The sequence below is a fragment of the Olea europaea genome, chromosome 4 (genome assembly GCF_002742605.1).
Source record: "Olea europaea var. sylvestris chromosome 4, O_europaea_v1, whole genome shotgun sequence".
NCBI lineage: Eukaryota > Viridiplantae > Streptophyta > Magnoliopsida > Lamiales > Oleaceae > Olea > Olea europaea.
In genome coordinates, this window is record NC_036240.1 from 1807192 (window position 1) to 1879280 (window position 72089).

Below are 72089 nucleotides of genomic sequence, written 5' to 3' on the forward strand. Positions count from 1 at the left end.
GGGGGTCGACGTCCTGGGAAGAAGGTGGCTCTTCCATTGGTTGTGATGAAGGTTTCGGGACTAAAGGTTTCTCTTTAAGCATAGTCCCTTCATCAGCTGATTTGGACGAAGCAGCTTCAGCAGAGGATGATGGAGCAGGAGCTGCCAATACCAAACCCTTCAAAGGAGAGGCTGAACTTTTCTGAGAAATTCAAGTAATCCATTAGCACATAGAAAGGTATGCTTGTGAATAAACAGAATTCAATTACCTTTCTCATGATGATGATGACGATGAGAGGAGTGTCATCATCATCATCATCCTCCTCCAAAGTGGGAGATGCTGAAACTGGCCGTTTGCGGCTTAAGGCACTCTTAGCTACAGTAGCCTTGGCAGGTAGAGAAGTAGATGGACGAATAGATTGTTTAGCACGAGCAGAGGAGGAAGGAGTTCTAGTGGACACAGGGGTGACCAAAATAGGAGAAGTGGAAGAAGTGTTTGGCTGATCCAATGAATGGAATGCACGATTGGCATCAGTTGCAAACAATCTACGCTTCACTAATGACCAGAGTTGTTCAAAAAGGGGATGGATGGCACGGCTAGAATTGAAGGGGGCTAATGAAAATTTACTCGTCAAAAGAATGTTGTGAGCATCTATAGCTTGTGCCTCTGCCTTATTAATGGTGTGAAAGCGGTCTGTCAAATTTTTTGAATAGCAAGGAGGAACAGGCCAAGTTTGGCCAAAACCAAGTTGGAGAGCAAAAAATTGGAAGCATATATTTCAACCCCAGCTTTGGCATTGGTTCCAGTTAAAATATCATGGAACAACTCCCTCCCAGTCAAAAACTGAACCCAAACGAGCAGAGGGGAACTCGTACTGTCCAGGATGGATGGAGGTTGCACATAATCTGGAGTCAAATGAGCAGGAAAAGGAAAGAATGAAGGAATTGAATTTAAGGTATAAAATAATGAAAAAATGTCCCTACTGGACATATTTACAGGGCTCAATGACTCAATGGCTAGCCCATAGCAGCTAGCAGAACAAAGAGAAATGAATAGAGCACCAAGTGATGAGAAATATGCTCTCAACCACAGTTGAGTGAACCAACGAGGCCCACTGCTAGTGGGAGATGCACCGTTCTTCAATTGAAATTGAAGAGAAGCCATGCCTCTTTAAAAGATAGCTAAAAAGAAGGAACACAAATTTAAAGGCCTACCACGCGCCAATTCATGCGCTATGGGTAAGTAACTTATGGAAGGCTTCATACTTGGCACGCAGAGAATATATTTACATAGCCAAATCTGAAGAAAGGTCACACGCTCAACATGGGAAGGTTCAGCGCTTGAGTGATTATAATAGCCTTGCAGGTTTGAGTAGGACCTAGTGAGTTTCTTATCAAATTTCGGGGCGACGCCGAAAATCAAAATACCAAGGAAATCAAAAACTTAAAGCAATAAGAGAGAGCACTGGGTCAAAAATTGGGGGTTGAAGAGCGATTTCTAATAAATCAGAAATTCTAGCACGATCAAAAATTGCCTTGGTAGGACCATGGTCTACAAGGTGAGCATGCCATCTACGAAAAATAACATCAGATTTAGGCCAAGTGCGAATACTTTTTTCGCGAATCGGCCTCAGCGACAAAGAGTTCAGAAACGGAGGGCCTTGAGTGCAAGAGAACAGCTGGCCCACCACCACTTGTTCGACGGTTTCGGCGTTATTGAATGATGGACCCAGATAGAACTCATTGAGTTCGGCATTGGCTGGTGCAAGGAAATTCGGATTTACATATGGCCGAGTAAGGATTTTCTGGAAATCTTCGAAACTAAAAGAGTCATCAGATTGGGTTTGTGGAGCCGCCATTGGGAACGAAATACAGTTTTGTTAAAGTTTGCTTGAGAAACGTAGCAAAGAAGCAAGAAAATGAACAATAATATTGCGAGAAAGAAGCACGAAATAATGAGGCGTGATTTAGTGGTGCGATGAAATGACGTGTCTTTGGGGTTTATAAGAGTTTGTAACGTCGCGCCTTTTCAGGCTATGGAAGGAAATAATGATTGAAATTTTTGGAAATTTCAAATGTTGCTGGAAAACACAAAATAAATATGGCAAAGATTAATAATTAGTATTAATTCTGCCATATTGGGGGGTAATTGTTGACACACTAAAAGTGCAGCCCAAATCGAATAGTCCAAGGAATGAAGCCCAATTGAGGAATTCCCAAATCAAATAGCCTAAACAATGAAGCCCAATTGGGCAATTCAGGATAAAGGCTCAGACAGGGTTATTAATGAATGCAGTGGAAGCCCACAAACACAGGAATATCATCGCCCAAACTTGCAAGAAGCTCAAGATCTGAGCGAATGGAGTGCTTTACAGTCGCCCAGAGCGATGACCCTGTTCTCGTCCATACCTTCGAATCGCCCAGGATCTTAGCAAACATAAAATGTTATGGTTATCCAAAAATGCAATTATTGAGTAACCTTATCACATTCCACAATTCAAGGAACCCAGTTGAAGGCGATTGAACGACAAAGAGTAGTGGCGGCAGTTAGAGACGGCAGTTCCACGACAAGTTAGCCACCATAAAGAAAGTGGGTCGTTATAAAGCAATCAAGCAGTTTCCAAGCGATTTTTCACGAATAAATCATCAAGGGAATATAAAAGGAAGAGAAGACATAGAGAGAAAGACCCCGAATCAAACACTCTCAAACAGAGAATATGTAATTTCGATTTCTTAGTTTAAATTTAAACATTTCTTTTAGTACTCGTGTGCTTGCACCCCTTAGAGGCATTCTGTTTAAATTCCAATTGTAAATCATCGCCAATAAAACACCCATTTTTGGGACTTTGTCTCAAAAGATCTGTTCCTTACACAATCGTCTGATCCCCTTTTTTAATTGTTAGCGACTGCCTGCGCGAAACATATTTATTTTTTATTTTTAAATGGGTGAGCAATTAATAACCCTTTATTTTTGGGCAAAAAGGTAGTAACCATGAGCAGATGTTGATGATTAGTAATTTAATTTACTCATTCAAATTTAACGTTGTTGGGCGTGGAAAGAAACTTCTTTTCAGGAGGGAGCAGGAAAGCCGAGTGTCTCACATACCCCTTGTGGATTACTCACAGTTAATGACCATTCCAGCAAACGTTTGTCTTTTCTAATTTCTCGATTTCGACAACATGATAAAGTGTTCATATCAGTCTTGCATCTCTACCTCTTTAGATGGAAGACAAAATGGAGGTGTATATGAGAAAAGCAAGACTCCACAAGTCAAGAAAGTTATTCCAGATTTTCTCACTTAGGATACGTTTGATTGTCAATATTTTTTATAAAAAATATCATTTTTCACTCAATTCATATTTTTGTACTGTTTGATTTATATTTTTTTATGAAAAATATTTTCCTACTTTTGGTCACATAACTATATTTTTCTTTAAAATAAGGAAAATACTTTCTTTGAAGGGAATATGTTTTTATTTTTCAGGTAGTTCTCCTTGTTTTCTCATACCAATAAAAAATGGACAACCACAACATTTTATAGGTTGAAAATTAAATTAATCAAAAACATTTAATTGATAATTTTCATGTAAATAAGTTCTAGACAATATGATTGTCTAGAATTTATTTTCTCTTCATGTAAGTTACATACTTGCAATCAAACACGTCCTTATATTTTAAAAAAAGGTTTGAGAAATGGTAATTAAAAAGTCAAAATATTTATAATAAAAGATTTAATTTATAATATAAATGGATAAGATTGAATAGTGGTTAAATAGATATTTATGAATTTATTAAAATATATGTGATTGAAATGTAGTTTAACCAATTTATAAATTTTGTTCGGAGGCTTATTGACAATTCAATGAACAATTGTGTTACAATTGAAGTTCTCAATATGCGCCGGGCCATCTTAGACCAAGTAGCCCCGCAATCGGCATGTGATAAGCACGGCTTGACCCGTAAAGGACCATATTGTGGGCTATCCAGCTTACGGGCCATGGCCCATACATAAACAAAAAGACAGAATGTGTAAGTGGAAATTACATAATAATATCAAGGGTTTAAACATCACAATTCAAAAATGAAGGCCAAAGTTTCATTATTTAGAAATCATGTACTGATTTAATAATTTAAATATTAAATATTTCAATCAAATTTAATTTCAACCCTAATTCCTCTTCTCTCTCTATCATCTATATTCTCTCCCTTCTCTCTACCATAAAATACCATCGTCGCCACCAACAGCGACGAAGACCAATTGGATGCGAGTGCTAAACATAGTCCAGGATTCAACAATCTCAATCCTTATCTCTTATTTTCTATTTATTCTGAGACTAAATCTGTATACAAATGTTTTCATAGGGGAGTGAACGATACCCCCCAAGTCAAACATGGTTGTTTTGAGACTGCTAACGTATGTACTGCTTTGATTTGATGGATTTTTACGAGATTTGTTGCTTTGTTAAGAATTGATGTATAAACTAGCGTTTGCAAACATTCTTGCTGGCAATATCTTACTCTTTTTGCTCCATTTGTGTGTTTGTAAACTTACACTTCCTACAGTTAAAGATGTGCCATGCAGAACCGATAGCTGGTTTATTATTAGTCATTGTTACCCGTAATGTATCCTTTTAGAATTTAGTTCCCTGTATTGCAAAACAAATTATTTTACTGTTGAGTTTAAATATTTTAGGGTGGTTACAAATTATTAAATCACTGTTAAATATGCTGCCTGTTTTTGTTGTTGTTGGCGGTGGTTGTGGCGGGGTGGTGTAACAATGATTGTGACAAACTATTTGGTTGCTCTGCGACCAAGTATTGGTGGTGAATTGGGATTAGGGGTGGAGTTTTTGGTGCATGTGACCAATAATTTGGTCTGTGACTTTTACAATTCGATAATCTGTGACTAAAAAAATAATCTGTGACCAATAAATTTTGAAAATATGTGATCCATAGATAAACTGTAACATATAATTTGAATGATCTATGATTTCAAAATAATCTGTGCCCTAACAAAACTTTTATTTATGACTATGAAATAATACGTGACCAATTAATTTGATGATATATGACTAGTGAATAAATTTGTGACCATTAATCGTATAATTATGACTTTATTATATTTATTTAATAAATATTTTTAATTAACTAAATATATACGTGAATTTTGAATTTTCAAACTATCTACTTGATTTTTGAATTAGTGTAAATAAAACACTTGAATTATTAATTTTTCCCAATGTGTAAAAGCTAGTGGGCCCGGCCCAGATAGATGTAGCCTTATCCTGTGTAATACCAGCAGGAAAGGCCGTGATGGGCCAAGAAGTGATCACATTGGTATAGCCCCAGTTTGATAAAGATTTCAGTCTATGTCAAAGTCAACAATTAACTTTAACCATAAAATGGAATTCACAACTTTTTAACTGCACATTTCAATGATTTCATTATCTTTTATTAAAATTTAATAAAATCTGATTTTAATTCCCACCAAATAGGAACACAATGACTAAATTCTTATATTCAGTAGGGGAGATACATAGAGAGTGAATACTGAATACATTGTAAATAGAATTAGAAGACAACCAGAGGCGGACCCACTAAGGGACAAGTGGGGTTGGTCGTCCCAACTGAATTTTTGAAAACTTTCAATTTGACCTTGTTAAATTTAAATTTTCAGATTTTTTAAATATTTTTTCACAATTTGTTTTAGCCGATTTTCCGTCTCACCCCCACTGAAGAATAATTCTGGGTCCACCTCTGAAGACAACCTTACTCTCCACTTGTACATAAACTTTTCTTTTGTCACTAGTCTCCCAACTTCAATTTCCAACCACTTTTCTCCGCTCATTCTTTTTGTAACATCAAGTCGAGAGTAACAACAATCAACTTGTCCACAAGACAACACCTCGAAGAAAAAAAAAATCTTTCGACTTAATTCAAGAAATGAATGGTGAACAGCAGTCCTATCTATATATTAGTTACACGAAAATTTACACTCCCGAGAAGGGCTAACTTCAATTACACAACAACACTAATATCCCTATTCAACAATTTATCTTTGCTCGTCATCTTCGTGCACCAAAATGATTGATCGATCACGCATATATTATCCAAAACAACTGTACAGTCACAATTCGAGTTCTTGAGATCATTAACTATTTAGCAACAATTTATTATAGTGGAGAAGCAGAAGGTCTTAGATAAGCAACAACAGTGTTTTTATGGATGGCATTGCCTGCACTTCGCCTATGTTGTCTCTGCCTGTTGCTCATTTTACTGCAAGTGTTCTCTACATTTTTCGAATCTTGAAGTTGCTCTAGTTCTTTAACTATTTGTTCCACGGTTGGCCTAAACTTAGGTTCGATATGCAACACAATGCGAGGGTAGCCACCCGATGAGCTACAACCAGAGTATTGGCCTTCAAGGTGATTGTCTAGAACTCGAAAAAGTTTACGCTTGTTTGCTAGGTAGGGTTTGGCCACTCCACCAACTTGTGTTCTCCAGATGGCTTGTTTTTGTCAATTACTCTCCTACTAGAAATCATTTCTGATGTAGGGCATATTGAGAAAAAAAAGTACTAGTAGAAATAGAACATTATAATTTCGGATTGGGTCCCTAAGACCATTCCGGAAAGAGAATGACAAGAGGAACAATACTCACCACTACGCCGTGACGTACAATGAATTTCGACCATTCAAATTCGTTTAGGACTTGAAAACTGATTTTTAAAAAAATTTGGCACTATTTTTGTCAATTCGTTTATTTTGGGTTTTTAGCAATTTTACTTTGTTTAAACTTTGTTTCCATTACTTTTAGTTGTTTTAAACTACGTTTTCATGTAAACCCTTATAAATAAGGGGTTAGTTCTTTTTTTTTTTTCATTATCATTCATTAATAAAATTCGTGAAGCTTATTTTTTCCTTAATTTGGTGGATTCTAAATTTCGTGATCTCAAAATTTTCGCTTGAATTCCTTTTTTTCGCTGCGTCAAGTAGTATCAGAGATGGATTTTCTGTCTTTATATCTTTGATTCATAAACATGGATGACGTACCAATTAGTAGGGCTAATTTAGATGCAAAAAATCGACGGCTTGACAAACGATTGAAAATTTCACTACTCAGATTGAATAAATTCATCAATTGCTTCTATGGGGTGGTGGAAACCATGGGCAAAATGAATAGCAAGCAATCAATAATGAACGGATGACTGATCTTCTAGTTCGGATAGAAAATAGTAGGACGCGTGCAGTAGAAGATAGTGAATCAGAGTTGGAGGAGGAGTTCGAAGTACCGCCGCATCATCCTAATCATCAAAATTGAAATACCTTTGATGATTATCGGATTAAAGCAAACATTCCTCCATTCTTTGGAAACATGAAGATCGGTTCTTGGATTGGTTGGTGAGATTCTTTGAATTATGAATGTCTCGAAGGACAAGATGGTGGCATTCCGTTTGAAATCTGCAGCAACAATATGTTGGGATCAATTACAGAATAACAAGGAAAAAGTCGGATTCAAACTTGGAGAAAGATGAAGTAGTTTTTTATGGATCGATTTTTACCTGTAGATTATGAACATATTTTATATCGTATGTACCTAGGATGCACACGGGGCAATGGTATAGTATTAGACTACACCAATGAATTCATGCGATTGGCGGAGCTGAATAATCTGTCAGAATATACAAATCAAAGGGTAGTCAGGTATACCAGTGGTTTGAATGTGGCCATTCAAAATAGAATTGTGATGCAGAATATTTGTAGATTAGCGGAAGCCATTAACATAACGATGAAAGCGAAGATGATGGAATCTGATAACAGGATGGTTTCATATATGAGACCCTTACCTGTCGAAACATCAGCATCCGCCTCTTCAGACAAAGGTAAAGCCCTGCAACTAGCCCCAGTCAAACCTAACAGGAGTAAAGTTACAACGGTGGCCGGTTTGGGAATAGAGGTCAGACTCGAGGTGCACCTCAAAATGCAAATTCGTATGCTAAGCCATGAGAGAAATTTGCTATAAATGCCAAAAGCCTGGACATCGTTCCAATACCTGTCCTAAGAGTAAGCAGGTCAATTTGGTGGAGCCAAAGGCAGTGAATAGGGAAGAAGATACTGAAGTGGAAGATGAGTATACGGGAATAGAGTTTGTTGTGGAGGAAGGAGTGGAAAGGCTCACTTTGGTATTGCAACAAATCCTTTTGTATCCTAAGGAGGAGGGACAGCGTCATTGCATTTTTCATTCACTTTGTTCTATCAAGAATAAAGTGTGTGAAGTGATTGTGGACAATGGAAGTTGTGAGAACTTTGTGTAAAAAAAGTTCGTGAATTTGTTAAAACTACCAGTTGAGAACCATCCTAAACCGCATTCGCTTGGTCGGGTAAAGAGAGATACTTCTATTCAAGTTGCTGAAACTTGCAAAGTACCCGTTTCCATCGGTAAGCATTATAAGGATAAAGTTATATGTGATGTCATAAACATGGATGCTTGCCATATCCTGTTAGGTCATTCATGATAGTTTGATGTGGATTCAGCATGATAATGTAGCACTTTTTACATGGGGCAATCGTAAGATCGATATGGTTCCTCTCACACAGGCATAGAAGTCTACCCATCAACAAACTAAGAGTTTTCTTACCCTTACCAGTAATGAGAATGAGATTACGGAGTCTGTAAAAGAATCTGATTGCTTCTATCCAGTTGTAGTTAAGGGGCTTTTGCAACAAATAATGAAGATGAGGGTGTTCCATCTGAGGTACACGGAATATTGACAGAATTTGAAGAGTTGGCTTCCGATGAATTGCCGAACGAGTTACCTCCTATGAGGAATATCTAGCACTAGATTGATTTGGTACCTGGGACTAGCTTTCCAAATTTTCCCCATTATCAAATGAGTCTAAAGGAGAATAAGATTTTAAGGGAGCAAATTGAGGAGCTGTTGAGAAAATGGTTCATAAGAGAGAGTATGAGTTCGTGTAGAGTACCTGTCCTTCTAGTGCTAAAGAAGGATAGAAAGTGCGTATGTGTGTTGACAGTCATACCATCAATAAGATAATAGTGAAGTACAGGTTTCCCATTTCACGGTTGTAGGATATGTTAGATATGCTTAGGAGTTCTAAGGTCTTCTCAAAAATAGATCTACAAACAGAGTTGCAGATACACTGAGTGGGAGAGCTTCCTTATTGATCACATTATCATAGAAAATTGTGGGGTTTGAGTGCTTGAAAGAACTGTATGCGGATGATGCTAACTTTAGTGAGATTTGGAGCAAGTGTGTAAATCAGGAATCAATGGTTGATTTTTATATTAGTGATGGATATTTGTTCAAAGGCAACTAGCTTTGTATTCATATTTCATCTCTATGTGAAAAGTTGATTCGAGATCTGCATGGTGGAGGTTTAAGTGGGCACTTGGAGTGTGACAAGACAATAGCCAGTTTGGAGGCTAGGTATTATTGGCCAGAGTTGAAGTGATGGAATGATAGTCAACAAGTGTTATATTTGTTAGGTGTCAAAGGATCAAATACAAAATACTGGGTTGTACATGCTACTTTCTGTCCCTCAGGGTATTTGGCAAGATCTGGCTATGAATTTATTTTGAAATTACCTCGTACTCAACAAGGCGTAGATTCAATTTTTGTGGTCGTTGATAGATTCTCCAAAATGGTTCACTTCATAACTTGTCGGAAAACTTCATATCATCAAATATTGCCAAACTGTTTTTCAGGGAGATTGTTAGATTGCATGGAGTTTCCAAGTCTATCACATCAAACCAAGATACAAAATTTTTGGGGCACTTTTGAATTACCTTGTGGAAGTTGTTTGGAACCAATTTGAATCGAAGCAACACTCCTCGAAAACATGGTTTGAAGTGTTTGTGGAGATAAGCCTAAATAAAAGGATCTTGCACTAAGTCAAGTGAAGTTCGCGTACAACAATGCAACTCATACTGCTACAGAGATGCCTTTCCATGTGGTGGATTTGGTGAAATTGCCTAAAAGTGATAATAAAAGGGTTGCTACTGAACGTTTGGCAGAAGAGATGTTAGCAGTTTGTGAGGAGGTAAAACAAAATTTAGAGAAAAGTAATGCAAAGTATAAGGCAGCAACAGATTCACATCGACGGGATAAACAATTTCAGGAAGGGGACTCGGTGATGGTGTTTTTGAGAAAGGAGAGATTTTCTGTTGGTACTTACAATAAGCTAAAACCAAGAAAGTATGGGTCTTTCAAAGTGCTTAAACGGATTAACAACAATGCCTACATTATTGATTTGCCAAATTCTATAGGTATTTCTCGAACTTTCAATGTGGCATATTTGTATGAGTTCCATAAAGATGATAAGCCTTTGTATCCAGATTGTAACTTGGGGTCGAATTCTTGGGAGTTAGAAGAGACTGATGTAGGGGAACATCATAATTCTGAATTGGGCCAATAAGACCATTTTGGAAAGAGAACGACGAGAGGAACAATACTCACCGTTATGCTGTGATGTACGATGAATTTCAGCAGTTCGAATTCGTTTAGGACTAAAAAACTAATTTTTAAAGTTTTAGCATTATTTTTGTCAATTCGTTTATTTTGGATTTTTTGCAATTTTAGTTTGTTTAAACTTTGTTTTCATTACTTTTAGTTATTTTAAACTATGTTTCCATGGAAACTCTTATAAATAAAGCGTTATTCCTTTTTTTTTCATTATCATATATTAATAAAATTCATGAAATTTATTTTCTCCTTAATTTGGTAGATTCCAAATTTCGTGATCTCAAGATTTTCGCTTGAATTCTTTTTTCTCGCTGCGTCAATTTCAAGTTGAACTACTCTATAACTGTACATGTCACTGTTGGCAATTAAATAACCTAATGCCAAATAACATTAATGAAAATTTGATGAGAACTTGTAGTCACACGACTTGATGAAGCTAAAAATAATGGTACGACCAAGAAACTTGGACAAGCGTACTAATGAGGTTGTATAGAAGTGAATGAACTGATAAAGAAAAGATAACTACAAAGAGCATTTTTGGTTAAGCTTAAAAATAAGTAAAAATTTATTCCTAAGTGCCTTGCATTCTCAAACAAGTTTGGATAAAGTACTTTATCTTGCGTTCTATTTAAAAAAAAAAAAAAAAAGTTGCTTGTTCCCAAAGTAAATCTTCCTATTGAAAAAATTAACTCATTTACTTTTTTTTGAACTTAGCCCAGCTTTCTGAAGTTGCAATTTAGTAGGAAGAGGTCTCCATCAATTTGCCACTTGGATGCGGTCCTTGAACAAGGAGATATTCCACCCCAAGAGGGAAGTCCTGATTTTACTATCTTTCTACTTCTTGAAGGATGTATCACTAAAAAATGCAACTATGGCTTGGAGATAGAGATAGTTGATAATAAGCCACACAATTGGGACAAAGTGACATGTTTCAAACCCATACCAGTTGCTAGATATTCTGGAGTTGCATATCCATAAGTTCCCATGACCCTTGTGGACACATGGCTTTTATCACCTGTTGGCCCATCCTTGGCTAAAGTCCGAGAGTTTTGCATTTTAGTTCTGCCATATCAATAAAATTAGGCTGAGGTAAAATGAAGTTTCTTGGAATACGTCTCTTTATCAATGTACTTTTGGCCCAATAAGAGAGGATTATTTACCAAATCAAGCAATATGTTGGAAGTTAGTCCCTGTAAATAACTTTCGTTTCGGCATTGTGAAGAAAAACAAGCCCCTTTGCAGCTCCAAGAGCAACCTTAAGGCGAAGATTCCAAGAAAGAGGCTGGAAATAAGAACCTTTTGTTACATTGAAGGCGTCACTTCAATTTAATAATTACTAGAATATTATTTGGAAATTTATATACATATTTGCAAAAATGAAGACTCACTCCTAAACAGATGGTTCTCTAAGCTGCCTCGTGGCATGAATTCATACACCAAAAGTCGATGTTCATCCTTCAAGCAATAGCCAATCAATTTCACAAGATGAGGATGAGAAAACTGCCCCAAATAATTCACCTCTGCCTATAAGAACACACAAAATAAATTAAAGTGCCTATGTAATTGAGCATTTTTATGCACCATATGAAAGTTCGGTTTAATGGTTTAAACTTCCGGGAAACTCACCAACCACTCCCGTTAGCCCTGAAAACTTTCCTGGTGAAGCTTTTTAACTCAATAACCATGCCGGTCCCAGCCTTAGCAGCAGCAAAAGAGTTTTCGTCAATCCAACCCTTGAAGACTGGGCCATATCCGCCTTCTCCAAGTACACTGTCGGGCCGAAAGTTTCGAGTGGCCATCTTTCGATCAGCAAAATTAAAGCTCTTCAAGTTTGAAGCTTGCAAGATCTCGCCCTCAGTCCGAGGAGTAGGTGGCACCGATACTGACAAGACCTTGCTACTCGAGTTGCTCAAATCGCTCCCATTCGTTCTTTCAACTTTCGAATTTTCCCCTAATAAAATCAATCAATAAAATATTTATAAATTACTAAGAATCACTGTGCTTTTTTCTTTTCTTTTTTTTCCCCTGTAGAACAAGACATTCCTAATCATTCTTGTTTTGTTTTGTGAAACTGCCAATTCACTGAGGAAATTTGAAGCTAATTTTTAACAAAATAAATGGGAAAACTCAAAAATATTGAAGAATTTATTCTTATGCGTTTACATAAGCAGTAAATTTTGATACAGAACCGACACAAACAGTGCTGATTGATAACCAAATACAAAGTCCTTAACTCTGTAGATAAAACTCACCACATAAAAATTTATCAAAAAAATTCAAAAATACCTTTTATTGCACAAATTAACAAGAGTTCTTGAAGATTTGAATGGAAATATATGCCTGTAAATATTTACCTGTACCAGCTGGGTTGCTTTCAACTTTCACTTTAGCACTCAAACAAATCCCCATGGGAAAAAAGGACCCACCTTTCTTGAAGATCATGAAAAAATTCAAAAAGTCAGATCTAAGGCATGAAAATAAAAATAAAAAATATTTTAAGAAAAGCCCAGAAACATATATGGATTGAAGAAAATAAATGCCCACCTCTATTTTGTTGGAAAAATGAGTAAATGGTTCACATTTAGCACAATTTTCGATGGGATCCGTTGGTCCAAAGTGGAAGATCAAAATTAATTTGTGTTTTCCTCCAGGAGAGTATCAAAATCATATATTTACTTGTAAAAAATGAAGTTTGAGTGAATGAGAAATTAGAGTTCAAAGTTCACTATTGGAAGATGATTTATGTGGGAAGAAATTGAGTTTCTCCCACATAGAAAAAATATGAAAGCAGGAACTACTTTAAATATGGTTGCACATTGGAAGGGTGTAATCATGTGTAGCATAAAGACTCTCTCCACATATGCACGCAGGGGGTGCAAATCACGGACCAAAATAGCTTTCGGATCTTGAACTTGTGTGCAAGCGTGACCTGCATACACGAATGTTGGACCGAACGGAGCAAAAGTTGGCCCGTTTGCAGTGTCCACGTTTTGCATTTTTTTTTTTGGTTTTCTCCAATTGACCTTTGAGTTTTTGAAACTCCAAAACTCCTAGAAATTGAAGCAACTCCAGGTTTTATTGTTATGGAGTTTAATGGAAAGATTTAACATATATTAAATCTCATAATTTTCCAACAATTGCAGCACACAAAAATAGGCAAAAAACATTCTGCATATTCTGATTTCGCAAAGTTGGTCTATCTCAATTTCTGTCAGCGTCGTCATTGTGGTGATATTGTTTGAATACTAATCAATTCGCATGAGTAGTATCTGTGGTGCTCAAATCCTACAAATTTTATCGTTGTATCATGAGAAACAGACATTCGGATTAAATCTCATGTACTTACGGTGAGAGGGTGAATCTGTTTTAAGAAAACTGTACTCGCACAAGCCTCGGGTTGAAAGTCCATCCGTTATTTATATATTTCTGCAATTTATTTGTGTGATTCATATAACTTGCAGTTTTATTATTTTGTCGTTCCATTTTTGTTTATTAAAAATTAATCTGCGTTATTTGGCCAACTAGATTAATTGATTAAATTAATTTGTTTATTCTATTAAAAATTAAATTTGCTAGATTTTGTCTTGTTCACTGCATATACGGTGTTCTGCAATTCCGATATGTGTAAGCGCAAAACCAGTATCTAAAAATAATATATGCATATACGGTCTGCTGTGCAAATATGGTATGCTGCAAATACGGTAAACTGTAAATACGGTATGTTGCATATACGATATGTATAAATCCAACATGTAAAGTTCATATACGGTATGAATGAATCCGATTTCATCCACTACACTAAAATCCAACATATTTCTTGAAAATAAGCTCTGAAAAAAAAAATAAGATGGGATTCTAGCGTGTGTGTGAAAGACGGAGAAGAGAGCTCAGAGCTGACTAATGCATACTTAGTAGGGGCACGTAATGAAGTCTGAAGGTTGGAAGACGAAGGTATTAATGGGACATGCGACCATAAACTATAAAGTTAGAAACATTGTCTTTGAGGAAGAAGTTAAGGAATGATCGATTTCGATTCCTACTATTGCTTTTGATAATGTACAGGTTTCTATACCTGTTGTTGATCAAGAAGTATATCCAGAAATTCAACAAGACAATGTTGAAGTACCTCCCATCCAAAATGAGGTAATTATTCCAGAAATACAAACTCAACAACCTCAAGAGCCAATACTACTTGTTGCATAAATTGAAAGGAACCACCATGTTGAAATCAAAGAGAAAATGAAAAGTGCGGAAACATACATTGATCCATGAATCTGACTGCTTTAATTAGGGTTTGGTCTTTCAATTGATACGTGATTTTCCTTCCTTTGTTTTTTTGAAAAGTCTCTGTTGATGGAGATGCAGAGATACCATAAAAAAATCACATTTAAATTGGAGACCATAACCATTTATTAAAATAACTGCAATTGGCAGTTATTAACTTTAAGTTATTTCAAATCGGCCTCTCATCAATTCAAAATAACACCTTCTGGTCTCTATACTTTAATCCCATAAAATTTAATACTCATTAGTCCAAAATTAAATCCAATGGATCACTTTATCAACTACATTTCTTTAAAATAGCACCACACATTCTAATAAATGTACATGTGTGGCCCCCAAAGTTGAAATTTTTCCAACAATTTCCCACTAGGCCAAACATGTTACATTATAAATGTGCACAGACTTATGAGCTCAAAATTGTGCTATAGTTATTAAGGATATTTCCAAACAATCTCGTCCATTAGTTACATCGATGTAGGATCAAAGCGATTGTCGTCACATTTAGCGTGACTAAATCCATCAATGGTCACGTACACCCATACAACTAAATGACATATATCAATTATGGGAGTATAGCATGGAAATTACATGTTATGTGATCCGAACATGTCTATTTCCAACTGGTCCAACCTTATTTCTTAAGTGAGATCAGTACTGAACATAATAACAGAGTGGAATGAACTGAATACTTTATTTTTGTACAGAAAATATTCAAATACACAAATGTGTTTAAAGAACTAAACATATATAAAGCAATAAGAATACAAACTCCCACTAAAACATAATATCCTCAAGAAGTACAACACCCATATGAGCGGTGTGCTCATGAAAGACCTTGGGTGGTAATCCCTTAGTAAGCGGATCCGCAATCATGGAGTTTGTTCCAATGTGCTCTATAGAAATCTGTCCACTCTGTACTCTTTCCTTCACAACCAGGAATTTAATATCAATATGTTTTGATTTAGATGAGCTCCTGTTGTTGTTAGAATATAGAACTGCTGAGTTGTTGTCACAATACAACTTTAGTGGTCTTTCTATGCCATTCAGAATGCGCAGCCCAGTGACAAAATTTCGTAGCCATATTCCATGATTAGATGCCTCATAGCATGCTACAAACTTTGCTGCCATGGTAGAAGAAGCTATGAGTGTTTGTTTGGTACTCTTCCAGAAAATAGCTCCTCCAGCTAGCAGATAAATATAACCTGGTGTGGATCTTCTACTATCTTGGCATCCAGCAAAATTAGAATCGGAGTACCCTATGATCTCTAACTGATCCGATCTGCTATATGTGAGCATATAATCCTTTTTCTCTTTAGATACCTCATAACCCTTTTGGCTGCCTTCCAATGATCCATCCCAGGGTTGCTTAAATATCTGCATAGCATTCCAACAATAAATGCTATGTCTGGGCGTGTACATACTTGAGAATACATTAGACTCCAAATAGCTGATGCATAGGGAATCTTCTGCATTTCCTTAGCTTCAAGGTCATTTTGCGGGCACTGTTTGAGACTAAATTTGTCTCCCTTAGCGATAGGGGTGTCACCTAGTTTACAGTCTTGCATATCAAACCTCTTAAGTACTTTATCGATATAACTCTTTTGTGACAATCCAATAATTCCTCGAGAACGATCCCGATGTATCTGGATCCCTAATACAAAAGAGGCGTCATCAAGATCTTTCATCTCAAAATTCTTTGATAAAAATCTTTTGGTTTCATGCAACATGCCTATATCGTTAGTGGCAAGCAGTATGTCATCAATATACAAAACCAGGAAAATATGCTTACTCCCACTAAACTTGTGATACACACAATCATCAACGACATTTACCTCAAAACCAAATGAGATAATGACCTGATGAAATTTGTGATACCATTGACGGGAAGCTTGCTTGAGTCCATAGATGGATTTCTTTAATTTGCAAACCATGTTCTTCGAGTCTCCTGACACAAAGTTTTCTGGTTGCACCATATAGATTGTCTCATCAATGTCGCCATTGAAAAAACCGTCTTGACATCCATCTGATGTAACTCAAGGTCAAAGTGCGCAATAAGTGCCATAATTGTCCTTAAAGAGTCTTTCGTTGAAACTGGAGAGAAAGTCTCTTTGAAGTCAATACCTTCCTTTTGGGTAAAGCCTTTAGCCACAAGACGAGCTTTATATCTTTCCACATTACCATTTGAATCCCTCTTGATTTTAAAAATCCATTTACAACGAATGGGCTTCACACATTTAGGTAATGGGACAAGATCCCAAACTTTATTGTCTTGCATAGACTTATACTCCTCATTCATGGCATCAATCCACTTTTGAGAGTTAGAACCCTGCATGGCTTGATGGAAATTGATTGGATCATCTCCCACCATTCCATTATTTTCCTCATATTCTTGGAAAAATACTATGAAATCATCTGAATTAGTACTTTTCCTCTCTCTCGTGGATCTCCTTAATGGTATTGGCTCTTGAGATTGTTGAGTCTGTATTTTTGGAATAATTACCTCATTTTGGATGGGAGGTACTTCAACATTGTCTTGTTGAGGTTCTGGATATGCTTCTTGATCAACAACAGGTATAGAAACCTGTACATTGTCAAAAGCAATAGTAGGAATCGAAACCGATCCTTCCTCAACTTCTTCCTCAAAGACAATGTCTCTAACCTTATTTCTTCCCCCAAACTCAACATCCTCAAAAAATGTTGTGGTTCCCGTTTCAAAAATTGACTTAAGTGTGGGATCATAAAATTTATAGCCCTTGGATCACTCAGAAGAACCAATAAAATAGCTGCTAACTGTTTTGGAGTCCAATTTCTTTTCATGTGGCCAATAAGGCCTAGCCTCAGCTGGACATCCCCAAATGTGAAAATGCTTTAGACTAGGCTTTCTGCCTGTCCAAAGTTCATAAGGTGTTTTAACAGCAGCCTTAGTTGGTACTCTGTTCAAAATATAAGCTGCAGCCTTTAATGTTTCTCCCCAGAGTGATTTTGGTAAGGTGAAATGACTAATCATACTCCTTACTATGTCCTTAAGACGTCTATTTCATCTTTCAGCTACACCATTCATGCTAAGCGATCTTGGCATGGTGTATTGTGGGACGATTCCACATTCCTGTAGGTATTTAGCAAATGGTCCCGGACATTGTTCACCTGAACTGTCATATCTGCCGTAGTACTCACCACCACGATCAGACCTAACACTTTTTATCCTTTTGTTGAGTTGATTCTCAACCTCAGCTTTAAAAGCTTTGAACACGTCCAGTGACTCAGACTTTTCATGATGAGATATAGGTACCCATAACGTGAGTAATCATCTATGAATGATATAAAATATTGTTCGTCATTCCAAGAAGCTGTAGGGAATGGTCCACAAATATCTGTGTGTATCAATTCTAAGACGTCTGAAATTCTTTTAGCACCTAATCTCCTTGTTTTGGTCTGTTTTCCCTTGATACACTCGATACAGACATCAAAATCCGTGAAGTCAAGGGAATCCAAAATATCATCTGACACAAGTCATTCAACTCTAGCTTTTGAGATGTGACCTAAGCGCTAGTGCCATAATGTTGCAAAATTTTCTTTATTTAATTTGCGTTTAGTGCCACGTGAATCCACATGCAAGGTCTCATTATATGATGCAATAATATCAAGCAAATACAGGTTATCATATGCAGATAATGAACCAGTACCAATAATATTGGAATTTAAAGAAAGACTAAACTGATTGTTTCCAAATGAACAACAATATCCAGATTTGTCCAAAGAAGAAACAGAAATTAAATTCCGTCTAAAAGACGGTACAACGAAAGTGTCTTCCAAATCCAAATAATTACCAGTTCCTAATAATAACCTAAAAGTGCCTATTACATCAACTTCTACCGATTTTCCATCACCAACATAGATGTATCTTTCACCATCACTTGGCTTTCGGTAGCTCAGGTAGCCCTGCATAGAAACACTAATGTGAGTAGTAGCACCAGAATCTATCCACCGAGTGTTTCTAGGTACTGAAGCTAAATTATTCTCAGAACAGACCAAAGTAAGAATTGTACCTTTCTTTGTACGCCATGCGTGATATTTGGCACAGTCCTTCTTTATATGTCCAGACTGATGGCAAAAGAAATAAGTATCTTTGTCTTTCTTTCGTTTCTTTTGTGTTGGACCCTTAGGAGCAGCTTCATATTCCTTCTTCTTTTTCTTGCCCTTATTTTTAGAAGTGCTTGCCAAGTGAGCACTTTCAGTTCTTTCTTGCTTCAACCTTTCTTCCTCTTGCATACAATATGAAATGAGGTCATTTAGAGACCATTTCTCCTTCTGGCAGTTATAACTGACCTTAAATTGACTGAACTGTGTAGGAAGAGAGATCAATACCAAATGAACGAGCAAGTCATCAGATAGCTCGAGCTTTAGACCTTTAAGTTTTGAAGCAATATGAGACATCTCCATGATGTACTCCCTTATGTTTCCCTTGCCCTTGTACTTCATTGAAATCAAGCTTTGCAAAAGCGTGCTTGTTTCAGCCTTATCGTTTTTCACAAAACGCTTCTCAATTTCGGCAAGGAACTCCTTGGCATTAGTTATCCCTTCGGATACTGCACCTCTAAAGGCTTCCGGAATGCCACGCTTAATGATTATTAGACTCATGCGATTTGAGCGATCCCACCTCTCAAAGTTCCCCTTTTCATCAGGAGAACTTTCTTCTGTAAGAGGAGTGGGTTCCTCAACCTGAAGTGTAAGGTCAAGATCCATGCAACCAAGAACAATCAATATGTTCTCTTTCCAATCCTTGAAGTTTGTTCCATTAAGTATGGGAATTGAATTGACATTAGCAGATATTGTAGTAGCAGATGAACTAGCTGTAGAGAGAACAGAAAGAAACAATTAATTATGCTCATATCCATATTTAATGAACAATAAATTCAAATAATGGTAAGCTCCATCTCAAGATACCTAGTGCAACATTAATATCAAGTCTTTGGACAGTAATACTAATTGCAAGTGGTACTCTCGGTGTAGTGATCGAACATTAACAATAACTCCTGTCAAATAATAAACTTATCTCTGCATTGATTTATTATTTACATGGAAACCTTATAATTGTCACACATTCACCACCACAAGTATGTATGTAATTCAGCCAAGTATTAACCTTCCTTTGGGCCGGCTAATACCCTCATGAAGAAACATACACACAACATCTAAACATCCAAATAAACTAATATACACAAAAGAGGTCACTTTGGCGACATATTGTTCCAATTAGTTTATTCAAAATGCTAGATAACCCTAATTTATTATGAATAAATTACCAAAATATTTGAATTTTATTGTTCCACATAATGAAATCTTAATTATTCCTCATAAGGGAGTCTTTAGTACCAAAATTTTAGAGAGAGAATCACTAATTTTGCATTATTAGATGCCTTTAGAAAGTTTAGGGACCTAAGGGTTAATAATTCAAAACTTTAGGGATCAAAATTTGAAATTTTTTAAAACTTTAAGGGCTAATTTTAATTAATTATGAACTTTGGGGGCTTTAATTGCAAAATTCAAACGTTTAATGGCCCAGATTAAATAATTTTCCAAAATCTAGGGGCTGAATTATTAAACTCATAACCTTAAGGTCCAACTTGGATGGATAACAAAGTTTAGGGACTGAAATTTAAAATTTAAAAACCCTAATTAGAAATTGCAAGCAAGGACCTGAGATTACAAAAATTGCACCTCAGGCCCCCGCCCCCAAAAAAACCACTCGACTGTAGGCATCTCTCTCTCTCTCTCACCATTCACGGCGCCGGCGGCCAGTGCCGGCCAGAAGCCACAGCGCTGGCCACGCCAGCGCAATTGGCAACAGCGCCGGGTGCTATTGCAACCAGCAGTAGCGCCCAGGCTGCTGCGAAATGCAGCAGCCAGCGCCGACGACGACACCTCCGTCGGCCAGATCTAGTTGCAAAATTATTTTTTTTTTAAACCAAAACCGAAAAATGAAATTTCAAAACTTTAGATTCCAAAACCCTTTTACTAGATCTAGATCTATAACCATAAATAATATGCCAAACAATTCTCAAATTCAACAATAATTAATCCAAATAGTTAAATTTGAAAATCTCAAAAAAGAAAAATTAAGATTTCAACAAATGATGGCTCTGATACCACTTGTTGCATAAATTGAAAGGAACCATATTCATAAAATCCTTTCATAAAATCATAAAATCCATGTTGAAATCAAAGAGACAATGAAAAGTGCGGAATCATACCTTGATCCATGAATCTGACTGCTTTAATTGGGTTTTGATCTTCCAATTGATACGTGATTTTCCTTCCTTTGTTTTCTTGAAAAGTCTCTGTTGATGGGGATGCAGAGATACCATAAAAAAATTACGTTCAAATTGGGGATCATAACCATTTATTAAAATAACTGCAATTGGCAGTTATTAACTTTAAGTTATTTCAAATCGGCCCCTCATCAATTCAAAATAACACCTTCTAGTCTCTACACTTTAATCCCATAAAATTTAATACCCATTAGTCCAAAATTAAATCCAATGGATCACTTTATCGACTAAATTTACTTTAAAATAGCACCACACATTCTAATAAATGTACATGTGTGGCCCCCAAAGTTGTAATTTTTTTCAACATAAACCTCTTACTATCTCTATACGAATAAATTGACTGCTGCTTTTTAACTCTGGCTAGTGTACATGAACACGATGATGTTCCCAGCTCGAGCTGCTCAAGATTTATTTTAGCAGCTCGGCTAAATAACGCCCCACTATTTGTTTAATAAAATAAAATATTCCTTTTTTGGTGAATTAGATAAGGTAATTTCACCAGGAATTTACAACCTTCTGTATAGGGATGGCAATGGAGCGGATTCGGAGCGTAGCGCTTCCACCCCGTCCAAACCTCGCCCCACCCCGCTTGCTCAGTTTAATTTTTTTATTTTTATATATTTTTATTTTTTTTATATTTTCAAAATTTCGAGTTATGTCATTATTAAAGAATAAAATACAAATTCAAAATGAGTTTTTAATTAGTGAATTGTCTCAAAATAAAATTATTTTTAATTTTTTTCCCTTCACGGGGCATCCTCGCCCCAGCCCACCCATGCCCTTGATGGGGCGCCCCACCCTGCCAACCCATTCGAAATGGGACGAATTTTTTGCCATCACTACTTTTGTAAGCGTGACATTATCTAACTTACTGTTTGTTGCATTCATGGCCCTAGTTAATTGAAAATGTTTGCTTGAAGTTTGAACGTTGGATGGACACATAATTGATATCAAACAAAATGGTAAAATTGTTCAAAGAATTATTTTATTGTGACAGGAGCCACTTAGGCACCATCACTCCAGAGGGTGTACACCTCTTGGCTGGGGTCCATGAAGCATGGCTCTTGTTAAAAAAAAAACTCTTATTATTATTATTATTATTATTATTATTATTATTATTATTATTATTATTATTATTATTATTTCTAAAACCATCCACATGGTTGATTACTTCAACTTCCATTTGAAATTCAAATAAAGTAAAATTTCTCATAATTCATGAAATATATATGCTTGTTTCAACTCATTTTTACTTCATGTAGGTAAATGCTTAGCCGAAGTGATAAAAACGAAGTCTTATTAGATTAATGGCCTAGTTCAAGTCTCATTGTAACACTGTTTCCTTTTTATTATATTAATTTTTTTCATCGCCTTCTGATCAGGTTAATGACCCGCGATCGAATCTCATTATAGCCTTGTCTTATTTTTCTTATATCAATTTTTTCATTGCCTTTTTTCTTTTTCTTTTTTCCTCTGTGCGATGTTCTTTGTATCCCCACGTGCACATTGTGACAAGGAGGTGACGAGTAAGGGCATTAATCTAGACATCACAATTAATGGGCCACGAGCAATGTAGGTGCACCCTGAAAGGAAGATGGTTGGCTGGAATAAAAAAAAGAAAGGACAAAAAAAACAAAAAGGGAAACAAAACCAATGGGAAATCATTAGCCTCGAGTATCTTGTGACTTATGAGTACATAAGGTCAAAAAGGAAATGAAAACTTTTTTAGAAGCACAAAAATAAATAAGCAGTATACTTTATTTGTCTTCAATCATCACGTATATTTATTTATTGATAGGATACAATTCAATTCCACGCGATACGATTCAATCCATTGTTGGATAGACCGATGTTATGCACAAGCTCAATCTTTGCGAATTCATTCAAAGAACTCATTTTCAACCACACATTATTTATTAAAATATTATTACACGCAAATAAAAAAAAATTCATTCTCTTTTAACCATACATTCCTCATCAACTTATTATTCCATAATACATTACAAGAAATTAATGGGGCTCAAATAGGGCCGAAAATGAATCTTAAAATCTCGAGTCTCTTCAATGGTTTCTTGATGAATTTCCACTTTTACTTTCTCTTCTTTGCCCAAAACTATAGTTTGAATAATTACTTGAATTTTTGTAAGTCCCTTTCAATTTTTCATATAATAATAATTGATGAGTATTGGAGTATAATATGTATACGAGAGGTGTATGAGAGGTCTTTTAATGCATTTTGCCGTTAGAAATTTGTAGGAGTCGAAAATTGGTTGAAAATCACATTCAAATTGATTTTCAAAAGAGTTCCAATCGAATGAGGAAAGTTACGTTCGCACGTGCATATTTTTGTATCAGCACAACAAACAATATTTTGACTATAACTTTCTCTCTCGATATCCAATTGAGGTGATTCAAAGTGCATTGGAAAACTAATTCAAAGAGTTACAATTTTTCTAGATAGAAAATTTTCAATTCAAATGTTTACCGTGCTAAAAATGGGTCTCAATATTTGACTAAAATTTTGGAAGATATCTTGTGTGATGGGAATTCGATTTATGGTAATATTCTGATCATATTCCATTCCTCTTTGACCTCTAGTTGTATCCAATTGACTCCTAGCAAACTTCAAAGTATCTCCTATAGTCCAAATCAACTATTAAATATTTATAATTTGGTCGTCCTTAAATTTTGTACTTTGCCGTTTTTCGTTTTTTCTTTCAATTTTACTTTCAACCATTGAGTTTTACCTAATAAATGAAATATACAATAAATTAGGTTGTAATTGCATAAAAGAACTATTAAATGTTTATATTTTTAGGTCCAAATAAGAATATAAAGTACACTTATCAAACACTCCCAAATTAAAACATTTATTTGTCCTCAAACAAAATCATAACATAACTTAACAAAAACACAAACACGCAAAATGTTTATGGTTAGATAATCTGACTTTTTACCCTAGGATTTGAAATTATGATATTAATTTATGAACAACTTCAAGATTACAATACCAAAATCAATATCTACTTTTCCAATGCAAGAAGAATTAAGTAAACAATCACAAGTTGCTTAAATTCCTGACCACCAATTAAGCGTCTGGATTGTGTTTCTTGTAGGGGAGCAGTATAATTTATATTGTTTGATTTAGCGGTGCTTTTGATGAAAATAAATTCTTTTAGATTCCAATTTCTTCTTAATGGAAAAAATTATTAAGTATACTTTTGGTTTTTCCATAAGCAAATATTTGATTGAAAAAACTGCCATAGTTTGTAGCAGATAACATTTTGCATCTCGAGAGAAGAGCTTGTCAGGACCTAATGGAAGTAAATTTTGTTGTTCCTGGAGTTTGAAGTTACTCCTTCGAAAACAATCCGACAGAATCACCTGAATGCAAGAATTGATCAACAGGATCTAAACAGTAATTCGGGGCTGTCGATTTCACGATATTTCCTTAAAACGAATTTGCTGCCTTTAATGGTGTTAAATGCATTCAGCAATCGTTTCCCAGGATAGAACGAATTTTCATCTCCTATGGAAGCAACACTGCAATCTGCAGGAGTTCCAACGAACTCAACGAAGTGTATTTTACTTCGAGACAATATCAGAACGAGAGAGAGAGGGAAATGAGATTCAAAGTACAGAAGTTTGCAATTAAAATGGTATAGATTTTCTGGTAGAAAGGCTGGCTATTTATAGACTTGTTCGTGACCATTCGAACAGTCATCACCTTTCAGACAAATCTCAAAAATCTGAACAGACATGTTGTTCTTAAAAGTCGTGTCTGTTAAGTCGGTTAACAGTCGACTGTTTGGTCGGTAAACAGTCGAAACAGTCAACTGTTAAAAGAAAATAAAACACCCGGAATAAGCCAAAATTTAAATTTCATATTGTACCCAAGAATTTGATTATTTACAATTTGGCCCAAAATTTTAAATAAATTTTGTCCAAAAAGTTAATATAGTGTAAAGGTCCACCCGTACTCGGACTCGGACTCTGACATGGGCACGTGCTCGTGCCGATGCCGTGCCGGTCGGTCGGACGAACGGCGGCGGCGACGCGCGCGTGTGGGTTTATGACCGAACCCAATAGGATATAGGTCTTCCCCCTTCCAAAAACTATTGGTACCCCTTGGGGCCCAAACCCAATTCCAAACTTCCACCTGATAAACCACACCAAAGTTTCCTAACTTTCCTATGTGGGATAAGTGTTTGGAAAATCAAATTCTTCCATAATCCTTAGTTTATGTAGGTTACTTTAACACTTAATATTTCATTCAATTTTAAATGATTTTCGATAAATAAATATATCACGTTAATCATCTCGTGGAGTCGAACGTGAATATGCTAGGTCTCGTATTAATTAAAAGGTGGGTCCTACTGAAATTTGGGCTCAAAGTTGACAATTAACCATTTTTTCCAACAATCCCCCACATGAATGAAATATGTTGGCCTTTATTCCAAACGATAACATCTGATATTTTTTTCAAAGAAAAAATTGAAGAAGACTGCATCGGGATAAATAATCAATGACTTTGAACTTTCCCTAATAAAATCTATCGGAATTCCTTAGCCAATCAGTAGCAAGTTGCTTTGAACAGTTAGTCGTTTATGGAAACCTAGACAATAGAAGTCACACAGTTTTCTTTGAACACAGTTGGTTCTCACGTTTGTGTCCATTTTGGCCTTGGACACCTCCTGGTTCATGAGTGGTTTTTAGAGAATTCATCTTCACCTTATTCTCTTAGAAGCAGCCCCTTCTCACTCACATAGGTGATTTCCATAAAGAGTATTCTGCTATACTCCACTTGAACGAATCAAGATATAAAAATCATTAAAAGCGTATCTTAACTTATTTCGCGGCAGCTGGGCACTGGCTCATCATAGGAATGGGTAGAAGTAAAATCTTCCCAGTGCATACTAAATTTTTCACAGTTCGATTGTCCCATTGAACCTAGATCTTGGGATCTCCAGTCAATTAGGTTGGGTTGCCACTATGAAAACTTTTGATTATTTTATTAGTTTTAATCTCATCCCCTTCGATGAACTTTCGACTTGCTCTCTTGTTAAAATTTTAGTTAGCGGATCTGCAATATTCTCTATTGATTTCACATACTCTATAGAGATAATGCCTGTAGAGAGCAATTGTCTAACAGTATTGTGTCTACGACGTATATGTCGAGATTTACCGTTGTACATTGCATTTTGTGCCCTTCCAATTACTGATTGACTATCGCAATGGATACATATAGCAGGCACAGGTTTTATCCAACATGGAATATCTTCTAAAAAGTTTCGTAGCCATTCGGCTTCTTCTCCGGCTTTGTCTAATGCAATGAATTCAGATTCCATTGTTGATCTAGCTATACATGTCTGTTTTGAAGATTTCCACGATATTGCAGCACCTCCAAGTGTAAAGACATATCCACTTGTTGATTTGGAGTCTTTAGTATCAGATATCCAATTTGCATCACAGTATCCTTCAAGTACTGCTGGATATCTCGAATAGTGCAATCCAAAATTTTGGGTATGTTTTAAATACCCTAAAACTCTAACAATAGTCTTCCAATGATCAGTGCTTGGATTACTTGTATATCGACTTAGCCTACTAATTGAATAAGCAATATCAGGTTGAGTGCAATTCATGACATACATTAAACTGCCAATGATACGAGAGTATTCCAATTGAGACTTACTATCACCAGTATTGGAAAAAAGATGCATACTAACATCCATAGGTGTTTTCATAGGAATAATATTATATTTCTTGAATTTATCAAGAATCTTCTCAATGTAGTGTGATTGAGACAATATGAGACCATCAGATGTTCTAGAAATTTTAATTCCTAATATAACATAGGCCACACCTAAATCTTTCATTTCAAATTTACTTGTTAGCATCATTTTTGTAGTTTGAATTATGGTATCATTGTTGCCCATAATCAACATGTCATCTACATATAAACATACCATGACATATCCATTTGGAGTGTTCTTGACATAAACACATTTGTCACACTCATTAATTTTGAAACCATTTGACATCATAACCATGTCAATTTTTTCATGCCATTTCTTAGGAGCTTGCTTTAATCCATATAATGATTTAACAAGTCGACGTACTTTCTTTTCTTGTCCTAAGACCACAAATCCTTCAGGTTGCTCCATATAAATTTCTTCATCCAATTCCCCATTCAAAAATGTCGTTTTAACATCCATTTGATATATATCCAAACCATTCAATGCTACTATTGCAATAAGCATACGTATGGATGTGATTCTTGTCACAGGAGAATAGGTATCAAAATAATCAAGACTTTCTTTTTGCTTATAGCCTTTAGCGACAAGTCTTACTTTATATTTGTCAATTGATCCATCTACTTTCATTTTCCTTTTGAAAATCCATTTACATCCCAAAGGCTTATTACCGGGAGGGAGGTCTACTAATTCCCAAGTATGATTTTGAAGTATGGATTCAATTTCACTATAAACAACTTCTTTCCAATATGAAGCTTCGGTTGATGACATAGCCTCCATAAAACTTTGAGGTTCATTTTCTAACAAATATGTTAGAAAACCAGGCCAAAAGGAGGTTGACGTCCTAGCCCTCTTGCTTCGTCTAGGTTGTTCATTTATAGATTCTTGACCTATAGTCTCTTCGTTTTCACGAGATCTCTTTTGTGAATTTGATTCACCTTGCATGTTATAAGGAAAAGTATTTTCGAAAAATGTAGCATCCCTTGATTCAATAATTGTATTAACATGCATATCAGGTATTTCAGACTTATATACCATAAATCTGTACGCATTACTATGGTAGGCATAACCAATGAATACACAATCAATGGTTTTAGGTCCTATCTTAACCCTTTTAGATTTAGGAACTACTACATTAGCCAAACATCCCCATACCTTCAAGTATTTATAATTAGGTTTGTGACCTTTCCATACTTAATAAGGCATCTTTTGCGTTTTTCGATGTGATAGTTTGTTAAGAATATAGTTGACAGAAAGCAAGGCTTCCCCCCACAAGTTCTGCGGTAATCCAGAACTTATTAACATAGCATTCATCATCTCCTTCAATGTTCGATTCTTGCGTTCAACAATACCATTAGATTGAGGAGAATAAGGCGCGGTAGTTTGATGAATAATTTCGTGTTCCGAACAGAATTTTTCAAATGGTGAATCATATTCACCACCTCTATCACTTCTTATGGCCTTAATCTTTTTGCTAAGTTGATTTTCAACTTCTAACTTGTAGTGTTTAAACACTTCAATTGCTTCGTCTTTGCTTTTGAGCAAATACACATAGAAATATCGAGTACAATCATCGATAAAAGTGATAAAGTACTTATTACCTCCTCTAGTTTGAACAAATTTTAAATCACATATGTCGGTGTGAATTAAATCTAGGGGTTCGGTACTTCTTTCAACAGAACGAAAGGGTAGACGTGACATTTTGGCTTCTATACATATATCGCATTTGTGATTAGGATTTAAATCACACTTTGGTAATAAATCTGATTTGATTAGTCTACGCAAAGTGTTATAACTTGTATGTCCTAATCGTTCATGCCAAATGTTAAATGACTCAAGCAAGTAAGAAGAAGATTTATTCTTATTCATAATTGGAGGTACAACAGTCATTACATTTAATTTAAAGAGCCCTTCATTCAGGTAGCCTTTTCCTACAAATATTTCATTCTTTGAGAGTACAAATTTGTCCGAGACAAATACTAGCTTAAACCCGTTCTTACTTAGTAGAGAACCAGATACCAAGTTTTTCCTAATATCAGGCACATGAAGAACATCATTCAGAGTGAGATCTTTTCCACTTGTCATTTTCAGCACTATCTTCCCATGTCCTTTTACCTTGGAAGATGACGAGTTTCCCATGTAGAGATGTTCATCATGATCCATTGCTTTGTAGGTAGAGAACATCCCACGGTTTGAGCATATGTGACGAGTAGCTCCAGTATCTACCCACCACTCCTTAGTGTTTCTAATTAAGTTGCATTCAGAGACGATCGCAGAAAGATTCATGTCTTGTACCTTATCAGTGAGGTTCTTATGTTCTGTTACATTGGCCTAGTTAGTTTTTCCCTTCACATTTTTTGGCTTTCGACGATCCTTTGATCTATGTCCTGCCTTGCCACAATTGTAACAGTTGCCTTTAAACTTTTTAGCAGTTTTTGAAGAACCAATTTGTCCTTCCCCATTGTGCTTCCTCTTTTTGCTTGTCTTGAAGCCTCCTTTTACAATGTTGGCTTTTGATTCCATCGAATTAGATGCACCATTCCTTTTTTCCGTTTTGCGATTGTCTTCTTCTATTCTCAATTGGACAATGATATCTTCAAGTTTCATTTCCTTCCGCTTGTGCTTTAGGTAATTCTTGAAATCCTTCCATGAAGGTGGTAATTTCTCAATTAGTGCAGCGACTTGGAATGATTCACTTAGCTTCATTCCTTCGGCATGGATGTCACTAAGTATGATATGAAGTTCTTGAACTTGGGATATGACAGTCTTGTTGTCAACCATTTTATAATCCAAAAAACGATCGACAATGAATTTCTTCGTGCCTGCATCTTCGATTTTGTACTTTGTGTCCAAAGATTCTCACAGTTCTTTTGCGGACTTAGCATTGCACTACACATAATATAATGTGTTATCCAGTCCATTAAGTACATAATTTCTGCCTAAGAAATCAGAATGCTTCCATGCATCAACCGCAGCCAATTTTTCAGCATCACTGTCTTGCTTGGTATATGAAGGCGCATTTTCTTTGAGAAATTTAGCCAGATTTAATGTCGTCAAATAAAAAAGTATTTTTTATTGCCAACACTTGAAATCTGACCCATTAAACTTTTTTGATTTTTCCCCGGTCGTATTCGGGAGTGTGGTACCAGAAGTTGCCATTTCTGAATCACAATTAGAAGATCAACGGTAAGAAGGAGTAGAAACAGAAACAAAGTAATAATAGAAAAAAAATTCGTTTTAAAATTGTTGTTCCTGGAGTTTAAAGTTACTCCTTCGAAAATAATCCGACAGAATCACCTGAATGCAAGAATTGATCAACAGGATCTAAACAGTAATTCGAGCCCACCGATTTCACGATGTTTCCTTAAAACGAATTTGCTACCTTCAATGGTGCTAAAGGCATCCAGCAATCGTTTCCCACGATAGAACGAATTTTCGTCTCCTACGGAAGCAGTACTGCAATCTGCAGGAGTTCCAACGAACTCAACGAATTGTGTTTTACTTCGAGACAATATCAGAACGAGAGAGAGAGAGAGGGAAATGAGATTCAAAACACAGAAAGTTTGCAATGAAAATGGTGTAAATTTTCTGGTAGAAAGACTGGCTATTTATAGACTTGTTCGTGGCCATTCGAACAGTCATCACCTTTCAGACAAGCCTCAAAAATCTGAACAGACATGCTGTTCTTAAAAGTCGTGTCTGTTAAGTCGGCTAACAGTCGACTGTTAAAAGAAAATAAAACACCCAGAATAAGCCAAAATTTAAATTTCATATTGTACCCAAGAATTTGATTATTTACAATTTGGCCCAAAATTTTAAATAAATTTTGTCCAAAAAGTTAATATAGTGTAAAGGTCCACCCGAACTCGGACTCGAACACGTGCTCGTGCCGTGCTGGTCGGTCGGACGGACGGCAACGACGGCGCGCGCGTGTAGGTTTATGACCGAACCCAATAGGATATAGGTCTTCCCCCTTCCAAAGACTATTGGTACCCTTTGGGGCCCAAACTCAATTCCAAACTTCCACCTTATAAACCGCACCAAAGTTTCCTAACTTTCCTATGTGGGATAAGTGTTTGGAAAATCAAATTCTTCCATAATCCTTAGTTTATGTGAGTTACTTTAACACTTAACATTTCATTCAATTTTAAATGGTTTTCGATAAATAAATATATCACGTTAATCATCTCGCGGAGTAGAATGTGAATATGCTAGGTCCCGTATTAATTAAAATGTGGGTCCCACTGAAATTTGGGCTCAAAGTTGACCCATTAATCATTTTTTCCAACAAATTTGAGATGTAATTTTGTAATTGTTCTATTTTCAGACCCTTTCCTTGTGAATTTTGCTGGTTGCTACAACTAATCTTCCATTTTCTTAATAATCTTCGAGATGCAGTTGTACAAGCACGCACTGGACCAGTATGAAAGTGACTTGATATTTGTTGTCAGTTCCCTAATTCTGTCATTTTCCAAGTCGAGCGAAATTGCTAGCTCCATTCGGTAGTCTCTGGTGAAACTGTTGCAATCTTCAGGTTATGATGCAGCTATATGTGCTACCAAGTGGCATGGCTTTGGCAAAATTCCTGGAGGTAAGTTTACATTTTCATAAACAAAACTTCTTATTCCAAGCATTAAAAGATTCTGAGAGGGATCGATTTGATTATTTGATCATACATTTTCATAGATAATAGATAAGATTTAGCTTCTATTTCTTTTTTATAGCATCGAACAATCATGATTGTTCATATGGGATGACTTTTAGTTTATATATCTAGTAATATGTGCCGCGATCAAGTTTGTCGAGTCAAGAGCACCTTCATTCCTATATAAGTATAAAATAGCGGATGTAAAAATCCATAATGGATCTGTCCTTCAAGTCGACTACTTTTTTATTTGATAAAGTTTTGTGATTACTGCAGGCGAACATGAGTTTGTAGATGTGATCACCCATGAAAATAGTGGACACTCAGAACAGTACATCATCAACATTGACTTTCGAAGCCACTTTCAAATAGCAAGAGCTATCAAATCCTACAACGTACTATTGAATTCTATTCCCTCAATTTATTTAGGCACCAACACTGGGGGTGAACACGGTTCAGTTTGAGACAAATTTTCAAACCAAACCATTAAAAGTGGTTTGGAATTTTTCCAAACCAAATCAAACCGCTTTAATTTCGAAACCAAACCAATCAAAACCATTTTTTTTGGCTTTGATTCGATTTGAAACCACAGTTTAACGATGAAAAAATTAATACATATCAAATAAGTTAAATTATAATTATTAGTCTAAATTTCATGTTAAAACATTAGTTGTATTATTAAAAAAATATACAAATCAAAATTATATAATTATAATCATTATAATGCAACTAGATGATATAAATATTTTAAACTCTTAATCAATACTAATGGCATCCATTTACAATTGTAATACACTATTCATTCTCTTCATAAATATAAATATTACATGAATTCATTGATTGTAGTTAAATGATATAAATAACTAATAAAAGTAAATGAATAAAAGAATAAAATACAATAATACCAAACTATTGCGACTTTTTGTGAATCATTCAATACTTTTACTCCATCCAAATATTAGCGAATTATTTTAAGGGAGCCCAATAATTATTAGAACAAAACAACATAAGCACCAATAAAAACATAGAAAAAGATTACAAAAAAAAAAGAATTTGATAATTTGACTTGAATTTAGACAAAATTTGAGAAAATTATTAGTAGAAGGAAATGAAATGTGCAAGTTTGAATTAAAATTTAGATTTATTTGTCTGCTCAATTGTAATGGAGAATGGATGAATATGGTTTAGCAGTAATTATTCAACACTTTACCCAATTTAATGGTTTTATATTCATAATTGTGCTGACTAATGGGTATTTGGATATAATTTAATTAATTAATTAATTAGATGTAAAATTGTCCAATTGAGTTCAATTAAACTATTTCTAATATAGATGTATCTTTTTAACTAAAATGACTTAAATTTTAATTAAGTTAACTTAAATTTAGATTAATTTATTTTTAGATATTTTTTGGGAAAACGGTTTGCATAGGGCCGGCCTTGAGGCCAAGCCACCTAAGCAACCGCCTAGGGCCTAAAAAATGTGGCTTGGGCCCAAGGCTTTAAAATTCACAGTGCTAAATATCAGCAGTCGATCGTTGGAGTCCAGCACGATAGAAGAAGGAAGCCACCAATATTACTCTCTATAAGTATGTTGCTGCCTACTGTAATATATGTGGGTGTGGGATGAGAGAAGAAATGAAGAGTGTGTGAGTGTGAAGAGAAGTGTGGTGTGAGACTGTGAGCCTTTGAGTTGAAAGTATGAAACTGTGAAAAGAGAGTAGGAAGAAGAGTGAGTTGAAGAGAGATACTGGAGAGAGAGAGTCGTGTGTGAGAGAGTGTGAAGAGAAAAAATTGGTTGCTGTGAGTTGAGTGGAAAGTGAGAGAAAATGAGTGAACCATTGCTAAATAATATTATAACTGAGTGGAAAGTGAGAGAAAATAAAATTGAGCATTCCATTGCTAAATAATATTATATTTATAATTGGTTAGTAATTTTGGTGTGTCCAATTAGTAAGTTTATTTCAATCAATAAAAATCATTTTCTTTTGGTATTTAAATTCAACATTTTAATATTAGAGCTCAACATTATATCAATTTGCATTATGAAAACACGCTTTTAGAGAGCTGTCTTTAAAATTTGTAAGTTTATTTCATCGATAAAAATCATGTTCTTTTGATATTTAAATTCAACAATTTGATATAAGAGTTCAACATTATATCCATCTGTACCATGAAAACACACTTTTGGAGAGTTGTCTTTCATCATCAACACAAACATAAAATAATGTAGACTTTCTTTGGCAACGATCATTTTCTTTCTCTACATTCCATATCATTTTCGGATTGTAAGTGATATTTTATTTTGCAATTCTATCTTTTAGATTGTACAAAGTTTTTATATAAATATAGATATAATTTTTTATTTAAATATTGTTACACGCAGAAAAAAAAGTATAGGGCCTCAAAAAAAATTTGTTACCTAGGGCCTCCAAATTCTCGAGGCCGTCACTGGGTTTGCAAATATTGAAACCTAAAGAGTTAATTACCCCAAATATCACTGAACTTTACCTAAAGTTTCCAGCAGGTCATTGAATTTAAAAAACAACGCCATTCATCACTGAACTTTTGATACTGCTACCCCATCCATCATCGAACAGAAGTCTGTCAAAAAATTTAACTGAAATCATGACGTGGTTGATGGAGCCCATGATGTGGCCATTTTTTAAGTGATTTTTGCCAAATTGTATAAGTGCTAGTGACGTGTTAAAATGCAAACACGTTTTTTTACCTAAAAAAAACAAATTTTAGAAACAAAATCCCAAATCAAACCCCCGACCCCGTTCTCCCCCAGTTGCCAACAGTTACCCATTTCCCCATTTCCATTTCCTTCCAATTGAAACCCAAAACCCTCTTCTCCCGTTGATGATAAATGCCCGGCCAGAAAATTGAGAGACAACTCTGCAAGTCAACGATGTAGAGCTTCTAATCCCGAGCTAAGATCATGCAAATTGCGACCGCAAGAACAACAAATTTTCCAAGCTCAAGAACCCTAGAAATTCGAACCTACAGAGAACCCTAAAATTGCGTGGGGAAGATTAATGATGGTAATAAATCCGTCGAGGAATTTCTTTTGGTTTTACTTGGTGCACCTGAAGCTTCTCATGGTGGTAGTAAAAATTCAAAGGGTTCTGATGGTGCAACTGATGCGCTTCTATCCAGGGAGGATAAGAGCAGCAGTTCTGTATAATTTCATAGCTTCAAAATTTGAGATTATATCTCCAGGAAGTCGATGAACGAGGTGAGGACCTACATATGACACAAGATCTTCTGAACGAGGATAAGAAATTTTAAATCGTTGGATTCTACATATTGTTGCTGGTCGCTGTAACATTTTTTCTATTCCAAGTAGTGTAGCTCACGACTCAAGTGTTGGTCTGGGGAAGGCCTAATTTGTTTGTAGTGTGGATGGTGAACATAAATGTGGTGTTGTTGTAATTTAGTTCTAGTGTGGACGATAGATTTGTTTAGTGTGGATGCCTTTGTTTCGGTCATTTTGTGGTCAGACGGTCTGCTCCTATTTTGTAGCACTCATTTTGTGGATATGTAATGTCTTTCCATTTGCTGTTCATGTAATGTGTATCAGTTTGCCAGTGAAATGGCTTTGGACATGGCTACAAGTATGTTGGTATAATATGTTTCAAATTTGAGTTTGTTTCAATTCCAAATTTCCAACATGTTCTTGTGATTATTCAATACCAAAATCATTAAAATTGCAGTGTATAATAAAAACTAAAATGATACACTAGAACAGAAAATATATTTCCATTTCTTGCCAACACTGGAATTACATAAGAGGTTTTCAAAAAAAGTGTCTAGGCCAAAAAAAAAAAAAAAAAAAAAAAAAAGGGCAATTTTCTTGCTCTAATACCAATTTTGGTGCGGAAGCGTTATGAAATTCTTATAAGAAGAATTGAAATAAGAAATGTGTAGTAATAACTTGCTTTATTAATGATTGATTGTTATAAAAAGTGTATAATGCTCCTATATTTATAGGCAAAATTTTCCCCTTCTTCTAATAGTATTAGGAAATTGAAATTAATATAAATTATAAACCTAATCAAATAAAATATAAAAGTCCTAAAAAAAAAAAAAAAAAACTAAATAGATTTTCACATTTGGTGTATCCGACATCTCGGTCCAATCATTCAAAATAAGGAATTATCCCAATACAACAAAACATATTCTGCTATTAGTAGCATCCCATCCTCGATCATTTTCAAGTCAAAATAACTAAACAAATTATCACGTTTGGTATATCCGACATCTCGTTCCAATGATTCAAAATAAGGAATTATCCCAAAATAACAAAACATATTCTGCCATTAGTAGCATCCCAACCTCGATCATTTTCAGTAGTCATCAACAACTTGCTGATCCTCAGTTGCACTTGCGTCAGTATGTAGTACGTTCGTTACTTTGTGGAACCGTTTGTTGTGTCCCTTTACTCCGCACACTGAACATGTCATTAGCACCATACCCTTTTTCTTTACTGACATTATTGATTGTGATTTTGTTTGCGATTGAGAGGTTTCATTCTCTTCAGGTCCCTTCCTTCTTTTTCTTTGTTTCCATCCTTTTGTAGCAACGTACTAAGGTGGAGGCTTAACAGGTGGTTGCTTAGTTTCAGGCCACAAGTCTTTGTCGTTCATTGGATATATAACATGTTCATATATGCTCAGGTAGGTGTCAATTGTAAACCATTTCGACACGTAATCCTTTATCTCATGTCATTTGTCTAAGATGCAAGCGCGTGTGAACATGGGATTCCTAATATTTTCCATCGTCGACTAGCACATGTTTTGTTCTCCATGTCAACTACATATTCACCATTTGGACACTCCATTTGATATTGATGTACCCCATTCCACTGCAAGATGCATTCACGGGCCGCATCAACTTTTTTTTCCAGAATCTTTTGGATTTTTGGACATATTGAGTTGTTGTAGTTTCTCATTTTGTCCCTCTTCATTTGAATTCTATGCATCAACTTCATTTGAATGGCAATCAATAGCGTTGGAATCGATTTATCCCTTTCCTTAAGAATAAATTTGTTGAAGCACTCACACAGGTTATTGAGGAGCATTTCGTACTTTGCTTGGTCAGAAAAGTGAGACCTACTCCAATCAGACGGTGGTTTGACCTTCAACCATCTGTATGCTATCGGACTAGCAGTTTCAATCTTTAACATCCAATATTTAAACGAAGCCAAATGACTTGATTTTGCAGCACCCCACAAGCAATCCTTTAAGTACTTTCCCGTGAACCCGCTTCGAAAGTAGTTCTGATACATATGCCTAACACAAAACCTATGTTCTGCTTCGGGAAATAGATTGGCAACAACATTAATTAGTCCTTTTTGTCTATGACTCATGAAGGTTATGGACGCCCAATTCTCTATAGAAAGGTCATCAACTAACAACGTAAGAAACCAACGCCATGAACTAGTGCGTTCTTTCTCAACTATTGCATATGCAATAGGATATATGCAATCATTGGCATCAACCCCAATTGCTACTAGCAACTGACCGTCATATTTTCCTTTCAAAAAAATCCGTCTATGCTCACAAAACGTCGACAACCTTGTAGAAATCCTCTCTTACATGCCTCAATGCAAATGTAGATACCTATAGGAACATTATCTACCTGAGAAATGATCACAGTTGAACTCGAATTTGTTTTTCTCAATTCAACCCCATAACGCCATATCAAAGCAAATTGTTCTTCATCGCTACGTTCTACTAAAACCTTAACATATTTTCTCGAATTCCAAGCAACTACCTTAGTAATGTGCAAACCAAAATCCTTTCTCACAGTAGTTCTAAAATGTTTTGTCTTCCATTCAGGATTAACTTTGAAGTCCTCCAAATAATATTCCGCAAGCCAGTTATAGTTTGCATACTTACTCGCCCGAACCTTAAAACAAGTGTGTTTTGGATCATAGGTTTTTATCTGAACAGTGTCTCGATCCTGTAACTTTGACGCCCCCCAATCGTTTCGTTTGAAGATAGGTTCAACCCGATTGAACACTGCATAATTCCTCACAACAGATTTCAGCTCATCGAACGAAGCAAAAAGTAACCCAACCTCAAGATGCGGATTCTTTTTTTTCATTTCCATCATAATATTCAGGGTAACTCAATTGACCTCTATTATACTTCGAATCTAAACTATTGCCAAATTTTAACTCTTCTGAAGATGCATATGAAGAACTATGTAATTCAAGGTCTTTTTCATACTCCACCATAGTATGCATATCCATTTCAATACCTTTTGTCACACTACGATCGAACATACTGCCATCATCATCATACACATCATAGTCTGAGTCATCTACATTTGTATTAAAAATTACATAAGTTAAGACTCCAGTAATGTAAAATAAATGATACTATCCAATTGAAAAAAAAATCATTTAAAATACTACTACAACCAATTGAATCAATGTAGATGGAGATTTTTTTTCCTAACCTGTCAATTGTTTCTCAACATCTGCCATTTCGGTACAAACGGAAGGGAGGCAATTGTAGGTTAGTCAAAGGTTCACTACCTACTTGCAATGGAGGTCAGTCGTCGTTCAAAGGTTCCCAACGTTCACTGAAGGTCATTTTTAGGGTTCTCTGTAGGTTCGGATTTTTAGGGTTCTTGAGCTTGGAGGTTTGTGGTTCTTGTGGCCGCGATTTGCAGGATCTTAGCTCGAGATTAGAAGCTCTACATTGTCAACTTGCAGAATCATCTCTCAATTTTCTGGTCGAGCATTTGTCGTCGACGGGAAAGGGGGTTTTGGGTTTCAATTGGAGGGAAATGGGTAACTGTTGGCAATTAGGGGAGAATGGAGTCGGGGTTTGATTTGGGTTTTTGTTTTTAAAATTTGTTTTGCTTTTTTTTTAGGTAAAAAACGTGTTTGTATTTTAACACGTCATTAGCACTTATACGATTTGACAAAAATCACTTACAAAAACGGCCACATCATGAGCTCCGTCAGCCACATCATGATTTCACGTAAGTTTTTTCACAGACTTCTGTTCGGTGATGGATGGGGTAGCAGTATCAAAAGTTCATTGATGAATGACGTTGTTTTTTAAGTTCAATGACCGCTGGAAACTTTAGGTAAAGTTCAGTGATGTTTGGGGTAATTAACTCAAAACCTAAACCAAACTAATTTGAAGTGGATTGGTTCGATTCAAAAACCAAACCAACGGTTTTAGAAAAACGGTTTCGATTCGAATTTGCGGTTTCGTTGTTGAGCCCTAGGCACCACGACCAAGCTCGAGCAGTTTCTTCAAATTATGGTTGAAGCAGCCAGGTATTCTCTCGAGCAAAATTCGACGCCTATTCCTCCATGGAGATCCTTGGCTTATTTGGAAACCAAGTGGGAATCTCCATGTGAAAGAATTGTTAATCTTCTTGATGGCAACCTCTTTTACTGCCACTACTTTGATTTACATTCGACACTATAACGAAGAGACTTTTTGTCTATGAATCACAAAGAAAACGACTCAATTTTGAGAGAAAAAGAAGGTAAAACAAAGATATTGTGGTTTCATAATAAACCATGGCAATGGAGTATCATGTTCTGGTGTTGCCCAACATGGTCTTCTTGCAACTTTCTTTCTTTCTTTGTTTTTATTTTTGGTTGTCGTCTATGGTTTGGAGACGTTATTTGCATTGTAATAATAATTTTTTCCTAATTTGTGTTACTTTCCAACATGATAAAATATAAAAAGGGAAAATTTCATAAGTGAGAGATTAAGTATGGTATATTTTAAAATTAAGAAAATAAGTTTCAAAATTCAAAAATTAGATTTTTATTTAAATTTATTTATGATTTAATTAATTATTTTATTAATTTAATATATTTAGGTAACAGATTTATACAATTTGGTTACGAATTAACAATGTAATTACTAATTTATAATTTTTTTATCACGAATAAAAAATTTTATGTCACAAATTATTTTACGATCACAATTCAAAAATTTTGCAGGTCACAGTTTTTTATTGGTTACAAATCAAAAAATTAATTAGTCACGGATTAATTTCTAGTCACAACTAATCAATTTGTTAGTCACAACTTATTTTTCGATCACAAATCAAAAATTTTATAGGTCATATATTATTTTTCGGTCACGAATAAAAATTTTTATAGGTCACAAATTATTTATTAGTCACAAAATCAAAACTTTTATTGGTCACAACTCATATATTTATTTCAAATTATTAGATTAATTGGTCACGATTAATTTTTAGTCACAACTTATCAATTAATTAGTCACAACTTTTTTCGGTTACAAATCAAAAATTTCATAGGTCACATATTATTTTTGGGTCATGAATAAATTTTTTTATAGATCACAGATTATTAATTGGTCACAGAATCAACTGTTATTGGTCACGACTCATTTATTCATTGTAAATTATCAAATTAATTGATCACGGTTAATATCATCGGTCACAAATCAAGATACAGTTTATTTGTATGTCACAAATTTTCAAATTAATTAATCACAAATTATTTTCAGTCGCAAATTATCGAATATTTAGGTTACGATAAATTAGTTGGTCACGAATAACTAAATGGTTGGTCACAGACCGTCGCCACCACCACTGTCAAAAAACACCACCACATTGTCAACCACGACCACAACACAAACGCAAAAATCAACCAAAATAATGTCATCACACAACTCGACTTGGACTTTGCAACAACCTTAACACAATGCCACTACTACCACCAACTCACCAGATTGCGATCAGATTGATGCAACACCAAAACACCTGACACCACAGATGTGACCACCACCGTCACCATTATCAAACCACCTCAAAAAACTACCACAAAATCCACCTCAAAACAACTTGTGACCACCGCTAGCACCACCATCCACCACTACCCGAACCTTTACCCCTGCCACAACCACAATCAACACAACGCAACAACAAAACACAAACTTATCCCCAACCCAACACAAACGCATCGTCATAAAGAAATAAAATGAATTGTAGAAAGTAAGAAATCGAAATCACAAATCTGAAATCGAAATAAAGAATCCGAAAGTTTAACTTTTGAATTATTAATTAGGATAATATTTCAAATCACCACTAGCCACCACCCCATATTCGACATCCACCATCGCACCTCACCGTCAGATGAACCATCAATCACCACCAGCAGTAGATCTAACGCTGTCAGCCACCACCACCAGCAAAGGCACCGTTGCAAATTCGGGCGACAGCACCCACCGTTGCCGTCTAGGAGCAGTAAGGTATCGCTGCTAGCAGTGCCTCACCATCTATATTAACAACCGAATGAGGAGGAAGACATAGTGAACAACTGTTGAAGACTTAGTGAACAACTGCTGCCTTTACCGCCGCCGGTAAGGGTGGTTCCCGAACGGATGAATGTGGAGAAGAAGAGAAGAATGGAAACTGAGGAGAGGCTGCTGGAGGTGACACTCACTCCACCGTGATGGCTTCATTGTCATAGTGTCACTGGAGTGAGTGATCGGCCGTCGGAGAAAAAATAAAAATGGGAAAAAGAGAGAGAGAAACGAGAGGGTGAATGAATGATTTGGGATTAATTGATTTATTAAATCTTAGAGAAAAAATGTAGAGAGAGAAAAAAATAAGTGAGAAAATTACGATTTTCTAATTTTTGAATAGTAAATCTGATTTTGGAATGGGGAATTTTTAATGTTTGGTATTATGTAATTTCCACATATAAAAACAAGCCAGCCCACAAAATTTTGAATCTTATTACTGTCAAAATATCTAAACAAATGTTACAAGAATCATGAGAATATACTACGATTTGAAAATTGAAAATCCGGATGGCACAACAAAAATCGACGACCCAGCTACATTTATACCAAGTCTTCCGGTTGATTTAGAGAGAAAAATAAAAGTGAAGAAGAACCTTGACTAATCTTTCATCTAACTTCTTCCATTTAGCTTAAGTTCATTAATGCAATATATGACGCCCAAAAATCTAAAAAGAAACAAGAAAATTTGAATGAACAAAGAATCCGTAAATTGATTAGAGATGCACTCTCTAGTCTTCTTTCCTACGGTTGGCATTTTGAAGGATATAACGAGTGCTTTAGCCCCATTTTGGGGGGAAATGATGTATTTTGAATAGTAGATTGATGGAAAAAGGTTTGTTTAAAAATTAAGCCCCCGTTTATCATCTTTTAAAAATTTAAATTGTTTGCTATAGTATCATTCTTCACCACACATTCACACAATAAAATATTTTATATATAAACCAATAAAGTTTCATTACTTTTTAACCACAAATTCTCAAAAAAAATACAATTATTAACTCATTATTTCTAAATAAATTCGATCAAACTGGGCCCTAAGGTAAAGTTCTTTGGTTTAAATGTAATATTATTTTATTGAATAATGTGCGGTTGAAAATAAGTTTTGAAAAAAAATGAATTTTTAGAATAAGGGGGCTCAAACAAGGGTATTTAGGATTCCTTCTAATTTTATTTGGGCCTATTTTTGAAAACCATTTTAATCAAAATTTTTGGGCAAAAGAATTTTGGAAGAGTTATTTTTAGCGCTTGTTTGACCCCCATTTTTTCCACAAAAAACACATTTATAAACAGTATTTTGACATCATTTCAATCACACATTTTTCAATAAAATAATATATCACGCAAATTCAAAGTTTTTCCTTATTTTTTAATCACATATTTCTCATCAATACACTATTTCAAAATTCATTTCCCCCAAAATGGGGCTCAAACAAGGGCTTAATGAATGTGTGGTTAAAAAGTATATAAAAAAAAAATGTTTGGGTGTGCAAAGTTTGAGAAAAAAAATTTTGTTTTAAAAGTAGACAAACATGTGCTTAGTTTATTTTGTAGCTCATTTAGTTTTTATTCTATATTTAATTGCATTTTGACCGTATTTTGTGTTATTTTGATGTGAAATGGTTATTAAAGTAATTATTGAAAGTTAAATAATGAAAACTAATTCTTTTAAATGATATAAAATTTTAATACCAAAGAAATATATCAATATATGATTTTTTTTATTAAATTATATTAATTTTGGTTTGACTTGATTCAGCCCCGATTAGACCCTCTAACCCTCACTCCTCTCTCTTTTCCAAGTCAATGTCCGATTTTCAAAAAATTTGTTTTAACATAATGTTTGGCTTACATTTTTGTTTGTTTATAACTCCTAGTCTACTCTTTATCAATACATTTTCAGGGATCTATAAGTATTACTACTTATCCCCACTCAATTTTATTTATTTGTAATTTAAAATATTTATAAATACTTTTCAAATATGCTTGTCAAAAAGGTAATTAATGGGAGAATATATTAGGGCATATTTGATTGTGAGCATGTAATTTTCATAGATATAAAATAAATTCTAAGTAATTAATTTACCTATAAATTATTTGTAAGGAAATTATAAATTAAGGCCTCGTTTGGTACCCATTTTTGTAAAAATGAAAATGAAAAATATAGCTGTTATGAGACCTACACAAGAGATATAAAGTCAAATATGGTGGCTTGATGTGATGGATAACGATCATATTTTTCTTTTTTATGGCAAAAGAATGGGAATCAAATATGGGCAAAATGTGTTTGATTGATTTTATTTTCAATCTAAAAAATATTATACTTGTCCATTTTTTTATTGATAGATAAATAGAAGAGAGAGGGGTAGATGAAAGAGAAAGATAGAGTGAATAACCTGGAAAATAAAAACCTATTATTCTTAAAGAAAATATTTTCCTTATTTTTAAGGAAAATATGGTCATGTGACCAAAATTTAAAAAAAAATTCCATAAAAAAATATCAATCAAATAGCACAAAAGTATGAATTTTGGTGAAAAATGATATTTTTCATGAAAATATTGATAATCAAACGTACTCTCAGTGAAAACTAATGCCGGCCATTTAGACCGTTCACAAAATTGATCGATCTAACTGGTTTAGGTAGTTTTTATCATAAAAATGCTTATTAACGAGTTATTTTTAAGAGAAATCAATATGGTTGAGTTGGATTTCGATTACAATACAAAATCCAGCTCATCCCAGGTTGTCCTAATATAAGGAAACCTCAATGTCTCATCAAGGGAAAGCCATTATAGGCAATTGGTTATGATGTCTATAAAAATTGTGTTCGCGTTTGAATTCACTAATACAAACCAAATTGATCCAAACATGTATGATTTGGGGTGACTCGATATTATGCCCATAATAAGGGATCAACACATAAGTCCTAATTTTAAATATTACATTTCATAAATAGCAAACTCACTAAAATATTTCAAAAATCACGTGGTAAATAAATTTATTAAAATATTAAATTATAATATAATATACATCAATTATTTTCATCTCATGCCACCTCACCCCACTACACCACCTCCCCTTCACCTCTCCACCGGAGATAGTCATATGCTCCGACAGCTCCGGTGACAGCTTCGAAAAACTGCTCCAATGACCACTCCGATGATCATCCGACGACTACTTCGATGACTCGTCCGGCGATCGCTTCGATGATAGAAAATTCTTCAAAATTTGAAAACAATTTCTCTATATACTCCATTGTAGAAAAGTCTCTATAACAATCAACATAGAATTGGTCACAACTTTTACAATAAACTCATACTTGCCCACAAAGAGTCACCACAAAAATCTTCACACATCGTAGATTAGTACCACAATCTACCACTAATCATTGCAACCTTCACCTCCAACTGTACTACATTCACTGGCCTATGTTATATGTAACTAATTATGATCGAATTTGTCTTCATTGTGACTGTCTGTGACCGTATTAGTCTAACCTGTGATTGTATGTAAACAAGGCACATATAATCACATTTAACATAGTTCTGGTTACAGGCAGTCACGATAAAGAGAGACTTGGTCACACCTGATTTTTATCGGCACTGCCACCACTTTTGACAATGTCAACCAAATATGCATCCACAGTGCACACACCCACCACCACCGCATCCAACCACACATTATCACCACCACTACCACCAACCAGATCTGAATCTACCAACTGACCACATACCAGATCTGCACAACTGGTCAACACCACTACACAGAAAACATTGCCATCACCACGCCGCCAACACCAAGCACCTCCGCATGGTTTTCTCCTGAATTTTTGCAAGCTTTACCATAATAGCAACGACGGCGAAGTAAGGGCTCTAATCGAACAAAGAACTCAACTCTCATCACAATCTGCAGCTGCGATTTGTAGAGTCTCTAGCGACGCTCACAAAGAAGGAATGGCGATCTAGGCCGCTGTAGGCGTGAGATCTACGAATTGCCAATGGACAGCGAAGAGCTTCGCTTCGATGATCGGGGGTCGACGAGGTCTTCACGCTGTTGTACACACCACCTTCTACTCCGGCCGCTCAAGAGGAGAGCCACCTTCCATGCGGTCCCGTTGTAAGTGTCGATCGATCAACGAAATTAGAGAGAGGTAGGTGGGGGGAGGGAGAGAGAGAGAGAGAGAAAGAGGGTTTGCTGGGGAATTTTGATTCTTGTTTTAAATTTTAAATTCTATTTACCACCTAAAATTTGAAATTTAAACTTAACCATCTTATTTACGAAAACTAATCTTTAATGGTAGGGTTGTAGGTAATTTTCCCCATAATAATTGGTACAGCTATGGTTCAGACCAAAAATTGAACCACGTCCCCCATTGGAAACTCAAAATATATATAGCCCTTGTTTGATCCTTATTATTTTTAAAATATGTTTTTCATTTTTTCTTTTCAACTGCACATTTTTTAATAAAAAATATGATATTAATAAAAATCTATTTTTCTAATTTTTAACCACATATTTTTCATCAATCTATTATTACAAAATATATTTTTAGCCAAAAAGGGACTCAAACAGGCGTATGATGTAATTTTTAAACGTGGGGATGTATCTGTGTTTGTTATAAACTTCGAGGATGAATGTGATATAGCTCAATTGTGTGAGTTACAGGTACGCCTATATAAACACCACAACTGTTTACCCTATAACTTCCCCTGGACGCGCACAAATACTCGATAGTCAAAAACCTAAATCTTTAGCTCCTCTGTCTATATCAGATCTGCTCAGCTCAAATCCTTCAATGGGTTCCAAAAGGCCAGATTTTGGTGATGGTGCTAGCCCTGGGTCCGTTTCTCTCTCTATATTTTTGTGTCCGTGTAAATATGTGTATTGTATGTATGTATGATTAGATATTTTTATATTTTTAACTTAAGATTATGTTTGATTATTTTTTATTATTTTTTATTATTTTTGGGAGCAGGAAGATTTTCATCGGAGGTCTCGCAAAAGACACTACTTTAGGTTCGATTTTTCCTTCGAACCACTCTTTTGCATTAATTAATTCTTTTGGTGGTGTTTAATAAATTTGTGAATTTTTTATTTTATCTTTGAAATATGGGAATTCTGTAGATACGTTTGTGAAGTATTTTGGCAAGTATGGAGAAATTACGGACTCCGTTATCATGAAAGATAGGCACACAGGTCGGCCACGGGGTTTTGGTTTCATAACCTATGCCGATCCCTGTGTTGTTGACACTGTTATCGCTGAAACCCACATCATCAATGGAAAACAAGTGAGAATTTATTTTATAATATTTTTTTAAATACCAGCTTTAAAGTTTCTTTTAATATAATAATCCAGTAATCATATATTCAGAAAGTAATTACTGTTTTCAATTTTATTGTTTTTCAGTGGGGTTAAATAATATCTGTTGTAAGGAAATGAATTTTCCACTAAGCATTTTCATAGAACAGCTGCTTTCTATTTTCTTTGCTACTTACATTAATCCTTTTATATTTTTTTTGCCAGGTTGAGATTAAAAGAACCATTCCAAAAGGAGCTGCTGAATCCAAGGATTTCAAGACAAAAAAGATTTTTGTTGGTGGGATTCCCACTTCTATGACTGAAGGTAGAAATACATAATTTAAGGCACTGTATTTACTGATCTTGTGTATTCTATGCAATTATTACTTGTTGTTTCCACTGGTTCTTGTGCATAGATGAGTTCAAGAATTTCTTCTCCAAGTATGGGAAGGTTGTCGAGCATGAGATCATTCGAGATCATGTGACAAAGAAGTCCCGAGGCTTTGGATTTGTAGTGTTTGATAATGAACAAGTAGTTGATAATATGCTGGCTGATGGAAATATGATAGATATGATGGGTACTCAGGTAAGTTTCTTCAAGTGGTTCCCTGTGATATTGGATGAACGTAAACACAGTTTTCCTAATAGTTCCTGGAAGCTATGTGGTATTTCAACTTTAAAGTTGTCGAATGGTGGAATTTTAGAATTTTTAAAATAGATTTCTCACCAATTCGTGGTTCATTTGACACTATAAGTTCAGGTTATAGGTTTTCCTTCTGTAGTTTGAAATTTTAGCATAAGCTGTAAAACTTATTTGCAGGCAGAAGTTCTAGGTTAACTTGCTTCTTTGATGTAGGTTGAGATCAAGAAGGCTGAACCAAAGAAACCTTCAAACCCAACACCTGCTCCTGCATATGGTAGTGATTCTAGGGGACGTGCATTTGGAGATAGTTTTGGAGGATTTGGCAATTCCTATAGCAGTTTTGGAAGTGGCAGTTTTGATCCTCCTCCTTATAGGTCAATGGGATCAAGTCTTGGTGGTAGGTTTGGCGACTATGGAGGATATGGTGGCGCAAGTGAATTTGGTGGTCGATATGGTGATTTTACCAGTAGTGAGTATGGGTATCGAGGGGATGGCCCTCTTGGCTATTCCAGTCGGTTTGGTTCTTATGGTGGTGGCTATGGTGGAGGTTATGGTGGTGGGTTAGGTGCTTATGGCCGTGGCGGTGGCTACGGGAGTTACAGTGGTGCTGGTGCCGGGCCTGGTGCTGGTTATGATTCCGGCCCTGGTGCTGGTTATGGTGGAGGATTGTATGGAAGTAGGGCAGGTTATAGTGGCAGTAGTCGTTATCATCCCTATGGCAGGTAGATGTTACGTCTAAGCTTATCCTGTAGGAGCTTGCTCGTGTCCCTTGGATAAGGCTTCTTTATGGCTCAGATTTGACTAAGATAATCAAGAGTACTAGCAAGAGAAACTCAGTCTAGAAGATGAAGGCCTAGTTTGCGACCTGTTATATAATGCCAAGTTTTATTCTTCTTATTTAATGTGGGTTAGAGAACGAGCTTATGCTGTCATTTTGAGTTAGACATCTTATCCTGTAAGACTTGTTTAAGCTTAGACTGGTTTTGCATTTTCTTAAGGTTCTTCCCTATAGGTATTCTGTTTCACAGGTTTTTGATGTTAATCTAGAAATTAAAGCATGCATTATAAGGCAATCCATATGATTGATCATTATCGTAACAGGCTATGGCCAACTAGCTAGTTTTCTCATCTGGATGCTTTAAAATGCAACTTAATTCTTTCAGTATGAAGATATAACTAGTCTTGGAAGTGTGGTGTTTAGATTCCTGCACCCAGATCGATTTTGGTGATATAATGAATTTCTATTTCAACTGTGGCTAGCTAGCTTGAGAAATACTCAATTCTCCAGGAAAGCTTACTTTCTTGAATGAGTTGGAACGATCTTGTAGGGAGCATCTTGTACTCTGCAGATTTTGTTTTCTAATTTAGCGATGTGGGTATCTCTTGTATTGTATTTTCTTTCATATTTGACTTGCATTAACTTGAATATGTTAATGGATTTTAACTTGATTTTGGGCACATCTTTTTTGGTTCTGTACAATCACAACAGTTTCTGGGGCATAAACGTTAAATCGACATGTAAATGTGACGCTGATAAGGTTGAGACAAAGGCACTAAATATATGCTTCACGGCCAATACTTCAATTTATATTTTCGAAGTACAATGAAGATTCTGTTCTCGTAACGTGGAGCAACAATGGCACTGAACTGATGCTTCGTAGGCGTTGGCATGAGAGTTTACCATCTCCATTGCTGCCTGGCAGATGGGCTTTTGTCGGTTTCACCATCAGTGATAAAAATAAAGCTGTAAACAAGGGGAAAAAAATTTACGGACAAGTAAAATAAGTACAGTCAAAATAACTACTTATTTTTTATTTGGCGCTTTAATTTTTCAGATTTAGATGGTCTTTTGCTTTAACGTATTCAATTTTGGGATTATTATTAGTATCCAATAATCTTTTTTTATCGATTATGCAAGCATATTAATCAAAATATCAAGGTAATTAGAGACGAGGACTGTTTTATTTCTTTTCATGTGTGTATATATATTGAACAAGTCGTGATGTGGGAACTGGGAACTGAAGATCACGATACGACAAGAAGTGGATTTTATTTCTCGAAGATGCAGGCAACTTTTTTGATAGAAATTCAAATTGAAAAACACTTCACACACAATGAAAAATAGACTTACAATTTAAGTAGAAATAATTTAAACTACCAAATCAACTAGTGAAGATTTTTAAGAAACTAAAATCAAACGTGGTGAACATCCTCAACCACAATTCATACAAAATAGAATACTATCTTTAGTCTCATTATTTATCTAAAATAAAACTTAAATAACTATTGACACTCCCTTAAATTGATTTTTGCTGAAAAACGGTTGAGGATTTCTTCTCTCACACGGTCATTTTCATCTGTTGTTTCTCCTTGACCAATGCTTTGAGCTGAACAAACGAGATGCATTTTCCCCAACTTCTCGAATGCTGGTTGATTCAACGACTTGGTCAAAATATTTGCGAACTGTTCTCCACTCTCACAATATTGCAGCTCAATCTTGTCATCCTTACAAAGATCTCTCAGAAAATGAAAACAAGCATCAATGTGTTTACTCCTCCCATGTATGATTGGATTCTTTGACAGCTTGGTAGTTGACATGTTTTCATAATAAATGATTGTTGGACACCTCTGCTCATCACCAAGTACTTCAAACATTTTTCTAAGCCACAAGGCACACATGAGCTTGAAGCTATTGCTACAAACTCAACTTCAGTTGTGGAAAGTATCACTATCCACCCCTTCTTTGAGGACCAGGATGTTGCAACAAAATTAAGCATGAACACATGACCGGGAGTACCCTTGCGATCTTCTATATCACTTGCATAATCACTGTTTGTATAGCCAATAAATCAGTACCATGTTTATTTTTTTAAAAGAGACACCACAATCAATTGTATCCTTTACATACCTGAAGATTCTTCTAGCTGTATTGAGATGCACCTCAGATGGCTTTTCCATGTATCTACTAATCAAACTTACTGCATACATGATGTCAAGTCTCGTAGAGGTTAGGTACATGAGATTACCAACGATTTGCTTGAAATAGTTGCTATCTACCTCATTTTTCACCATTATCTTTTCGTAGCTTCAAACCATGTTCAATTGGTGTTCCAAATGGCTTGCTATCTATCATTTTAAATCTTGCAAGAATTTCTTGTGCATATTTCTTCTAATCCCAAAAAATAGCGCATTAATCCTAGATTAGTCATTTCAAACTCCTTCATCATAGACATCTTAAAACTCATTACACATCTTAACATTATTACCAATGAATATCAATTCATCAACGTATAAACACACAATCAGTAATTTGCATCATTCAATCCTAACATAAAGAGAGTGCTCAAAAAGACATTTGTGAAATCCCAGCTCGATTAAATGAGCATCTATGCTACTGTACAAAGCTTGTGGTGCTTATTTTAGTCTATAGAGTGCTTTCTTTAATCTGTAAACCTATTCTTTCATTCCTTTTTGCTCATAGCCAGATGGCTAGTTAATAAACACCCCTTCTTGTAGCCATGCATTAAAGCAGATTTTACTTCTAATTAAAAATTTGATCACGAGTTTTGATCTACCGATGAAATTACCAACTTGATTGTATCTTGCCTTGCAACTGGGGCAAATACTTCCTTATAATCAATCCCATGCTTTTGCTTATACCTTTTTGCTACCAAACGAGCTTTGTGCTTGTCAATTTCACCCTTCTCATTAACTTTGTCTTGAAAACCCACTTGACACCAATGGTTTTCTATCCATTAAGTAGATTTGTCAGCTCTTCAATGGACTCAATTTCTTTGTCCATTCCTTCCTTCCATTTCCTTTCTTTAACAACCTCATCATATGTGATTGAATCATTGTCTACATACAAAGCAAAATAAGCATTATCATTACCAGAAATTGAATTATTTAAATCATAATCCATCATCCATACAAGCCTCTTTCTTGTGTTTTCATCCCTCAAATTATAATCCCTTTCTTCTTTTGATTGTTGACGAGGTTGAGCCACAAGTGAAGTTGAGAGTAGTTAACTTTCACAGAGTCTTTGTATTTCTTCTTCATTGAATTCTAGATCTCTTTTAGAAGTGTTCTTCTGAAGAATGGTCTCCAAAATGGTACAATCAATTGTCTGGAATAAATAGTTTTTCACCTTCAAATCCTTTAGCTTCTACTCATGAAATCTTCCTTGTTGTGCTTCTGTCAGAGATGCTTCTCTTGGTTTAGCATATCCAGTTTCCACAAGCGCCCAATACTCCTTGGACCTCAGAAAATTCTCCATCAACATATTCCAATAGTCATAATGACCATCGAATTTGAGAATCGCAGTTGCACATAGTTGTTGTTCTCTAACGCCGTTTATCCTTGCCTTTGCAAAGAAGCTGCAGCTACTTTCTTAATCTCAAGCTAGGGATGTCAACGAGTCGAGTCAAGCCGATAACTTAAGGCTCGAGCTCGGCTCGGTTAAAATGGTCGAATTTTTTTTCGGGCCCGAGTCGCCCCGAGCAAAAGCTCACCCAAAAATTTTAGGCTCGACTCGAGCTTTCGGCTCGGGCCTTTCTGAGCCAAGCCGGGCAGGCCCTTATATATATATATATAAGCTGTTGCCTTTAAAGGCAGGCAACAGCTGGCTACCTTAAATGGTAGCAATTAAGGTAGAAGGCAGCAGTTCGCTGCCACTTAAAAGTAGTTGTATTATTATTATTATTATTATTATTATTATTATTTATTTATTTATTTATTTATTTTATAAAAAGGCTCACGGGCCGACTCGGGCAAAGCCCGTGTCCCCAAAATGGGGCTTGAGCCAAGTCATGAACGGTTCGAGCCGACGAACCTGATTGACATCCCCAAGCTCAGTGGTGATTGGGATTCCACATGTTAAAATTTGATAAAAGTACCTTTTTTGATAGAAACTCAAATTGAAAAACACTTCACACATAATGAAAAATAGACTTACAATTTAGGAAACTAAAGTCAAACCTGGTGAACGTCATCAACCACAATTCCTATAAAATAGAATACTATCTTGACTTGATTTCTTTATTTATCTAAAATAAAACTTAAATAACTCTTAACAATTTTTATGTATTAAAGTGATTAAATGTTCTATTTCTTGCGAGTTGAGATAATCTTGTTTAGTTAAATTTAACATAATTGTTACAAGTACACTATAATTTGGAAGTGGAGTAGTCATATGTTCGCATCGTCTATAAAGGTCTATGAATTGACCAATAACCAAGACAAATCAGGAAAATAATGATCAAATGTCATTACAATTTTTATATTTGGGTAGAGTTGCTTATAAGTAAAGAGAGAGTATTTGAGATTGCACATAAATGTATGATAGATAAACTTATAAATTTGAAGTATTAAAAAATATATATATAAAGATTGAGGCTCGGGTCTATCTTAGGTATTGTAAGAATCACTAAAAATGGTGTATTCAATTAAAACTTTAATTGACTTTTATAAATAATTTAAATGAGTAATGTTATTTGTACATCATTGTATACATAATGATTATAGAAATATGATGTGGAAGACAGAAAAAGATTGAAAGAAACGAAATTCAGTCATTGTAAATATCCTCACTTTTTTATCCCATATATCTATACGCTATTATGCACACGATGATTTACAAATAATATTATTTTTTTTTTCAAATGATGATGTCTGTAAATTTTGTGGACACTTATAAATATGTATGGAATTAATGGAAGTTTTTTTTTGTAGATTTTTATACATTTTCGTTTAAATTTTTTTATAAATTTTCATCAAATTTAAAAGATTTTTGAAAATATTTATTTAAAATAAAATTCAGATGGATTTAATGTAACGTTGTGAAGTTCTCCTATACAATACGGTGGTTTGAATTTCCTTTCCCCACCTCATGTAATAAAAAATAACCTTAAATGAATAAAATTTTAAATCATCTTAATTAAATAAATTATAATCAAAATAATAAATAAATAAATTTCATTATTCTCTGATAAAAATTAAATAAAATTAATGATCAATATTATCAATATGACATATATTTAGCCCTTGTTTAGTGGGGATTAAATATAATTTTTAGTAGATTTTGATAAAAATTGATAAACTGTGGTTGAAAAGTTGTGGGTCCCATAAAATGTATAGTTAAAATTAATTGTTGATTTTAATTTACAATAAAATTTAGATTTTAATTTGTATTAAACATGGACTTAAAAAGTAAACAATGTTTGAGCCCTATTTTTATTAAAATACATTTTTCTTTTCTTCTTTTCAACTGCACTTTTTTTAATAAAATAATATCATACGTAAATCGCAAACTTTTCCTTAATTTATAACCACACATTCTCTTAAAAAATCATTATTCAAAATACATTTTTAACAAAAAAATAAAAATAAAATGGGGCTCAAACAATGGCATATTTAAATTTAATTATAAATTAGTTTTTTTTTTAAATACAAAATCTTGTAATATGTCCCCTGTTTGGCCCTCGATCATTTTCAAAATATATTTCTCTCTTTTATTTTTAGCACACATTATTTAATAGAATAACATGCAAATTAAATTTTTTTTTTATTTTTAACATATATTCTCCATCAAAATACTATTCCAAAATGCATTATTTCCAAAAAATAAATAAAAATAAAAAATAAAAAATTGAGGGTGGGGGGGTTCAAACGTGTTAATTAAATAGATATTTTTCATAAAAAAATGATGAAATTTTTTTTTATAAGAATCTTTAGTTGCAATTTGATTTTTTCATAGAAAATGGAAATAACCAATAAAAGAGAGAAACTGATAGAAACGAATATAATCGGTATAACAATAAAATAATTTTTTAATCATGATTCTAATATCCATAGAAGAAAAATAAAAGAGAAATATTGAAAGAAACAAAAATTATATATTAAAATTTTATTTGTTTTGGTAAAAGTCTCCCAAAATCTCGGAACAAATGTAAGATAAATTTCTTGATTTTGTTTTTGTATTATTTGTTTAAATGTTAGTACATCAGAAACTTTTATCAAAGTTTTTAAAAGTTGTTGACGAATTTAAATGTTCCGAAACTTAGAGAGATTTCTAAAAAGTTTTAATTAAATACACCTTGACTTTCAAAGATTTTTTAAAAATCTATAAAAGTCTTGTTGAATACATTAATATTTTTAGAGAGTTTTAAAAAGTTTACATTGAAAACTTTTAAACTTTTTAAATTTCAAAATTTTTTAAAAGTCTCAATTGAATACACTTCGACGTATGACAGATGTCGCTTTCATTTGGACAAAACGATAAAATTCAAGAGAAAAATAAATGAATAAATAAAAAGAAGAGAACAATGTAATGTTTATAATATGTAAATTTTTTTTTAGGGAATAGTTACTACGTTATAAGAACCACACTTCAAAATTGACAAAATCCTTAGAAAATTTCATAGATCAAGTGGCAAATCAAAATATTAAATATATAATTATAATGATACGAACCCCGTAACAACGTTGACTATGAAACCCACAACAAGATTGACGAACCCAAGAAAGTCAAATTAATTCAAGAGTTTAGAATTAATCCAAAAGAAAGTCGAACTAAAAAACCCAACAAGAACGACGCTTGAAAGACCCCTTGATCACGCAATCCAAGAATTGAATCCGGTTGTTTGAACGCCGCAAGTTACACTTGATAAGTTCGAAGTTGTTCAATGAAGAACGATAAAGAGAAGACAATACGCCTCACTTTAATTCAATATCAAATATGTCAAAAGTTGTCCTTACAATTGAATAAAAACTTCTATTTATACTAGACCTAGAAACTAGGTAAAAATCGTGTAAAAGTCGAGCATAATTCCCAAAATATGGAAAAGAATAAAAAACGAATAAAATATGGAAAAATACCAAAAATAGGAAATTCGCCTAAAAATTGGCATATGCGACCGCACTGTGCAATTCCATGCGGTCGCATGGTTCAAACAAAATGCCTCCTTTGAGGTTCGGTAGACCACCGTGCAACCGCGGGCGTGTATGCCTGTGCGACCGCACAGGCTTGAAATTTCCCTCCAGTTTCGGCATTCGATATTAAATTGATCCAAATTGATTCGGCCTTCGACCCGAACATGAAAGTTGCTCTATTTTGAGTCTCGAATATGGTGTCTTCAATCGTTGCCTTGACGAGCAATCCCATCGCCTCATTGACTCGTCTCGTCTTCGATCGCGTCATCGGTCTGCCATCGACTATCAACGGGTCTCGTCTCGTACTTACCTTCGTCGGGCTCGACTCCTGGGTCATATCATCCCCTCCCTTTTCAAAAGGATTCGTTCTCGAATCTGAGCCTACATCAAACAGAGAGAGATCAGATACGTTAAAAGTAGTCGAAACATTATACTCACCTGGAAGGTCCAACTCGTATGCATTATCGTTTATCTTTTCAATAATTTGAAATGGACAATCGCCCCTCGGTTGCAACTTGGACTTCGTTTGCTCCGAAAACCACTCTTTCCTAAAGTGCATCCAAACCCAATCTCCTGGCTCAAATGTCACGCACTTCCTACCTTTATTCGCCTGCGACGCAACCAGCTTACTTTTCTTTTCAATTCGTGCTTTTACCTTTTCATGAAGTGACTTAACCAATTCCGCCTTCTTTTTGCCATCTAAACTACCACGTTCATTCACAGGTAAAGGAATTAAATCCAAAGGAGTTAGTGGATTAAAACCACATACAATTTCAAATGGAGAATATGACGTAGTGGAGTGAACAGCTTGATTGTATGCAAATTCAACAAATGGTAGACACTCCTCCCACCTTTTCAAATTTTCATTAATTACTATGCGCAACAATTGTGTCATAGACCTATTCACTAACTCGTTTTGCCCATCCGTTTGTGGGTGACAAGTTGTGGAAAATAGTAATTTAGTACCTAACTTACCCTACAAAACTCTCCAAAAGCGACTTAAAAATTTGACATCCCGATCCGACACAATGCTTCTAGGAACCCCATGTAAATGCACAATCTTTTTAAAAAATAAGTCAGCAATGTTCGTGGCATCATCCGTTTTGTGACATGGTATAAAATTTGTCATTTTGCTAAACCTATCTACAACCACAAAAATAGAATCCTGACCTCTCTTGGTCTTAGGTGTAACGCCCCAACCCCTTGTGGACCGGAACGCTTCTTACTTTACTTAACTAACCGGTGGTTTAGTCATAGGAGAATATGTTTTAGCGGAAGCTTAATTTTTTACAATGATAATTTTAACAACAACCTTTCGAATACTTTAAATAAAACACTGAATAAAAAATATGGAACGTAATTTATTTGAAGAAAACACAACTTGTTCTCCCGTTCAGCGTTATTCAAATACTTTAAAGAAATAACATTGAAAACGTTCACAAAAATAAATCTAAATAACTTGTTCATCGGGTTTTTTCATGGGCTCGTTGCACCACTCTTCATCTTTTCCATCATCCAGGCCCAATGTAGAATTATATCAATCTGTAGAGAAGGGGTCAAACCTGTGAGTTAAAGAAATTCAATAGATATCATTAGTGCATTCGTGATCAAGCTATACATTTCAAAGCTGTAACTTTAGAAACCTTTTCATAGTAGGATTTTCGGTAGAATTCCAAACACGTAGAGTCATGACTTAACACGACGCCTCGACCGGAAGTACATGCCGTACCCGGAGGTACCATTAGACGTGGAGGTGTATGTCGTACCGGAGGTACCATTAGACATACAAATATTAACATAAATCTTCATTTGTTAGAAACTTATAACTTAACACGAATTAACACTTTGCACCTCTACCTACCTTGATTGATGCTTTGAACCTTATTGAAAAATGTACTCCTTTGATGTTTCAAAAAAAAAACACTCCGTTGAGAATTGATGCTTGGAAAACACTTCTTGATAGCACCAAAACGTCTAGGAAAAACTAATTTTCTTCCATCTCCTTTCTCTTTTTTCTAGACTTGAAAAACTCTCTCTTTTATGCTTAGAAGCTTTTGTCTTGGTGTGAAAAATGTGTATGCATTGGGGCCTATTTATAGGTGAAAATCTCACAACTTAAGGGCAAGTGAAGGGCCTAATACTCATTAATATGGTGCCATTTATGTGAGAGTTATAGGTTTAAGAAAGTGCTAGAAAATCGTGTAGGAATTTGACTTTTCATATTCCGCGTACTTCGGTTGATACTGTACAGCCTTTAGTATTTCTATCATAACTTCTTCTCCCGATATCCGATTGAGGTAATTCAAAGTGCGTTGGAAAGCTAACTCAAAGAGCTACATATCATTTTCCAAATCGAATGTTTTCTATGTCGTAAATGGGTCTCAAATGAGACTAAAAATCTGAAGTATTCTTTAGCCATCCAATATTCATATCTTAGTGCCACTAAGATGTTTAAAATTATTTGGGGTTCTACATTCCCCACACCTTAATTAAAATTTCGTGCTCGAAATTTACCTTCTGATTGGGTGAATAGTGTTGGATACTTGTTTTTGGCTTCCTCTTCCCCTTATCAAGTGGCCTCTTCTATCTCATGATTATTCCATTGTATTTTGACCAATTGAATTTCTTTGTTCCTTAGTTTATGCACCTTTCGATCTAATATCCTAATTGATACCTCTTCATAGGATAAGTCCTTTTGTACTTCCACGAACTGATAGTTCACTACATGATTAGGATCATGCACGTATTTCTTGATCATTGATACATGGAACACGTTGTGCACTGCCGATAACCCAGGTGGGAGAGCTAACCGATAGTCTACATTTCCGACCCTATCAAATATCTCGAATGGTCCGATATAACGGGGTCGTAGCTTTCCTTTCTTGCCAAACCTAAGTATACCTTTCATCGGTGCCACTTTCAGAAACACTTTTTCTCCAACTTTGAATTCTAAGTCCTTCCTCATTGTATCCGCATAGCTCTTCTGTCGATCCCGTGCTGCCTTTATCCTTGTACGGATCTTATCGATTGCCTCAACTGTCCTTTCAATTATTTCTGGTCCCAAAACCCTCTTCTCCCCGACTTCATCCCAATGAACAGGGGACCTACATCTTTTACCATAGAGAGTTTCGTACGGTGCCATCCCGATAGTTGCTTGGAAGCTGTTATTATACGCGAATTCTACTAGGGGTATGTATGACTCCCAACTACCCCCTAGATCCAAAACACATGCTTTCAGCATGTCTTCCAAAGTTTGGATGGTCCTTTCAGATTGACCATCGGACTGAGGGTGATATGCTGTACTAAAGTTCAGCTTCGTTCCCATAGCTCCTTGTAGACTTTTCCAAAATTTGGACGTGAACCTTGGGTCTCTGTCAGACATAATGGACACAGGTACGCTGTGTAATCTCACAACCTCCTTAATGTACAACTGTGCCAATTGATCTAAACTGAATGTCATTTTCATTGGAAGAACATGAGCTGACTTTGTTAATCGATCCACTATTACCCATACAACGTTGTTTCCTCTTGCTGACTTCGGGAATCCAAACACAAAGTCCATTGTGATATTTTCCCATTTCCATTCGGGTATGTCCAGTAGATTTAACAATCCAGCCGGTCTTTGGTGTTCTGCCTTAACCTGTTGACATACCATGCACTTTTCCACGTACATCCTTATATTTCTTTTCATATTTCTCCACCAAATGTATCTTGGAGGTCTAAATACATTTTCGTACCACCGGGATGTGCGGTGTATGGGGTGGAATAGGCCTCTTTCAATATATCGTTTCTCAAGGCTTTATCCTTAGGTACACAAATTCTCCCCTTAAACATCTGTGCCTGATCCAAAGCTATTCCAAAATCCTTTCTCTTATCAGTACTAATTTCATTCTTGATCTTCAACAAGAATGTGTCATTTAACTTGTGTCTCTATAATTCGATCTCTAAGAGTAGGTCGAATTATCAAAACTGCTAGACGAGCAGTGACTTGTCCTGGTCTGGTAACCATTTCGATCCGCAACTTTTTCAAGTCCTTGACTAACTCCATTTGAAAAGTGGGTAGTGACGCCAATTGTCCCATTGATTTTCTACTTAAGGCGTCGGCCACAACATTAGCCTTACCTGGATGGTAATGGATAGTGCAATCATAATCATTCACCAATTCCAACCATCGTCTTTGTCGCATATTCAATTCCTTCTGTGTGAATAAATATTTAAGACTCTTGTGATCTGTGTAGATATCGCACTTCCCTCCATACAAGTAGTGTCGCCATATCTTCAAGGCGTGTACTACCGCCGCAAGTTCTAAATCATGCGTCGGGTAGTTCTACTCATGTTTCTTCAATTGTCTTGATGTATAGGCTATCACTTTTCCATTCTGCATCAGCACACATCCCAATCCTTGTTTGGATGCATCACTGTATGTAACAAACCCTTCCGTACTCTCAAGTATTGTTAACACGGGTGCTGATATCAACCTCTATTTAAGTTCTTGGAAACTTTGTTTACATTTATCCGTCCATTGAAATTTTACTCCCTCCCTTGTAAGCTGCGTCATTGGTCCAGTTATTTTGGAGAATCCTTCTATGAATCTCCGATAATATCCTGCTAATCCTAGAAAGCTCTGTACCTCACCAGCATTAGTTGGTGCTTTCCAGTTGGTTACTGCTTTGCTTTCCAGTTGGTTACTGCTTTCACTTTCGCTGGATCTACCTCAATCCCTTGGGCAGTGACTATATGTCCAAGAAATCCACCTCGTTCAAGCCAGAACTTACACTTCTTGAATTTGGCATACAGCTTCTCCTTGCGTAATACCTCTAATGCTATTCTTATGTGCTCTTCATGTTGCTCCTTACTCTTGGAATATATCAGAATTTCATCAATGAAGACTATGACAAATTTATCCAAGTACTGATGAAATACATGATTCATCAGGTCCATGAACACTGCAGGTGCATTGATTACCCAAACGACATCACTGTAAACTCGTAGTGTCCATAACGAGTTCTGAAAGCTGTCTTGGGTATATCCTTTGACTTTACTTTCAATTGATGGTATCCCGATCGTAAGTCGATCTTGGAAAATACCTTAGCTCCTTTCAGTTGATCTAACAAATCCTCGATTCTCGGGAGTGGGTACTTATTCTTGATAGTTAATCAATTTAACTCCCTATAATCGATGCACACCCTTATGTTTCCATCCTTTTTCTTATCGAACAACACCGGCACACCCCATGGAGATACACTTGGCCGTATAAAGCCCATATCTAGGAGTTCTTGTAACTGCTTCTTTAACTCTTGTAGTTCCTTCTGGGCCATTTGGTATGGGGCTTTTGACACTGGTGCCGCTCCGAGAATTAGGTCTATGGTGAATTCCACTTGCCTATCTGGTGGAATATCAGATAGATCTTCTGGAAACACATCTACGAATTTCCGTACTATTGGTACGTCTTCAACCTTTATCGTCTCCTGTTTTCCTCCTGAGATGTTTACTAAATATCCTTGACATGTTTCTTTTCTCAACATCTTCTCAACTTGTAAAACCGATACTAGTCGAATAAGGGGTTTCGTCTTCATTCTAAGGAACGAAAATGGTTCCTCTCTTGGTTTCTGAAATGATACCTTCCTTTCCTTACATCAGATGGTGGCGTAATTACAATCCAACCAATCCACGCCTAGTATTACATGAAAATCCTTCATGTCTATCATGTATAGGTTCGCTTCCATTGGTTTTCCCTCAACTTCAATACTTACTGATTTGGCTATTCTATCAGTACTCAAAAGGTTGCCTGAAGGAATGCTAACCTCTAATGTATCTTCCGACTTATCATAGATAATACTAGATTTAGCCATAAAAGTTATCGATACAAAGGAGTGTGTGGCTCCTGAATCAAACAATAGATAAGCAAGCGTATTGGCTATCAATAAAGTATCTGCTATGACGTTCGAGTTTTCCTCTGCATCTTTCTGAGTCATTGCAAAAACTCGTGCTTTCCCTTTCTGGTTCTGGTCATTGTTATCATCCTTTTTCGGGGTAAATGTGGGGCAATCCTTAAAAATATGCCCTGGCTTGCCACACCTGAAACAGACATTCTTCCCTTGCAAACACACGCTACAATGCGTCTTTCCACACTTAGGACATGGTTCTATAACTGGCACAATGCTCTTGTTGGCATTGGCTCCGCCATTAGCTTTCTTCTTCTGCCACTTGCCCTTTCCCTTATCCTGACCATTCCATTTCCTTTTACCCATACTGCTACTATCCGGTTGATTGAACAGTTGACTATATTGCTCGACACTAGTCTTCTGGTACCTAATAGCATGAGCTCTTTCCAGTATTTCATGGTATGAGGTGAAACGATGGGACATAAGTATCATGCTTATATCTGGGTTCAACCCTTGTTCAAACCTCCTGACTTTTTTGTCCTCCGTATCCACCAGATGTGGAGCATACCTAAAAAAGTTGGTCAAACTTCCTTTCATAGGGACATAGTCCTTTGCTTGAGTTGGAGAAATTCACTTTCTTTGTGATCCCTCAAAGACTGTGGGAAGTACTTGTCCATTACTTCCTCTTTAAATCGCTCCCAAGTCAATTCTACTTGTTGCTCTAGGGTCCTCGTCCTTGACATCGAGTCCCACCAGTGGCTTGCATCACCGGAGAACATAAACTCAGCGCACTGGACGTTCTGGGCGTCCGTGCACCCTATTAATCAGAATATTCTCTTCAACTTGCGAAGCCACTCCTCGGCTACAAGTGGATCAGCTGCTCCATTGAAGGTAGGGGGCTTGTGTCTTCTAAATTGCTCGACCACTGAAGCATATTTTGGAGGAACATTAGGAGCTAGTGGTAGGGGTTGCACATTGTTCGAGTTTTGCCTGCCAAGGTCTTGGACCGTTTGGAGGAGATCTCTTATAAAGTTGGTTTGGTTTGCACGGGCCATTTTCCTTTAGACAAAACATATGGTTCTTATTAGTTTCATACTTCGAATTCTAACAAAGAAGATAAAGTTTTATTTCTTGACATAAAGGAAGTTGTTACAAGGATTTAAATCTAATCCCTATAAGTTCTACGGATCTTCTTTGGTGGAGCCTCATCTCCAGAGGAGTCTTCCGTCTCAGGTCCGGATTCTATGTCAATCTCAACCTGTGGCTCGGGCTCAGGATCATTCCCTTCTTCAGGCTCTTCTTCTTCATCAAGTTCAATTACTATCTCCGGTTGAGGTTCTAAGTTTTCCCTCCATAGGTCTAGGAGTGATTTGCAATACACTTCAAACTCAAATATATTTGGGTGCTCCTCTAGCATTACATCCCTAACCGTGACTCCCATATCTCCCCATTGAGGTGGAAGGGAGTGTATGAGGTTATTTATAGCCTCAATATGCGTTATCTCCATTCCAGCGTTCACCGCTGTCATGCATCTCTCATAGACATCATGTATATGTTCGTCAAGTGGACGGAGCAGATCAGTCACGTAATTCTCATAGGACTGAGTGGCGATTCTACGGTTCAATGCTCCTCTATATGCCTTAGCCGTTCTACGAGCCATATCTATTGCATTTTCACATATCATACACTTTTTTTTTTTACTCTTGGAAGATTGGATACTGTTACATAACATTCTACCTATAAATTCTAGCCTAATGCGTATCTTTTGAAAAAAAAAACACATCTTTTAAATCATTTCTAACTGGCATAGTATATCTTTGAAAATAAGCATAAGTTGTACCATAGCATCGCAAAGCATCATAACATAGTCTTTTCATCAAAACATTAACTTTGAACATACCTGGGCCGTAGGATGAGATTAATGGATGGATGCAAGATGTCATGGAGTATCTTAGACTTTTTCATTTTTTTAAAAAAAAAAAACATACTTGGTCTACAGAACCGGTTAAACCGTTTTTTTAACAAAAAAAAACATACTTGGTCTACAAAATCGGCTAAACCGTGCTCTGATACCACGCTGTAACGCCTCGACCCCTTGTGGACCGGAACGCTACTTACTTTATTTAACTAACCGGTGGCTTAGTCATAGGAGAATATGTTTTAGCAGAAGCTTAATTTTTTATAATGATAATTTTAACAACAACCTTTCGAATACTTTAAATAAAACACTTAATAAAAAATACGGAACGTAATTTATTTGAAAAAAACACAACTTGTTCTCGCGTTCAGCATTATTCAAATACTTTAAAGAAATAACATTGAAAACGTTCACAAAAATAAATCTAAATAACCTGTTCACCGGGTTTTTCCATGGGCTCGTTGCACCACTCTCCATCTTTTCCATCATCCAGACCCAAGGTACAATCATATCAATCTGTAGAAAAGGGGTTAAACCCGTGAGTTAAAGAAATTCAATAGATATCATTGGTGCATTCGTGATCAAGCTATACATTTCAAAACTGTAACTTTAGAAACCTTTTCATAGTAAGATTTTTGATAGAATCCCAAACACGTAGAGTCATGACTTAACACGATGCCTCGACCGGAAATACATGCCGTACCCGGAGGTACCATTAGACATGAAGGTGTATGCCGTACCGGAGGAGGTACCATCAGACATACAAACATTAACATAAATCTTCATTTGGTAGAAACTTATAACTTAACACGAATTAACACTTTGCACCTCTACCTACCTTGATTGATGATTTGAACCTTGTTGAAAAATGCACTCCTTTGATGTTTCAAAAAAACATTCCGTTGAGAATTGATATTTGGAAAACACTTCTTGATAACACCAAAACTTCTAGGAAAAACTAATTTTCCTCCCTCTCTTTTCTCTTTTTTTCTAGACTTGAAAAACTCTCTCTTTTATGCTTAGAAGCTTTTGTCTTGGTGTGAAAAATGTGTATGCATTGAGCCTATTTATAGGTGAAAATCTCACAACTTAAGGGCAAGTGAAGGGCCTAATACTCATTAATACGGGTGCTATTTATGTGGGAGTTATAGGTTTAAGAAGGTGCTAGAAAATCGTGTAGGAATTTGACTTTTCATATTCCGCATACTTCGGTTGATACTGTACAGCCTTTAGTATTTCTATCATAACTTCTTCTCCCGATATCCAATTGAGGTAATTCAAATTGCGTTGGAAAGTTAACTCAAAGAGCAACATATCATTTTCCAAATCGAATGTTTTCTATGTCGTAAATGGGTCTCAAATGAGACTAAAAATCTAAAGTATACTTTTGCCATCCAATATTCATGTCTTAGTGCCACTAAGGTGTTTAAAATTATTTGGGGTTCTACAGTAGGTAAACCCAAAACAAAGTCCATGGAGATATCAACCCAAGGCTCAATAGGTGTAGGTAAAGGTGTCTACAAACCTTGAGGTAAAACCTTAGACTTAACCCTTTTACAACCTATGCATCGACTACAAATTCGCTCAACATCACTTTTCATCTTAGGTTAATAAAAATGCTCTTTCAATACATCTAAAGTCTTTTGAACCCCAAAGTGTTCCATCAATCCACCACTATGTGCCTCCCTTACTAACAACTCCCGAATAGGACAATTAGGAACACATAACCTATTTTCCCGAAATAAATACCCCTCATTCCTAAAGAACCTATCAACCGCCCCTTTAATGCATGACAAATAAATATCCAAAAAATCAACATCTTTTTCATACAATTCTTTAATATGTTCAAACCCAAGTAACTTAGAATTAAGAGTAGTTAGCAATACGTACCTTCGCGACAACGCATCCGCGACCACATTTTCCTTACCTCGCTTATACCGAATGACGTTTGGAAACGTCTCGATGAAAACCATCCACCTTGCATGCCTCTTGTTCAATTTACCTTGTCCCCACAAGTGCTTTAGTGACTTATAATCGGTGTGTATTACGAACTCTTTCGGCCATAGATAATGTTGTAAAGTCTCCAAAGCTCGAACAAGTGCATAAAGTTTTTTGTCATATGTAGGATAATTTAAAGCAATTCCACTCAATTTCTCATTGAAATATGCAATAGGCCTCCGATCCTGCATTAAAACTGCTCCAGTCCTTATTCCTGATACATCACACTCAATCTCAAATGTTTTGTCAAAGTTAGGTAATGCCAAAATAGGTGCTTCACACAATCTACATTTAAAAGTATTAAATACAAGTTCTTGTTCATCACCCCAATGAAAACCTACACTCTTTTTAACTACTTCCGTGAGTGGTGCGGCTAAAATCTTTCACAAAACGCCTATAAAAACTAGCCAAACTATGAAAACTCCTAACTTCCATTATGCTTTTAGGTGTCGGTCAATCTCTAATAGTTTTTATCTTTTCATCGTCTACTTCTATCCCATTAGCACTAACCACAAATCCAAGAAATATAACTCTATCCATACAAAACGTGCATTTCTCTAGATTATCATAAATTTGTTCTTTCATTAAAACAATTAGCACACATTTTAAATATTCCAAATACTCTCCTAGGTCTTTGCTATACATTAAGATGTCGTCAAAATAAACTACAGCAAATTTTCCTATAAAGGTACGTAAAACATGATTCATTAAGCGCATAAAAGTGCTAGGTGCTTTTGTGAGTCCAAACAGCATAACCAACCATTCATATAAACCATATTTAGTTTTAAAAGCCGTTTTCCATTTATCACCCTCCCGCATACAAATTTGATGATACCCGCTTTTTAAATCAATTTTAGAAAATATACAAGCACCATGTAATTCATCAAGCATGTCATCTAACCTAGGTATAGGGTGACAATACTTTACTGTTATGTTGTTGATAGCCCTAGAATCCACACACATTCGCCATGTTCCATCCTTTTTTAGCACAAGCAAAATTGGTACCGCACAAGGACTCATGCTTTCCCTCACGTATAATTTGCTCATTAACTCCTCCACTTGCCTTTGAAGCTCCTTAGTCTCCTCGAGATTACTTCGATAAGCCGATCGATTTGGAATGACAGCTCTGGGTATGAAGTCAATTTGACGTTCAATGCCTCCAATAGGAGGCAATCCACTTGGTGCATCCTCCGAAAATACATCGTCGAATTCCTGCAACAAAGACTTAGCCAAACTAGGGAGGGGTGGGTTAGTTTCCCCAAAATTGAGGAGTGATTCCTTATACAGGAACAAGATCATCTCTTTTCTCTCAACTACCGCCCTCCTCAAATCACTCTCTTTTGCAAATAAATTCGCTTGTGTTTTCTCTCTTCTTTCGGAACACTCTCTTTCTTTTCTCTCTTGTGATTGCTCTCTCTTTTTCTCTCTAGTAGCTATCTCAACATTTTCTCTCTTTTTTTCTAACTCACCACTTTCTCTCATTTTTTCTAACTCCTTGACTCTCCTCTCTTCCTCCCTTCTCAATTTTAATTGATCCTCATAGACTTGCGCCGGTGTTAATGACACAAGAGTAATGGTCCTTCCATCCTTAATGAAACTATATTGATTTTTGTACCTATCATGCATAGCCTTCCTATCGTATTTCTATGGTCGTCCCAATGAAATATGTCCCGCTTGCATTGGCACCACATCACACACTAACTCATCCTTATAACTCCCAATTGATAAATTAATTAACACTCTTCAATTCATCCTCACCTCGCCACTCTCATTCAACCATTGCAATTTATAAGGTCTTGGGTGTCTCAACAATGTTAAACCCAACTTTTCTACAAGAGTTACGCTAGCTACATTAGTGCAATGACCACCATCAATTATAACATTACATACTGTATTGTTGACGTGGCATCGAGTGTGGAAAATGTTCTCCCGTTGCAACTCCAAGTCATTTGCTTTAACGTGAGTAGTAAGAGCTCGTCTCGTGACTAGTAAATCCGCAACTGGCCCTTCAACTTTTTCTTCTTCACTAACATCTTCCAACGCTGGCATGTCATCAAACTCGCCATCATTATCGCTCACTATCTCCCCATTATCTCGCAACACCATTGCCCGTTTGTTTGGGCATTGAGAAGCAATATGCCCCGTTCCCAAACACCTAAAACATTTGATGTCCCGATTGCGCGACTGTTGTGCCTCCGGTTTTGATATTGATTTGCTAGCGTTTTTATCCTTACCCTTTTGCCAATCACTTTTACCTCTAGGTGCAGCCCCATTTTTGTTGTTGTCATCCCACTTCGATTTCCATGTTGAATTAGAATTCGAAGTACCCAACGATTGCCTAGATGTCCCCTTCATCTTCAATTGCCTCTCGACCTTCATTGCCACATGTAACATGTCCTCGATTTCCACATAGTGTTGCAATTCTACAACGTTTGCAATATCCCGATTTAACCCATTGAAGAACCGTGCCATGGTAGCTTCCCGATCTTCTTCCACATTAGCCCGAATTATAAGAATTTTCATCTCCTTGTGATAATCCTCTACGCTTTTCGACCCTTGATACAAACCTTGCAATTTTTGATGGATTTCCCTATAATAGTGACTCGAAACAAACCTCCTCCTCATCAACATCTTCAACTCATCCCAAGTGCTAATTGGCCTTTTCCAACACTTATGCCGTGATGTAAGTACTTGATCCCACCAAGATATCGCGTAATCCACAAATTCAAACACCGCCAATTTTACCTTTTTCTCCTCCGAATAATTATAGCACTCAAAAATCATCTCAACCTTCCTTTTCCACTCTAAATATGCTTCCGGATCGCTTCTCCCCTTAAATTGCGGAATAGTCATTTTAATACTCCCCAAATTTCCATCTACTTCATCTCCCAAGTTATTTCTACCCCATCTTTCCATCCTAACACCCCTATGCCTCGCTCGACCCACATCAATGTCATCTTCATCAAAATCATCCTCATCACTATGATACTCATCCCGCCTTCCTCTCCTAGATTCACGCCTACCCGACCCCTTAGCATTAGACATATCCTCATGTCCCCGGCTAAGATTAGCGATTGTGGTACCTATTTGCACCATCCATTCCCCTTGCCTATCCACATTCTCCCTAACATCACCCAGTACCCGTTCAAACCTCCGTATCATGTCCTCTGATGCATTGTTGTCATTACCATTTCGGCTTGAGTTAGAACCTTCTCTTTCCGACATCATGTCACACAAATTTATATGCCTCACAAATATATCACTCGAAGACACTTAATATGGCTTTTTTCCTCTATTAAACTCACCACTCGGCCTCTTACCACTCAAAGTTTTCCTCCAAGCACATCAAAGAACCAAGTGAACTAAGTCAAGTGTTTTATAGGAAATTCAACAAACCGAATAATAACGAAGAACCACGAGACTCAAGAAATTGAATTAGGTGAAATAGATGATCGTTTTGACAAGAATATGTGAATAGACTCAATAGTGAAGTGAAGAATTGACACAATGGAATAGCCCAAATCATACAATTCGAGAGTTATTTTTGTGTTGGTAGTAAAAACAGGAAATAATAATATCAATTCTTTTTTTTTTGTGTACTGTACGGATGAACAGTAACCGTACAATGAACAGTACTTTTTTTTTTACTTTTTTTTTTTTTTTTTTTTTTTTTACCTTTTGTAAAGAAATACGTTTAAACTACCAACAACTCAATGAATTGAAATTGACGATAATTTAACGACACAAGAATGACTTAAACGACGAAGAACCCAAGAATGACGAAGAAGAAATAGAAAAACTTAACGATACGAGGAACGATAATAGAAATTGGAAAAAAATGAAGAAAACAAGAAAAGACTCAACAAGTAACAAAAAGATATAACCTTCAATTAATTTGGAGCCTAAGTCTGATACCAACTGATGCGAACCCCGTAGCAACGTTGACTACAAAACCCACAACGAGATTGACGAACCCAAGAAAGCCAAATTAATCTAAGAGTTTAGGATTAATCCAAAAAAAAGTCGAACCAGAAAACCCAACAAGAACGACGCTTGAAAGATCCCTTGATCACGCAATCCAAGAATTGAATTCGGTTGTTTGAACGCCACAAGTTAACACTTGATAAGTTCGAAATTGTTCAATGAAAAACGATGAAGAAAAGACAATACGCCTCATTTTAATTCAATATCAAATATGTCAAAAGTTATCCTTACAATTGAATGAAAACTTCTATTTATACTAGACCTAAAAACTAGGTAAAAATCATGCAAAAGTCGAGAATAATTCCCAAAGTATGGAAAAGAATAAAAAAACTAACAAAATATGAAAAAAATACCAAAAATAGGAAATTCACCCAAAAATTGGCCTATGCGACCATATCGTGCAATTCCATGCAATCGCATGGTTCAAACAAAATGCCTCCTTTGAGGTTCGGTAGACCACCATGCGACCGTGGGCGTGTATGCCTGTGTGACTGCACAGGCTTAAAATTTCCCTCCGGTTTCGGCCTTCGATATTAAATTGATCCAAGTTGATTCGGCCTTCGACCCGAACATGAAAGTTGCTCTATTTTTAGTCTTGAACATGATGTCTTCAATAGTTGCCTTGACAAGCAATCCCATCGTCTCGTTGACTCGTCTTGTCTTCGATCGCATCATTGGTCCGCCATCGACTATCAATGGGTCTCGTCTCGTACTTGCCTTCGTTGGGCTCGACTCTTGGGTCATATCATATCATATAATAACTAAATTTGGATTAAATATCCTATAGAAAATTATCTCCTACAAATTAGTTACTATAATATATTTAAAAGATATTTTTTACACTCTTCTCAGCACCATGTGATATTTTCTCTCTCTGCAAATCCTTGCTGAAAACTCTTTAAAATCACAATAATTCATTGTTTATTCTCAATTTTGAGCCACAGTCAATGAATAAGGTCACAATCGTGTCAACATACTTCTTATTTTTACTGTTTTGGAGAAGTTGAAGCTTGGCTGTGGCAGAATTGAATTTTCTCGAAGCAAAAATTGAACGTTCATGTCTAATTTCGAAGGTAAACTTATAATCACCGTTAATTTTCGATTTCGAGCCACGATCAATGAATAAGGTCATAATCCTTTCGACATACTTCTACTTTTCATTTTTTCTAAAGAAGTTAAAGCTCGACTGTAGAGGAATTGGATTTTCGCGAATAAAAATTAAACTTTCGTGATCTGATTTCAAAATTAAACTTACAATAACTTAATATAAGCTTATGATTTTGAAAATATTGATGTTTTTGAACTGAATGAAAAATTTTTCGAACCATGATTGGAGATTTCTCGATGGGAACAATAACTTGCATTTTAACCAATGTGCAACTTGTGTTTTCTCATTAACCATTGACAGAATGCAATTTTTATTTTCAATTTACAATTATAACTTGCTGATGTGTGAATATCTGTGATCGTTTATGTGATTCTCTCACATTGATACATGTTTCTATTAGTAGTGACTAGTTATGACTATTGAATTGAATAGTTTGTGACCTATATGTTAAAGGTCTTAACAGTCCATAAGTGGAATTATTTAATCTGTGATAAATATCATTACATTGAAATTAACTCTTCGTGACCCTACAATTGTTGATTGTATATGAATATATTTACATTTTAATATGAAATTTTGTGCCATGTATTGATCTATCTGTGACTTCTTTATCTTGATCGGTGACCAATGCCATTTCATTCAAATCTATTCTCAATGAACCTACATGTCTTGACTGTATATCAATATGTGCATATTAAATGTGAAAATGTGTCCTTAACTGATCTATACTTGACATATTATTTCAATATGTTGTACTATTAATTGTCTCCATTTCATCTAAATATTTGTTTCTTGATATTAATGAATTAAATGTGAGATGTTGTTTTCTGTGTGTGATTAGGGATGGTGGTTTTGCATGTTTGCCTATTGCACAGAGGTCACACATCACTTATACTAGTGAATGATACGTGCAAGTATGATGACTTGGTTGAGCTTGTTATTTCAAAATTGGGCTTAATCATGCAGAAGGAGCTATGACAATGACATCTCTTTGGATTCTACTCTACCTCTAGTATGGATTCTGAGCAATAATAATGTGCTAACGTATTTGAGGTTAAAATATTTGGATGAGATTGTATTGAGTTATCTTATTATGGTTGATGTTATCACTACAGATTTATGCAAATCAAGATATACATTGCAATGCCCAGAGTCATCGACTACTTCCGTTGATTCATCAGCTAATGTATTTATTTTAAAACAAATAGCTCAAGAAATTTGTGACTCGATGATGACCATTGAGAAAGAAAACATTGAAGAAGATGTGACATTGGTATCCGAAGCAAATGCTAAAGCAGTGGTGGAGGTAAATGATTTTTGCAACAAGGACATACTAAAAATGAGCTTGGCCTTCTATGCTACACAAAACAAGTTTGAATATAAAGTTTTGAGTCGGACAAGAAGGAGTACGTGATAAAGTGTTCACATAATGATTTCAAATAGAGAGTTAGATCTTCACGTTTAGGAAAAGCGAAAATGTTTAAGACCATGGTAATGTGTAATGGTCACACATGCTTGTTGAACATTGTCTTAGGATCTCATCAACAAACACCTAGCTCAATTGTGTCAAACTACATTAGGTACAAATGTACATCTTCACGCACAGTATACACTCATAATGATATCTCGACTAACATGTTACATAAATATAGAGAATCAATGAATTATGTAAAAGCATGGAGGTCATATGAACAGACATTAAAATTGATTAAAAGTGATCCAACAACATCGTTTCAATTGCTACCTTCTTATTTTTTACGCTACATCAGATGAACATATGGAAAATCACAAGAATGGAAACAAATTATTTAAATAGATTTAAATATCATTTTATGGCTTTGGATACATTAATCGCTGGTTGAAAATATTGTAGGCCAATCATTGTAGTTGTTGGCACATATTTAAATGGACACTACATGGATACAATTTTTACGGCTTGTACACAAGATGCAAACAACTTTTTCATACTAGCTTTTGTGATTGGGGATAATGAAAATGATAAGTTATGGAGATGGTTTCTTGAGATGTTGAAGAGGGCATATGGATTGACAAACGAATTATGTATAGTATTATCTAGACACAATAGCATAAGAATTGTCATTGAATTCGTATATCCAGAGGCAATGCATGAGATATGTTCATACCGTTTGCTTAAAAATTTGAAGACTTATTACGCAAAATTTGGTTACAATGTCATAAATGCATTCAATTTTACTGTAAGAGTGTATTCAATGTGATGATAATCATGGAGGGTAAGCTAACAAGGATCCATTACATATTCCGAAATGATATGGATCAATTAGAAGAGAATATCCTAAAACAATTAAAAAATGAAGAAATATGAAGTATGCGCGAAAATGTACAGGATGCACAAAATGCTCATAACTTTCTGCTTGATTGTTGAATTCTCATCCATGAGTACAATCTGAAAACATCTTTCGATTTTGCATAAGTTCGTCAGATGACTTTTGTCAAACTTTGAGGGTCAAATTCAGTTGTTGGGGTTCTATTTTTGCGTTTTTATGTTTTG

General features: G+C 35.6%; 1 protein-coding gene and 1 pseudogene across 2 annotated transcripts; one reads left to right on the forward strand and one right to left on the reverse strand.

The window, feature by feature from the left end:
- Window positions 1-11004: 11004 nt before the first annotated feature.
- On the reverse strand, window positions 11005-12919 carry LOC111393232 (annotated as a pseudogene).
- A 32560-nt stretch (window positions 12920-45479) lies between these two features.
- Window positions 45480-48646, forward strand: LOC111393234 (heterogeneous nuclear ribonucleoprotein A3 homolog 2-like). Of its 2 annotated transcripts, XR_002702379.1 has the most exons (7): window positions 45480-45634; window positions 45771-45811; window positions 45920-46083; window positions 46320-46419; window positions 46511-46680; window positions 46951-48109; window positions 48227-48646. XR_002702379.1 is itself a non-coding variant. In XM_023018671.1 (6 exons), exons 1-6 carry the CDS (start codon window positions 45591-45593, stop codon window positions 47461-47463), a joined length of 1032 nt encoding a protein of 343 aa, XP_022874439.1. In that variant the 5' UTR covers window positions 45480-45590; the 3' UTR covers window positions 47464-48189. The 2 variants fall into 2 exon arrangements, 1 of the variants encoding a protein (XP_022874439.1); XM_023018671.1 differs by lacking the exon at window positions 48227-48646 and having other exon boundaries at window positions 46951-48189.
- The last annotated feature ends 23443 nt before the right edge of the window (window positions 48647-72089 follow it).

Bases quoted from the DNA above. Each gene is read 5' to 3' on its own strand.
- LOC111393234 (XM_023018671.1), top strand. From the start codon at position 45,591: ATGGGTTCCAAAAGGCCAGATTTTGGTGATGGTGCTAGCCCTGG. The intron at 45,635-45,770 runs GTCCGTTTCTCT...TTTTGGGAGCAG, and splicing joins GGTGATGGTGCTAGCCCTGG to GAAGATTTTCATCGGAGGTC. The intron at 46,084-46,319 runs GTGAGAATTTAT...TTTTTTTGCCAG, and splicing joins ACATCATCAATGGAAAACAA to GTTGAGATTAAAAGAACCAT.